Source organism: Pristiophorus japonicus, unplaced genomic scaffold (assembly GCF_044704955.1).
Source record: "Pristiophorus japonicus isolate sPriJap1 unplaced genomic scaffold, sPriJap1.hap1 HAP1_SCAFFOLD_531, whole genome shotgun sequence".
In the NCBI taxonomy this organism is placed as follows: Eukaryota; Metazoa; Chordata; class Chondrichthyes; family Pristiophoridae; genus Pristiophorus; species Pristiophorus japonicus.
This window is the reverse complement of record NW_027254438.1, coordinates 79,272-149,779: the sequence shown is the minus strand read 5'-3', so window position 1 is coordinate 149,779 and position 70,508 is coordinate 79,272. Positions and strand designations below refer to the sequence as shown.

Genomic DNA, 70,508 nt, shown 5'->3' with positions numbered 1-70,508 from the left:
GGGCCTCCTCCTGTTCCTGTGTAACAGGCTCGAGGGGCTGAATGGGCCTCCTCCTGATCCTGTGTAACAGGCTCGAGGGGCTGAATGGGCCTCCTTCTGTTCCTGTGTAACAGGCTCGAGCGGCTTAATGGGCCTCCTTCTGTTCCTGTGTAACAGGCTCGAGGGGCTGAATGGGCCTCCTCCTGTTGCTGTGTAACAGGATCGAGGGGCTGAATGGGCCTTCTCCTGCTCCTGTGTAACAGGCTCGAGGGACTGAATGGGCCTCCTCCTGTTCCTGTGTAACAGGCTCGAGGGGCTGAATGGGCCCTCCACCTGTTCCTGTGTAACAGGTTCGAGGGGCTGAATGGGCCTCCTCCTGTTCCTGTGTAACAGGCTCGAGAGGCTGAATGGGCCTCCTCCTGCTCCTGTGTAACAGGCTCGAGGGACTGAATGGGCCTCCTCCTGTTCCTGTGTAACAGACTCGAGGGGTTGAATGGGCCTCCTCCTGTTCCTGTGTAACAGGCTCGAGGGACTGAATGGGCCTCCTCCTGTTCCTGTGTAACAGGCTCGAGGGACTGAATGGGCCTCCTCCTGCTCCTGTGTAACAGGTTCGAAGGGCTGAATGGGCCTCCTCCTGTTCCTGTGTAACAGGCTCGAGGGGCCAAATGGGACTCCTGTTCCTGTGTAACAGGCTCGAGGGGCCGAATGGGACTCCTGTTCCTGTGTAACAGGCTCGAGGGGCTGAATGTGCCTCCTCCTGTTCCTGTGTAACAGGCTCGAGTGACTGAATCGGCCTCCTCCTGTTCCTGTCTAACAGTCTCGAGGGGCTGAATGGGCCTCCTCCTGTTCCTGTGTAACAGGCTCGAGGGACTGAATGGGCCTCCTCCAGTTCCTGTGTAACAGGCTCGAGCGGCTGAATGGGCCTCCGCCTGTTCCTGTGTAACAACTCGAGGGACTGAATGGGCCTCCTCCTGTTCCTGTGTAACAGGCTCGAGGGGCAGAATGGGCCTCCTCCTGTTCCTGTGTAACAGGCTCGAGGGGCTGAATGGGCCTCCTCCTGTTCCTGTGTAACAGGCTCGAGGGACTGAATGGACCTCCTCCTGTTCCTGTGTAAAAGGCTCGAGGGGCTGAATGGGCCTCCTCCTGTTCCTGTGTAACAGACTCGAGGGGCTGAATGGACCTCCTGTTCCTGTGTAACAGACTCGAGGGCCTGAATGGGCCTCCTGTTCCTGTGTAACAGGCTCGAGGGGCCGAATGGGCCTCCACCTGTTCCTGTGTAACAGGTTCGAGGGGCTGAATGGGCCTCCTCCTGTGCCTGTGACACAGGCTCGAGGGGCTGAATGGGCCTCATCCTGTTCCTGTGTAACAGGCTCGAGGGGCTGAATGGCCTCCTCCTGTTCCTGTGTAAAAGAGTCGAGGGGCTGAATGGCCCTCCTGTTCCTGTGTAACAGGCTCGAGGGGCTGAATGGGCCTCCTCCTGTTCCTGTGTAACAGACTCGAGGGGCTGAATGGGCCTCCTCCTGTTCCTGTGTAACAGACTCGAGGGACTGAATGGGCCTCCTCCTGTTCCTGTGTAACAGGCTCGAGGGGCTGAATGGGTCTCCTCCTGTTGCTGTGTAACAGACTCGAGGGGCTGAATGGGCCTCCACCTGTTCCTGTGTAACAGGCTCGAGTGGCTGAATGGGCCTCCTCCTGTTCCTGTGTAACAGACTCGAGGGGCTGAATGGGCCTCCTCCTGTTCCTGAGTAACAGGCTCGAGGGGCTGAATGGCTTCCTCCTGTTCCTGTGTAACAGACTCGAGGGGCTGAATGGGCCTCTTCCTGTTCCTGTGTAACAGGCTCGAGAGACTGAATGGGCCTCCTCTTGTTCCTGTGTAACAGGCTCGAGGGACTGAATGGGCCTCCTCCTGTTCCTGTGTAACAGGCTCGAGGGGCTGAATGGGCCTCTTCCTGTTCCTGTGTAACAGGCTCGAGAGGCTGAATGGGACTCCTTCTGTTCCTGTGTAACAGGCTCGAGGGGCCGAATGGGCCTCCTCCTGTTCCTGTGTAACAGACTCGAAAGGCTGAATGGGCCTCCTCTTGTTCCTATGTAACAGGCTCGAGGGGCCGAATGGGCCTCCTGTTCCTGTATAACAGACTCGAGGGGCTGAATGGGCCTCCTCCTGTCCCTGTGTAACAGGCTCGAGGGGCTGAATGGGCCTCCTCCTGTTCCTGTATAACAGACTCGAGGGGCTGAATGGGCCTCCTCCTGTTCCTGTGTAACAGACTCGAGGGGCTGAATGGGGCTCCTCCTGTTCCTGTGTAACAGGCTCGAGAGGCTGAATGGGCCTCCTCCTGTTCCTGTGTAACACGCTCGAGGGGCTGAATGGGCCTACTCCTGTTCCTGTTTCACAGCCTCGAGAGGCTGAATGGGCCTCCTCCTGATCCTGTGTAACAGGCTCCAGGGGCTGAATGGGCCTCCTCCTGTTCCTGCGCAACAGATTCGAGGGGCTGAATGGGCCTCCTCCTGTTCCTGTGTAACAGGCTCGAGCGGCTGAATGGGCCTCCTCCTGTTCCTGTGTAACAGGCTCAAGGGACTGAATGGGCCTCCTCCTGCTCCTGTGTAACAGGCTCGAGGGGCTGAATGGGCCTCCTCCTGTTCCTGTGTGACAGGCTCGAGGGGCTGAATGGGCCTCCTGTTCCTGTGTAACAGGCTCGAGGGGCTGAATGGGCCTCCTGTTCCTGTGTAACAGGCTCGAGGGGCTGAATGGGCCTCCTCCTGTTCCTGTGTAACAGGCTCGAGAGGCTGAATGGGCCTCCTCCTGTTCTTATGTAACAGGCTCGAGCGGCCGAATCGGCCTCCTCCTGTTCCTGTGTAACAGGCTCGAGGGGCTGAATGGGCCTCCTCCTGTTCCTGTGTAACAGGCTCGAGGGGCCGAATGGGCCTCCTCCTGTTCCTGTGTAACAGGCTCGAAGGTTGAATGGGCCTCCTCCTGTTCCTGTGTAACAGGCTCGAGGGACTGAATGGGCCTCCTCCTGTTCCTGTGTAACAGGCTCGAGGGACTGAATGGGCCTCCTCCTGCTCCTGTGTAACAGGCTCGAGGGGCTAAATGGGCCTTATCCTGTTCCTGTGTAACAGGCTCGAGGGGCCGAATGGGCTCCTCCTGTTCCTGTGTAATAGGCTCGAGGGGCCGAATGGGACTCCTGTTCCTGTGCAACAGGCTCTAGGAGCTGAATGGGCCTCCTCCTGTTCCTGTGTAACAGGCTCGAGGGACTGAATGGGCCTCCTCCTGTTCCTGTGTAACAGTCTCGAGGGGCTGAAAGGGCCTCCTCCTGTTCCTGTGTAACAGGCTCGAGGGACTGAATGGGCCTCCTCCTGTTTATGTGTAACAGGCTCGAGGGGTTGAATGGGCCTCCTCCTGTTCGTGTGTAACAGTCTCGAGGGGCCGAATGGGCCACCTACTGTTCCTGTGTAACAGGCTCGAGGGGCAGAATGGGCCTCCTCCAGTTCCTGTGTAACAGGCTCGAGGCGCTGAATGGGTCTCCTCCTGTTCCTGTTTAACGGGCTCGAGGGACTGAATGGGCCTCCTCCTGTTCCTGTGTAAAAGACTCGAGGGGCTGAATGGGCCTCCTGTTCCTGTGTAACAGACTCGAGGAGCTGAATGGGCCTCCTCCTGTTCCTGTGTAACAGGCTCGAGGGGCTGAATGGCCTCCTCCTGTTCCTGTGTAACAGACTCGAGGGGCTGAATGGGCCTCCTCCTGTTCCTGTGTAACAGACTCGAGTGACTGAATGGGCCTCCTCCTGTTCCTGTGTAACAGGCTCGAGTGGCTGAATGGGTCTCCTCCTGTTGCTGTGTAGCAGACTCGAGGGGCTGAATGGGCCTCCTCCTGTTCCTGTGTAACAGGCTCGAGAGGCTGAATGGGTCTCCTCCTGTTCCTGTGTAACAAGCTCGAGGGGCCGAATGGGCCTCCTCCTGTTCCTGTGTAACAGGCTCGAGGGGCTGAATGGGCCTCCTCCTGTTCCTGTGTAACAGGCTCGAGGGGCCGAATGGGCCTCCTCCTGTTCCTGTGTAACACGCTCGAGGGACTGAATTGGCCTCCTACTGTTCCTGTGTAACAGACTCGAGGGGTTGAATGGGCCTCCTCCTGTTCCTGTGTAACATGCTCGAGGGACTGAATGGGCCTCCACCTGTTCCTGTGTAACAGGCTCGAGGGACTGAATGGGCCTCCTCCTACTCCTGTGTAACAGGCTCGAGGGGCTAAATGGGCCTCCTCCTGTTCCTGTGTAACAGGCTCGAGGGGCCGAATGGGCCTCCTCCTATTCCTGTGTCACAGGCTCGAGGGGCCGAATGGGACTCCTGTTCCTGTGTAACAGGCTCTAGGGGCTGAATTGGCCTCCTACTGTTCCTGTGTAACAGACTCGAGGAGCTGAATGGGCCTCCTCCTGTTCCTGTGTAACACGCTCGAGGGACTGAATTGGCCTCCTACTGTTCCTGTGTAACAGACTCGAGGGGCTGAATGGGCCTCCTCCTGTTCCTGTGTAACAGGCTCGAGGGACTTAATGGGCCTCCTCCTGTTCCTGTCTAACAGTCTCGATGGCTGAATGGGCCTCCTCCTGATCCTGTGTAACAGGCTCGAGGGACTGAATGGGCCTCCTCCTGTTCCTGTGTAACAGGCTCGAGGGGCTGAATGGACCTCCTCCTGTTCCTGTGTAACAGTCTCGAGGGACTGAATGGGCCTCCTCCTGTTCCTGTCTAACAGTCTCGAGGGGCTGAATGGGCCTCCTCCTGTTCCTGTGTAACAGGCTCGAGGGGCTGAATGGGCCTCCTCCTGTTCCTGTGTAACAGTCTCGAGGGACTGATTGGGCCTCCTCCTGTTCCTGTGTAACAGGCTCGAGGGACTGAATGGATCTCCTCCTGCTCCTGTGTAACAGGCTCGAGGGGCCGAATGTGATTCCTATTCCTGTGTAACAGTCTCGAGGGGCCGAATGGGACTCCTGTTCCTTTATAACAGGCTCTAGGGGCTGAATGGGCCTCCTCCTGTTCCTGTGTAACAGGCTCGAGCGTCTGAATGGGCCTCCTCCTGTTCCTGTCTAACAGTCTCGAGGGGCTGAATGGGCCTCCTCCTGTTCCTGTGTAATAGGCTCGAGGGACTGAATGGGCCTCCTCCTGTTCCTGTGTAACAGGCTCGAGGGGCTGAATGGGCCTCCTCCTGTTCCTGTGTAACAGGCTCGAGGGGCTGAATGGGCCTCCTCCTGTTCCTGTGTAACAGGCTCGAGGGGCCGAATGGGCCAACTCCTGTTCCTGTGTAACAGACTCGAGGGGCTGAATGGGCCTCCTGTTCCTGTGTAACAGACTCGAGGGGCTGAATGGGCCTCCTGTTCCTGTGTAACAGGCTCGAGGAGCCGAATGGGCCTCCTCCTGTTCCTGTGTAACAGGCTCGAGGGGCCGAATCGGCCTCCTCCTGTTCCTGTGTAACAGGCTCGAGGGACTAAATGGGCCTCCTCCTGTTCCTGTGTAACAGGCTCGAGGGGCTGAATGGGCCTCCTCCTGTTCCTGCGTCACAGGCTCGAGGGGCTGAATGGGCCTCCTCCTGTTCCTGTGTGGCAGGCTCGAGGGGCTGAATGGGCCTCCTCCTGTTCCTGTGTAAAAGACTCGAGGGGCTGAATGGGCCTCCTGTTCCTGTGTAACAGACTCGAGGAGCTGAATGGGCCTCCTCCTGTTCCTGTGTAACAGGCTCGAGGGGCTGAATGGCCTCCTCCTGTTCCTGTGTAACAGACTCGAGGGGCTGAATGGGCCTCCTCCTGTTCCTGTGTAACAGACTCGAGTGACTGAATGGGCCTCCTCCTGTTCCTGTGTAACAGGCTCGAGGGGCTGAATGGGTCTCCTCCTGTTGCTGTGTAGCAGACTCGAGGGGCTGAATGGGCCTCCTCCTGTTCCTGTGTAACAGGCTCGATGGGCTGAATGGGCCTCCTCGTGTTCCTGTGTAACAGGCTCGAGAGGCTGAATGGGCCTCCTCCTGTTCCTGTGTAACAAGCTCGAGGGGCCGAATGGGCCTCCTCCTGTTCCTGTGTAACAGGCTCGAGGGGCTGAATGGGCCTCCTCCTGTTCCTGTGTAACAGGCTCGAGGGGCCGAATGGGCCTCCTCCTGTTCCTGTGTAACAGGCTCTAGGGACTGAACGGGCCTCCTCCTGTTCCTGTGTAACAGGCTCGAGGGACTGAATGGGCCTCCTCCTGTTCCTGTCTAACAGTCTCGAGGGCTGAATGGTCCTCCTCCTGATCCTGTGTAACAGGCTCGAGGGACTGAATGGGCCTCCTCCTGTTCCTGTGTAACAGGCTCGAAGGGCTGAATGGGCCTCCTCCTGTTCCTGTGTAACAGGCTCGAGAGGCTGAATGGGCCTCCTCCTGTTCCTGTGTAAAAGACTCGAGGGGCTGAATGGGCCTCCTGTTCCTGTGTAACAGACTCAAGGAGCTGAATGGGCCTCCTGCTGTTCCTGTGTAACAGGCTCGAGGGGCTGAATGGCCTCCTCCTGTTCCTGTGTAAAAGACTCGAGGGGCCGAATGGGCCTTCTGTTCCTGTGTAACAGGCTCGAGGGGCTGACTGGGCCTCCTCCTGTTCCTGTGTAACAGACTCGAGGGGCTGAATGGGCCTCCTCCTGCTCCTGTGTAACAGGCTCGAGGGACTGAATGGGCCTCCTCCTGTTCCTGTGTAACAGGCTCGAGGGGCTGAATGGGCCTCCTCCTGATCCTGTGTAACAGGCTCGAGGGGCTGAATGGGCCTCCTTCTGTTCCTGTGTAACAGGCTCGAGCGGCTTAATGGGCCTCCTTCTGTTCCTGTGTAACAGGCTCGAGGGGCTGAATGGGCCTCCTCCTGTTGCTGTGTAACAGGATCGAGGGGCTGAATGGGCCTTCTCCTGCTCCTGTGTAACAGGCTCGAGGGACTGAATGGGCCTCCTCCTGTTCCTGTGTAACAGGCTCGAGGGGCTGAATGGGCCCTCCACCTGTTCCTGTGTAACAGGTTCGAGGGGCTGAATGGGCCTCCTCCTGTTCCTGTGTAACAGGCTCGAGAGGCTGAATGGGCCTCCTCCTGCTCCTGTGTAACAGGCTCGAGGGACTGAATGGGCCTCCTCCTGTTCCTGTGTAACAGACTCGAGGGGTTGAATGGGCCTCCTCCTGTTCCTGTGTAACAGGCTCGAGGGACTGAATGGGCCTCCTCCTGTTCCTGTGTAACAGGCTCGAGGGACTGAATGGGCCTCCTCCTGCTCCTGTGTAACAGGTTCGAAGGGCTGAATGGGCCTCCTCCTGTTCCTGTGTAACAGGCTCGAGGGGCCAAATGGGACTCCTGTTCCTGTGTAACAGGCTCGAGGGGCCGAATGGGACTCCTGTTCCTGTGTAACAGGCTCGAGGGGCTGAATGTGCCTCCTCCTGTTCCTGTGTAACAGGCTCGAGTGACTGAATCGGCCTCCTCCTGTTCCTGTCTAACAGTCTCGAGGGGCTGAATGGGCCTCCTCCTGTTCCTGTGTAACAGGCTCGAGGGACTGAATGGGCCTCCGCCAGTTCCTGTGTAACAGGCTCGAGCGGCTGAATGGGCCTCCGCCTGTTCCTGTGTAACAACTCGAGGGACTGAATGGGCCTCCTCCTGTTCCTGTGTAACAGGCTCGAGGGGCAGAATGGGCCTCCTCCTGTTCCTGTGTAACAGGCTCGAGGGGCTGAATGGGCCTCCTCCTGTTCCTGTGTAACAGGCTCGAGGGACTGAATGGACCTCCTCCTGTTCCTGTGTAAAAGGCTCGAGGGGCTGAATGGGCCTCCTCCTGTTCCTGTGTAACAGACTCGAGGGGCTGAATGGACCTCCTGTTCCTGTGTAACCGACTCGAGGGGCTGAATGGGCCTCCTGTTCCTGTGTAACAGGCTCGAGGGGCCGAATGGGCCTCCACCTGTTCCTGTGTAACAGGCTCGAGGGGCTGAATGGGCCTCCTCCTGTGCCTGTGACACAGGCTCGAGGGGCTGAATGGGCCTCATCCTGTTCCTGTGTAACAGGCTCGAGGGGCTGAATGGCCTCCTCCTGTTCCTGTGTAAAAGACTCGAGGGGCTGAATGGGCCTCCTGTTCCTGTGTAACAGGCTCGAGGGGCTGAATGGGCCTCCTCCTGTTCCTGTGTAACAGACTCGAGGGGCTGAATGGGCCTCCTCCTGTTCCTGTGTAACAGACTCGAGGGACTGAATGGGCCTCCTCCTGTTCCTGTGTAACAGGCTCGAGGGGCTGAATGGGTCTCCTCCTGTTGCTGTGTAACAGACTCGAGGGGCTGAATGGGCCTCCACCTGTTCCTGTGTAACAGGCTCGAGTGGCTGAATGGGCCTCCTCCTGTTCCTGTGTAACAGACTCGAGGGGCTGAATGGGCCTCCTCCTGTTCCTGAGTAACAGGCTCGAGGGGCTGAATGGCTTCCTCCTGTTCCTGTGTAACAGACTCGAGGGGCTGAATGGGCCTCTTCCTGTTCCTGTGTAACAGGCTCGAGAGACTGAATGGGCCTCCTCTTGTTCCTGTGTAACAGGCTCGAGGGACTGAATGGGCCTCCTCCTGTTCCTGTGTAACAGGCTCGAGGGGCTGAATGGGCCTCTTCCTGTTCCTGTGTAACAGGCTCGAGAGGCTGAATGGGACTCCTTCTGTTCCTGTGTAACAGGCTCGAGGGGCCGAATGGGCCTCCTCCTGTTCCTGTGTAACAGACTCGAAAGGCTGAATGGGCCTCCTCTTGTTCCTATGTAACAGGCTCGAGGGGCCGAATGGGCCTCCTGTTCCTGTATAACAGACTCGAGGGGCTGAATGGGCCTCCTCCTGTCCCTGTGTAACAGGCTCGAGGGGCTGAATGGGCCTCCTCCTGTTCCTGTATAACAGACTCGAGGGGCTGAATGGGCCTCCTCCTGTTCCTGTGTAACAGACTCGAGGGGCTGAATGGGGCTCCTCCTGTTCCTGTGTAACAGGCTCGAGAGGCTGAATGGGCCTCCTCCTGTTCCTGTGTAACACGCTCGAGGGGCTGAATGGGCCTACTCCTGTTCCTGTTTAACAGCCTCGAGAGGCTGAATGGGCCTCCTGTTCCTGTGTAACAGGCTCCAGGGGCTGAATGGGCCTCCTCCTGTTCCTGCGCAACAGATTCGAGGGGCTGAATGGGCCTCCTCCTGTTCCTGTGTAACAGGCTCGAGCGGCTGAATGGGCCTCCTCCTGTTCCTGTGTAACAGGCTCAAGGGACTGAATGGGCCTCCTCCTGCTCCTGTGTAACAGGCTCGAGGGGCTGAATGGGCCTCCTCCTGTTCCTGTGTGACAGGCTCGAGGGGCTGAATGGGCCTCCTGTTCCTGTGTAACAGGCTCGAGGGGCTGAATGGGCCTCCTGTTCCTGTGTAACAGGCTCGAGGGGCTGAATGGGCCTCCTCCTGTTCCTGTGTAACAGGCTCGAGAGGCTGAATGGGCCTCCTCCTGTTCTTGTGTAACAGGCTCGAGCGGCCGAATCGGCCTCCTCCTGTTCCTGTGTAACAGGCTCGAGGGGCTGAATGGGCCTCCTCCTGTTCCTGTGTAACAGGCTCGAGGGGCCGAATGGGCCTCCTCCTGTTCCTGTGTAACAGGCTCGAAGGTTGAATGGGCCTCCTCCTGTTCCTGTGTAACAGGCTCGAGGGACTGAATGGGCCTCCTCCTGTTCCTGTGTAACAGGCTCGAGGGACTGAATGGGCCTCCTCCTGCTCCTGTGTAACAGGCTCGAGGGGCTAAATGGGCCTTATCCTGTTCCTGTGTAACAGGCTCCAGGGGCCGAATGGGCTCCTCCTGTTCCTGTGTAATAGGCTCGAGGGGCCGAATGGGACTCCTGTTCCTGTGCAACAGGCTCTAGGAGCTGAATGGGCCTCCTCCTGTTCCTGTGTAACAGGCTCGAGGGACTGAATGGGCCTCCTCCTGTTCCTGTGTAACAGTCTCGAGGGGCTGAAAGGGCCTCCTCCTGTTCCTGTGTAACAGGCTCGAGGGACTGAATGGGCCTCCTCCTGTTTATGTGTAACAGGCTCGAGGGGTTGAATGGGCCTCCTCCTGTTCGTGTGTAACAGTCTCGAGGGGCCGAATGGGCCACCTAATGTTCCTGTGTAACAGGCTCGAGGGGCAGAATGGGCCTCCTCCAGTTCCTGTGTAACAGGCTCGAGGCGCTGAATGGGTCTCCTCCTGTTCCTGTTTAACGGGCTCGAGGGACTGAATGGGCCTCCTCCTGTTCCTGTGTAAAAGACTCGAGGGGCTGAATGGGCCTCCTGTTCCTGTGTAACAGACTCGAGGAGCTGAATGGGCCTCCTCCTGTTCCTGTGTAACAGGCTCGAGGGGCTGAATGGCCTCCTCCTGTTCCTGTGTAACAGACTCGAGGGGCTGAATGGGCCTCCTCCTGTTCCTGTGTAACAGACTCGAGTGACTGAATGGGCCTCCTCCTGTTCCTGTGTAACAGGCTCGAGGGGCTGAATGGGTCTCCTCCTGTTGCTGTGTAGCAGACTCGAGGGGCTGAATGGGCCTCCTCCTGTTCCTGTGTAACAGGCTCGAGAGGCTGAATGGGTCTCCTCCTGTTCCTGTGTAACAAGCTCGAGGGGCCGAATGGGCCTCCTCCTGTTCCTGTGTAACAGGCTCGAGGGGCTGAATGGGCCTCCTCCTGTTCCTGTGTAACAGGCTCGAGGGGCCGAATGGGCCTCCTCCTGTTCCTGTGTAACATGCTCGAGGGACTGAATGGGCCTCCACCTGTTCCTGTGTAACAGGCTCGAGGGACTGAATGGGCCTCCTCCTACTCCTGTGTAACAGGCTCGAGGGGCTAAATGGGCCTCCTCCTGTTCCTGTGTAACAGGCTCGAGGGGCCGAATGGGCCTCCTCCTATTCCTGTGTCACAGGCTCGAGGGGCCGAATGGGACTCCTGTTCCTGTGTAACAGGCTCTAGGGGCTGAATTGGCCTCCTACTGTTCCTGTGTAACAGACTCGAGGGGCTGAATGGGCCTCCTCCTGTTCCTGTGTAACACGCTCGAGGGACTGAATTGGCCTCCTACTGTTCCTGTGTAACAGACTCGAGGGGCTGAATGGGCCTCCTCCTGTTCCTGTGTAACAGGCTCGAGGGACTTAATGGGCCTCCTCCTGTTCCTGTCTAACAGTCTCGAGGGCTGAATGGGCCTCCTCCTGATCCTGTGTAACAGGCTCGAGGGACTGAATGGGCCTCCTCCTGTTCCTGTGTAACAGGCTCGAGGGGCTGAATGGACCTCCTCCTGTTCCTGTGTAACAGTCTCGAGGGACTGAATGGGCCTCCTCCTGTTCCTGTCTAACAGTCTCGAGGGGCTGAATGGGCCTCCTCCTGTTCCTGTGTAACAGGCTCGAGGGGCTGAATGGGCCTCCTCCTGTTCCTGTGTAACAGTCTCGAGGGACTGATTGGGCCTCCTCCTGTTCCTGTGTAACAGGCTCGAGGGACTGAATGGATCTCCTCCTGCTCCTGTGTAACAGGCTCGAGGGGCCGAATGTGATTCCTATTCCTGTGTAACAGTCTCGAGGGGCCGAATGGGACTCCTGTTCCTTTATAACAGGCTCTAGGGGCTGAATGGGCCTCCTCCTGTTCCTGTGTAACAGGCTCGAGCGACTGAATGGGCCTCCTCCTGTTCCTGTCTAACAGTCTCGAGGGCTGAATGGGCCTCCTCCTGATCCTGTGTAACAGGCTCGAGGGACTGAATGGGCCTCCTCCTGTTCCTGTGTAACAGGCTCGAGGGGCTGAATGGACCTCCTCCTGTTCCTGTGTAACAGTCTCGAGGGACTGAATGGGCCTCCTCCTGTTCCTGTCTAACAGTCTCGAGGGGCTGAATGGGCCTCCTCCTGTTCCTGTGTAACAGGCTCGAGGGGCTGAATGGGCCTCCTCCTGTTCCTGTGTAACAGTCTCGAGGGACTGATTGGGCCTCCTCCTGTTCCTGTGTAACAGGCTCGAGGGACTGAATGGATCTCCTCCTGCTCCTGTGTAACAGGCTCGAGGGGCCGAATGTGATTCCTATTCCTGTGTAACAGTCTCGAGGGGCCGAATGGGACTCCTGTTCCTTTATAACAGGCTCTAGGGGCTGAATGGGCCTCCTCCTGTTCCTGTGTAACAGGCTCGAGCGACTGAATGGGCCTCCTCCTGTTCCTGTCTAACAGTCTCGAGGGGCTGAATGGGCCTCCTCCTGTTCCTGTGTAATAGGCTCGAGGGACTGAATGGGCCTCCTCCTGTTCCTGTGTAACAGGCTCGAGGGGCTGAATGGGCCTCCTCCTGTTCCTGTGTAACAGGCTCGAGGGGCTGAATGGGCCTCCTCCTGTTCCTGTGTAACAGGCTCGAGGGGCCGAATGGGCCAACTCCTGTTCCAGTGTAACAGACTCGAGGGGCTGAATGGGCCTCCTGTTCCTGTGTAACAGACTCGAGGGGCTGAATGGGCCTCCTGTTCCTGTGTAACAGGCTCGTGGAGCCGAATGGGCCTCCTCCTGTTCCTGTGTAACAGGCTCGAGGGGCCGAATCGGCCTCCTCCTGTTCCTGTGTAACAGGCTCGAGGGACTGAATGGGCCTCCTCCTGTTCCTGTGTAACAGGCTCGAGGGGCTGAATGGGCCTCCTCCTGTTCCTGCGTCACAGGCTCGAGGGGCTGAATGGGCCTCCTCCTGTTCCTGTGTGGCAGGCTCGAGGGGCTGAATGGGCCTCCTCCTGTTCCTGTGTAAAAGACTCGAGGGGCTGAATGGGCCTCCTGTTCCTGTGTAACAGACTCGAGGAGCTGAATGGGCCTCCTCCTGTTCCTGTGTAACAGGCTCGAGGGGCTGAATGGCCTCCTCCTGTTCCTGTGTAACAGACTCGAGGGGCTGAATGGGCCTCCTCCTGTTCCTGTGTAACAGACTCGAGTGACTGAATGGGCCTCCTCCTGTTCCTGTGTAACAGGCTCGAGGGGCTGAATGGGTCTCCTCCTGTTGCTGTGTAGCAGACTCGAGGGGCTGAATGGGCCTCCTCCTGTTCCTGTGTAACAGGCTCGATGGGCTGAATGGGCCTCCTCGTGTTCCTGTGTAACAGGCTCGAGAGGCTGAATGGGCCTCCTCCTGTTCCTGTGTAACAAGCTCGAGGGGCCGAATGGGCCTCCTCCTGTTCCTGTGTAACAGGCTCGAGGGGCTGAATGGGCCTCCTCCTGTTCCTGTGTAACAGGCTCGAGGGGCCGAATGGGCCTCCTCCTGTTCCTGTGTAACAGGCTCTAGGGACTGATCGGGCCTCCTCCTGTTCCTGTGTAACAGGCTCGAGGGACTGAATGGGCCTCCTCCTGTTCCTGTCTAACAGTCTCGAGGGCTGAATGGTCCTCCTCCTGATCCTGTGTAACAGGCTCGAGGGACTGAATGGGCCTCCTCCTGTTCCTGTGTAACAGGCTCGAGGGGCTGAATGGACCTCCTCCTGTTCCTGTGTAACAGTCTCGAGGGACTGAATGGGCCTCCTCCTGCTCCTGTCTAACAGTCTCGAGGGGCTGAAAGGGCCTCCTCCTGTTCCTGTGTAACAGGCTCGAGGGACTGAATGGGCCTCCTCCTGTTTATGTGTAACAGGCTCGAGGGGTTGAATGGGCCTCCACCTGTTCGTGTGTAACAGTCTCGAGGGGCCGAATGGGCCACCTACTGTTCCTGTGTAACAGGCTCGAGGGGCAGAATGGGCCTCCTCCAGTTCCTGTGTAACAGGCTCGAGGGGCTGAATGGGTCTCCTCCTGTTCCTGTGTAACAGGCTCGAGAGGCTGAATGGGCCTCCTCCTGTTCTTGTGTAACAGGCTCGAGCGGCCGAATCGGCCTCCTCCTGTTCCTGTGTAACAGGCTCGAGGGGCTGAATGGGCCTCCTCCTGTTCCTGTGTAACAGGCTCGAGGGGCCGAATGGGCCTCCTCCTGTTCCTGTGTAAAAGACTCGAGGGGCTGAATGGGCCTCCTGTTCCTGTGTAACAGACTCGAGGAGCTGAATGGGCCTCCTCCTGTTCCTGTGTAACAGGCTCGAGGGGCTGAATGGCCTCCTCCTGTTCCTGTGTAACAGACTCGAGGGGCTGAATGGGCCTCCTCCTGTTCCTGTGTAACAGACTCGAGTGACTGAATGGGCCTCCTCCTGTTCCTGTGTAACAGGCTCGAGGGGCTGAATGGGTCTCCTCCTGTTCCTGTGTAACAGGCTCGAGAGGCTGAATGGGCCTCCTCCTGTTCTTGTGTAACAGGCTCGAGCGGCCGAATCGGCCTCCTCCTGTTCCTGTGTAACAGGCTCGAGGGGCTGAATGGGCCTCCTCCTGTTCCTGTGTAACAGGCTCGAGGGGCCGAATGGGCCTCCTCCTGTTCCTGTGTAACAGGCTCGAAGGTTGAATGGGCCTCCTCCTGTTCCTGTGTAACAGGCTCGAGGGACTGAATGGGCCTCCTCCTGTTCCTGTGTAACAGGCTCGAGGGACTGAATGGGCCTCCTCCTGCTCCTGTGTAACAGGCTCGAGGGGCTAAATGGGCCTTATCCTGTTCCTGTGTAACAGGCTCGAGGGGCCGAATGGGCTCCTCCTGTTCCTGTGTAATAGGCTCGAGGGGCCGAATGGGACTCCTGTTCCTGTGCAACAGGCTCTAGGAGCTGAATGGGCCTCCTCCTGTTCCTGTGTAACAGGCTCGAGGGACTGAATGGGCCTCCTCCTGTTCCTGTGTAACAGTCTCGAGGGCCTGAAAGGGCCTCCTCCTGTTCCTGTGTAACAGGCTCGAGGGACTGAATGGGCCTCCTCCTGTTTATGTGTAACAGGCTCGAGGGGTTGAATGGGCCTCCACCTGTTCGTGTGTAACAGTCTCGAGGGGCCGAATGGGCCACCTACTGTTCCTGTGTAACAGGCTCGAGGGGCAGAATGGGCCTCCTCCAGTTCCTGTGTAACAGGCTCGAGGGGCTGAATGGGTCTCCTCCTGTTCCTGTGTAACGGGCTCGAGGGACTGAATGGGCCTCCTCCTACTCCTGTGTAACAGGCTCGAGGGGCTAAATGGGCCTCCTCCTGTTCCTGTGTAACAGGCTCGAGGGGCCGAATGGGACTCTTATTCCTGTGTCACAGGCTCGAGGGGCCGAATGGGACTCCTGTTCCTGTGTAACAGGCTCTAGGGGCTGAACGGGCCTCCTCCTGTTCCTGTGTAACAGGCTCGAGGGACTTAATGGGCCTCCTCCTGTTCCTGTCTAACAGTCTCGAGGGCTGAATGGGCCTCCTCCTGATCCTGTGTAACAGGCTCGAGGGACTGAATGGGCCTCCTCCTGTTCCTGTGTAACAGGCTCGAGGGGCTGAATGGACCTCCTCCTGTTCCTGTGTAACAGTCTCGAGGGACTGAATGGGCCTCCTCCTGTTCCTGTCTAACAGTCTCGAGGGGCTGAATGGGCCTCCTCCTGTTCCTGTGTAACAGGCTCGAGGGGCTGAATGGGCCTCCTCCTGTTCCTGTGTAACAGTCTCGAGGGACTGATTGGGCCTCCTCCTGTTCCTGTGTAACAGGCTCGAGGGACTGAATGGATCTCCTCCTGCTCCTGTGTAACAGGCTCGAGGGGCCGAATGTGATTCCTATTCCTGTGTAACAGGCTCGAGGGGCCGAATGGGACTCCTGTTCCTTTATAACAGGCTCTAGGGGCTGAACGGGCCTCCTCCTGTTCCTGTGTAACAGGCTCGAGCGACTGAATGGGCCTCCTCCTGTTCCTGTCTAACAGTCTCGAGGGGCTGAATGGGCCTCCTCCTGTTCCTGTGTAATAGGCTCGAGGGACTGAATGGGCCTCCTCCTGTTCCTGTGTAACAGGCTCGAGGGACTGAATGGGCCACCTCCTGTTCCTGTGTAACAGGCTCGAGGGGCTGAATGGGCCTCCTCCTGTTCCTGTGTAACAGGCTCGAGGAGCCGAATGGGCCTCCTCCTGTTCCTGTGTAACAGGCTCGAGGGGCTGAATGGGCCTCCTCCTGTTCCTGTGTAACAGGCTCGAGGGGCTGAATGGGCCTCCTCCTGTTCCTGTGTAACAGGCTCGAGGGGCCGAATAGGCCACCTCCTGTTCCTGTGTAACAGACTCGAGGGGCTGAATGGGCCTCCTGTTCCTGTGTAACAGACTCGAGGGGCTGAATGGGCCTCCTGTTCCTGTGTAACAGGCTCGAGGAGCCGAATGGGCCTCCTCCTGTTCCTGTGTAACAGGCTCGAGGGGCCGAATCGGCCTCCTCCTGTTCCTGTGTAACAGGCTCGAGGGACTGAATGGGCCTCCTCCTGTTCCTGTGTAACAGGCTCGAGGGGCTGAATGGGCCTCCTCCTGTTCCTGCGTCACAGGCTCGAGGGGCTGAATGGGCCTCCTCCTGTTCCTGTGTAGCAGGCTCGAGGGGCTGAATGGGCCTCCTCCTGTTCCTGTGTAAAAGACTCGAGGGGCTGAATGGGCCTCCTGTTCCTGTGTAACAGACTCGAGGAGCTGAATGGGCCTCCTCCTGTTCCTGTGTAACAGGCTCGAGGGGCTGAATGGCCTCCTCCTGTTCCTGTGTAACAGACTCGAGGGGCTGAATGGGCCTCCTCCTGTTCCTGTGTAACAGACTCGAGTGACTGAATGGGCCTCCTCCTGTTCCTGTGTAACAGGCTCGAGGGGCTGAATGGGTCTCCTCCTGTTGCTGTGTAGCAGACTCGAGGGGCTGAATGGGCCTCCTCCTGTTCCTGTGTAACAGGCTCGATGGGCTGAATGGGCCTCCTCCTGTTCCTGTGTAACAGGCTCGAGAGGCTGAATGGGCCTCCTCCTGTTCCTGTGTAACAAGCTCGAGGGGCCGAATGGGCCTCCTCCTGTTCCTGTGTAACAGGCTCGAGGGGCTGAATGAGCCTCCTCCTGTTCCTGTGTAACAGGCTCGAGGGGCCGAATGGGCCTCCTCCTGTTCCTGTGTAACACGCTCGAGGGACTGAATTGGCCTCCTACTGTTCCTGTGTAACAGACTCGAGGGGTTGAATGGGCCTCCTCCTGTTCCTGTGTAACATGCTCGAGGGACTGAATGGGCCTCCACCTGTTCCTGTGTAACAGGCTCGAGGGACTGAATGGGCCTCCTCCTACTCCTGTGTAACAGGCTCGAGGGGCTAAATGGGCCTCCTCCTGTTCCTGTGTAACAGGCTCGAGGGGCCGAATGGGACTCCTATTCCTGTGTCACAGGCTCGAGGGGCCGAATGGGACTCCTGTTCCTGTGTAACAGGCTCTAGGGGTTGAACGGGCCTCCTCCTGTTCCTGTGTAACAGGCTCGAGGGACTTAATGGGCCTCCTCCTGTTCCTGTCTAACAGTCTCGAGGGCTGAATGGTCCTCCTCCTGATCCTGTGTAACAGGCTCGAGGGACTGAATGGGCCTCCTCCTGTTCCTGTGTAACAGGCTCGAGGGGCTGAATGGACCTCCTCCTGTTCCTGTGTAACAGTCTCGAGGGACTGAATGGGCCTCCTCCTGTTCCTGTGTAACAGGCTCGAGGGGCTGAATGGGCCTCCTCCTGTTCCTGTGTAACAGTCTCGAGGGGCTGAATGGGCCTCCTCCTGTTCCTGTGTAACAGTCTCGAGGGACTGATTGGGCCTCCTCCTGTTCCTGTGTAACAGGCTCGAGGGACTGAATGGATCTCCTCCTGCTCCTGTGTAACAGGCTCGAGGGGCCGAATGTGATTCCTATTCCTGTGTAACAGGCTCGAGGGGCCGAATGGGACTCCTGTTCCTTTATAACAGGCTCTAGGGGCTGAATGGGCCTCCTCCTGTTCCTGTGTAACAGGCTCGAGCGACTGAATGGGCCTCCTCCTGTTCCTGTCTAACAGTCTCGAGGGGCTGAATGGGCCTCCTCCTGTTCCTGTGTAATAGGCTCGAGGGACTGAATGGGCCTCCTCCTGTTCCTGTGTAACAGGTTCGAGGGGCTGAATGGGCCTCCTCCTGTTCCTGTGTAACAGGCTCGAGGGGCTGAATGGGCCTCCTCCTGTTCCTGTGTAACAGGCTCGAGGGGCCGAATGGGCCACCTCCTGTTCCTGTGTAACAGACTCGAGGGGCTGAATGGGCCTCCTGTTCCTGTGTAACAGACTCGAGGGGCTGAATGGGCCTCCTGTTCCTGTGTAACAGGCTCGAGGAGCCGAATGGGCCTCCTCCTGTTCCTGTGTAACAGGCTCGAGGGGCCGAATCGGCCTCCTCCTGTTCCTGTGTAACAGGCTCGAGGGACTGAATGGGCCTCCTCCTGTTCCTGTGTAACAGGCTCGAGGGGCTGAATGGGCCTCCTCCTGTTCCTGCGTCACAGGCTCGAGGGGCTGAATGGGCCTCCTCCTGTTCCTGTGTAGCAGGCTCGAGGGGCTGAATGGGCCTCCTCCTGTGCCTGTGTAAAAGACTCGAGGGGCTGAATGGGCCTCCTGTTCCTGTGTAACAGACTCGAGGGGCTGAATGAGCCTCCTCCTGTTCCTGTGTAACAGACTCGAGGGGCTGAATGAGCCTCCTCCTGTTCCTGTTTAACAGACTCGAGGGTCTGAATGGGCCTCCTCCTGTTCCTGTGCAACAGGCTCGAGGGGCTGAATGGGTCTCCTCCTGTTGCTGTGTAACAGGCTCGAGGGGCTGATTGGGTCTCCTCCTGTTGCTGTGTAACAGGCTCGAGGGGCTGAATGGGTCTCCTCCTGTTCCTGTGTAACAGGCTCGAGGGGCTGAATGGGTCTCCTCCTGTTCCTGTGTAACAGGCTCGAGGGGCTGAATGGGCCTCCTGTTCCTGTGTAACAGGATCGAGGGGCTGAATGGGCCTCCTCCTGTTCCTGTGTAACAGGCTCGAGGGGCTGAATTGGCCTCCTCCTGTTCCTGTGTAACAGGCTCGAGGGGCTGAATGGGTCTCCTCCTGTTCCTGTGTAACAGGCTCGAGAGGCTGAATGGGTCTCCTCCTGTTCCTGTGTAACAGGCTCGAGGGGCCGAATGTGACTCCTCCTGTTCCTGTGTAACAGGCTCGAGGGGCTGTATGGGCCTCCTCCTGTTCCTGTGTAACAGGCTCGAGGGGCTGAATGGGCCTCCTCCTGTTCCTGTGTAACAGACTCGAGTGGCCGAATGTGACTCCTGTTCCTGTGTAACAGGTTCGAGGGGCTGAATGGACATCCTGTTCCTGTGTAACAGGCTCGAGGGGCTGAATGGGCCTCCTCCTGTTCCTGTGTAACAGGCTCGAGGGGCCGAATGTGCCTCCTCCTGTTCCTGTGTAACAGGCTCGAGGGGCCGAATCGGCCTCCTCCTGTTCCTGTGTAACAGGCTCGAGGGGCTGAATGGGCCTCCTCATGTTGCTGTGTAACAGACTCGAGGGGCTGAATGGGCCTCCTCCTGTTCCTGTGTAACAGACTCGAGGGGCTGAATGGGCCTCCTCCTGTTCCAGTTTAACAGGCTCGAGGGGCCGAATGGGCCTCCTCCTGTTCCTGTGTAACAGGCTCGAGGGGCTGAATGGGCCTCCTCCTGTTCCTGTGTAACAGGCTCGAGGGGCTGAATGGGCTCCTCCTGTTCCTGTGTAACAGGCTCGAGGGGCTGAATGGGCCTCCTGTTCCTGTGTAACAGGCTCGAGGGGCTGAATGGGCCTCCTGTTCCTGTGTAACAGGCTCGAGGGGCTGAATGGGCCTCCTCCTGTTCCTGTGTAACAGGCTCGAGAGGCTGAATGGGCCTCCTCCTGTTCCTGTGTTACAGGCTCGAGAGGCCGAATGGGCCTCCTCCTGTTCCTGTGTAACAGGCTCGAGGGGCTGAATGGGCCTCCTCCTGTTCCTATGTAACAGGCTCGAGGGGCCGAATGTGCCTCCTCCTGTTCCTGTGTAACAGGCTCGACGGACTGAATTGGCCTCCTCCTGTACCTGTGAAACAGGCTCGAGGGGATGAATGGGCCTCCTCCTGTTCCTGTGTAACAGACTCGAGGGGCTGAATGGGCCTCCTCCTGTTCCTGTGTAACAGGCTCGAGGGGCCGAATGGGCCACTTCCTGTTCCTGTGTAACAGACTCGAGGGGCTGAATGGGCCTCCTGTTCCTGTGTAACAGACTCGAGGGGCTGAATGGGCCTCCTGTTCCTGTGTAACAGGCTCGAGGAGCCGAATGGGCCTCCTCCTGTTCCTGTGTAACAGGCTCGAGGGGCCGAATCGGCCTCCTCCTGTTCCTGTGTAACAGGCTCGAGGGACTGAATGGGCCTCCTCCTGTTCCTGTGTAACAGGCTCGAGGGGCTGAATGGGCCTCCTCCTGTTCCTGCGTCACAGGCTCGAGGGGCTGAATGGGCCTCCTCCTGTTCCTGTGTAGCAGGCTCGAGGGGCTGAATGGGCCTCCTCCTGTGCCTGTGTAAAAGACTCGAGGGGCTGAATGGGCCTCCTGTTCCTGTGTAACAGACTCGAGGGGCTGAATGAGCCTCCTCCTGTTCCTGTGTAACAGACTCGAGGGGCTGAATGAGCCTCCTCCTGTTCCTGTTTAACAGACTCGAGGGTCTGAATGGGCCTCCTCCTGTTCCTGTGCAACAGGCTCGAGGGGCTGAATGGGTCTCCTCCTGTTGCTGTGTAACAGGCTCGAGGGGCTGATTGGGTCTCCTCCTGTTGCTGTGTAACAGGCTCGAGGGGCTGAATGGGTCTCCTCCTGTTCCTGTGTAACAGGCTCGAGGGGCTGAATGGGTCTCCTCCTGTTCCTGTGTAACAGGCTCGAGGGGCTGAATGGGCCTCCTGTTCCTGTGTAACAGGATCGAGGGGCTGAATGGGCCTCCTCCTGTTCCTGTGTAACAGGCTCGAGGGGCTGAATTGGCCTCCTCCTGTTCCTGTGTAACAGGCTCGAGGGGCTGAATGGGTCTCCTCCTGTTCCTGTGTAACAGGCTCGAGAGGCTGAATGGGTCTCCTCCTGTTCCTGTGTAACAGGCTCGAGGGGCCGAATGTGACTCCTCCTGTTCCTGTGTAACAGGCTCGAGGGGCTGTATGGGCCTCCTCCTGTTCCTGTGTAACAGGCTCGAGGGGCTGAATGGGCCTCCTCCTGTTCCTGTGTAACAGACTCGAGTGGCCGAATGTGACTCCTGTTCCTGTGTAACAGGCTCGAGGGGCTGAATGGACATCCTGTTCCTGTGTAACAGGCTCGAGGGGCTGAATGGGCCTCCTCCTGTTCCTGTGTAACAGGCTCGAGGGGCCGAATGTGCCTCCTCCTGTTCCTGTGTAACAGGCTCGAGGGGCCGAATCGGCCTCCTCCTGTTCCTGTGTAACAGGCTCGAGGGGCTGAATGGGCCTCCTCCTGTTGCTGTGTAACAGACTCGAGGGGCTGAATGGGCCTCCTCCTGTTCCTGTGTAACAGACTCGAGGGGCTGAATGGGCCTCCTCCTGTTCCTGTTTAACAGGCTCGAGGGGCCGAATGGGCCTCCTCCTGTTCCTGTGTAACAGGCTCGAGGGGCTGAATGGGCCTCCTCCTGTTCCTGTGTAACAGGCTCGAGGGGCTGAATGGGCTCCTCCTGTTCCTGTGTAACAGGCTCGAGGGGCTGAATGGGCCTCCTGTTCCTGTGTAACAGGCTCGAGGGGCTGAATGGGCCTCCTGTTCCTGTGTAACAGGCTCGAGGGGCTGAATGGGCCTCCTCCTGTTCCTGTGTAACAGGCTCGAGAGGCTGAATGGGCCTCCTCCTGTTCCTGTGTTACAGGCTCGAGAGGCCGAATGGGCCTCCTCCTGTTCCTGTGTAACAGGCTCGAGGGGCTGAATGGGCCTCCTCCTGTTCCTATGTAACAGGCTCGAGGGGCCGAATGTGCCTCCTCCTGTTCCTGTGTAACAGGCTCGACGGACTGAATTGGCCTCCTCCTGTACCTGTGAAACAGGCTCGAGGGGATGAATGGGCCTCCTCCTGTTCCTGTGTAACAGACTCGAGGGGTTGAATGGGCCTCCTCCTGTTCCTGTGTAACAGGCTCGAGGGACTGAATGGGCCTCCTCCTGTTCCTGTGTAACAGGCTCGAGGGATTAATGGGCCTCCTCCTGCTCCTGTGTAACAGGCTCGAGGGGCTAAATGGGCCTCCTCCTGTTCCTGTGTAACAGTCTCGAGGGGCTGAATGGGCCTCCTCCTGTTCCTGTGTAACACACTCGAGGTGCTGAATGGGCCGCCTCCTGTTCCTGTGTAACAGGCTCGAGGCGCCGAATGGGACTCCTATTCCTGTGTAACAGGCTCGAGGGGCCGAATTGGACTCCTGTTCCTGTGTAACAGGCTCTAGGGGCTAAATGGGCCTCATCCTGTTCCTGTGTAACAGGCTCGAGGGACTGATTGGGCCTCCTCCTGTTCCTGTGTAACAGTCTCGAGGGGCTGAATGGGCCTCCACCTGTTCCTGTGTAACACACTCGAGGTGCTGAATGGGCCTCCTCCTGTTCCTGTGTAACAGGCTCGAGGGGCTGAATGGGCCTCCTCCTGTTCCTGTGTAACAGGCTCGAGGGGCCGAATGGGCCACATCCTGTTCCTGTGTAACAGACTCGAGGGGCTGAATGGGCCTCCTGTTCCAGTGCAACAGACTCGAAGGGCTGAATGGGCCTCCTGTTCCTGTGTAACAGGCTCGAGGGGCTGATTGGGCCTCCTCCTGTTCCTGTGTAATAGACTCGAGGGACTGAATGAGCCTCCTCCTGTTCCTGTGTAACAGACTCGACGGACTGAATGGGCCTCCTCCTGTTCCTGTGTAACAGACTCGAGGGGCTGAATGGGCCTCCTCCTGTTCCTGTGTAACAGGATCGAGAGGCTGAATGGGCCTCCTCCTGTTCCTGTGTAACAGGCTCGAGGGACCGAATGGGCCTCCACCTGTTCCTGTGTAACAGGCTCGAGGGGCTGAATGGTCCTCCTCCTGTTCCTGTGTAACAGGCTCCAGGGGCTGAATGGGCCTCCTCCTGTTACTGTGTAACAGGCTCGAGGGGCCGAATGGGCCTCCTCCTGTTCCTGTGTAACAGGCTCGAGGGGCTGAATGGGCCTCCTCCTGTTCCTGTGTAACAGGCTTGAGGGACCAAATGGGCCTCCTTATGTTCCTGTGTAACAGGCTCGAGGGGCTGAATGGGCCTCCTCCTGTTCCTGTGTAACAGGCTCGAGGGGCTGAATGGGCCTCCTCCTGTTCCTGTGTAACAGGCTCGAGCGGCTGAATGGTCCTCCTGTTCCTGTGTAACAGGCTCGAGCGGCTGAATGGTCCTCCTGTTCCTGTGTAACAGACTCGAGGGGCTGAATGGGCCTCCTCCTGTTCCTGTGTAACAGGCTCGAGGGACTGAATGGGCTTCCTGTTCCTGTGTAACAGACTCGAGAGGTGTAATGGGCCTCCTCCTGTTCCTGTGTAACAGGCTCGAAGGACTGAATGGTCCTCCTCCTGTTCCTGTGTAACAGGCTCGAGGGACTGAATGGGCCTCCTCCTGTTCCTGTGTAACAGACTCGAGGGGCTGAATGGGCCTCTTCCTGTTCCTGTGTAACAGGCTCGAGGGGCTGATTGGGCCTCCTCCTGTTCCTGTGTAACAGGCTCGAGGGGCTGATTGGGCCTCCTCCTGTTCCTGTGTAATAGACTCGAGGGACTGAATGAGCCTCCTCCTGTTCCTGTGTAACAGACTCGAGGGGCTGATTGGGCCTCCTCCTGTTCCTGTGTAACAGACTCGAGGGACTGAATGAGCCTCCTCCTGTTCCTGTGTAACAGACTCGAGGGGCTGAAAGGGCCTCCTCCTGTTCCTGTGTAACAGACTCGAGGGGCTGAATGGGCCTCCTGTTCCTGTGTAACAGACTCGAGGGGCTGAATGAGCCTCCTCCTGTTCCTGTGTAACAGACTCGAGGGACTGAATGAGCCTCCTCCTGTTCCTGTGTAACAGACTCGAGGGACTGAATGGGCCTCCTCCTGTTCCTGTGTAACAGGCTCGAGGAGCCGAATGGGCCTCCTCCTGTTCCTGTGTAACAGGCTCGAGGGGCCGAATCGGCCTCCTCCTGTTCCTGTGTAACAGGCTCGAGGGACTGAATGGGCCTCCTCCTGTTCCTGTGTAACAGGCTCGAGGGGCTGAATGGGCCTCCTCCTGTTCCTGTGTAACAGGCTCGAGAGGCTGAATGGGTCTCCTCCTGTTCCTGTGTAACAGGCTCGAGGGGCCGAATGTGACTCCTCATGTTCCTGTGTAACAGGCTCGAGGGGCTGTATGGGCCTCCTCCTGTTCCTGTGTAACAGGCTCGAGGGGCTGAATGGGCCTCCTCCTGTTCCTGTGTAACAGACTCGAGTGGCCGAATGTGACTCCTGTTCCTGTGTAACAGGCTCGAGGGGCTGAATGGACCTCCTGTTCCTGTGTAACAGGCTCGAGGGGCTGCATGGGCCTCCTCCTGTTCCTGTGTAACAGGCTCGAGGGGCCGAATGTGCCTCCTCCTGTTCCTGTGTAACAGGCTCGAGGGGCCGAATCGGCCTCCTCCTGTTCCTGTGTAACAGGCTCGAGGGGCTGAATGGGCCTCCTCCTGTTGCTGTGTAACAGACTCGAGGGGCTGAATGGGCCTCCTCCTGTTCCTGTGTAACAGACTCGAGGGGCTGAATGGGCCTCCTCCTGTTCCTGTTTAACAGGCTCGAGTGGCCGAATGGGCCTCCTCCTGTTCCTGTGTAACAGGCTCGAGGGGCTGAATGGGCCTCCTCCTGTTCCTGTGTAACAGGCTCGAGGGGCTGAATGGGCTCCTCCTGTTCCTGTGTAACAGGCTCGAGGGGCTGAATGGGCCTCCTGTTCCTGTGTAACAGGCTCGAGGGGCTGAATGGGCCTCCTGTTCCTGTGTAACAGGCTCGAGGGGCTGAATGGGCCTCCTCCTGTTCCTGTGTAACAGGCTCGAGAGGCTGAATGGGCCTCCTCCTGTTCCTGTGTTACAGGCTCGAGAGGCCGAATGGGCCTCCTCCTGTTCCTGTGTAACAGGCTCGAGGGGCTGAATGGGCCTCCTCCTGTTCCTATGTAACAGGCTCGAGGGGCCGAATGTGCCTCCTCCTGTTCCTGTGTAACAGGCTCGACGGACTGAATTGGCCTCCTCCTGTACCTGTGAAACAGGCTCGAGGGGCTGAATGGGCCTCCTCCTGTTCCTGTGTAACAGACTCGAGGGGTTGAATGGGCCTCCTCCTGTTCCTGTGTAACAAGCTCGAGGGACTGAATGGGCCTCCTCCTGTTCCTGTGTAACAGGCTCGAGGGATTAATGGGCCTCCTCCTGCTCCTGTGTAACAGGCTCGAGGGGCTAAATGGGCCTCCTCCTGTTCCTGTGTAACAGTCTCGATGGGCTGAATGGGCCTCCTCCTGTTCCTGTGTAACACACTCGAGGTGCTGAATGGGCCTCCTCCTGTTCCTGTGTAACAGGCTCGAGGCGCCGAATGGGACTCCTATTCCTGTGTAACAGGCTCGAGGGGCCGAATTGGACTCCTGTTCCTGTGTAACAGGCTCTAGGGGCTAAATGGGCCTCATCCTGTTCCTGTGTAACAGGCTCGAGGGACTGAATGGGCCTCCTCCTGTTCCTGTGTAACAGTCTCGAGGGGCTGAATGGGCCTCCTCCTGTTCCTGTGTAACACACTCGAGGTGCTGAATGGGCCTCCTCCTGTTCCTGTGTAACAGGCTCGAGGGGCTGAATGGGCCTCCTCCTGTTCCTGTGTAACAGGCTCGAGGGGCCGAATGGGCCTCCTCCTGTTCCTGTGTAACAGTCTCGAGGGGCTGAATGGGCCTCCTCCTGTTCCTGTGTAACACACTCGAGGTGCTGAATGGGCCTCCTCCTGTTCCTGTGTAACAGGCTCGAGGCGCCGAATGGGACTCCTATTCCTGTGTAACAGGCTCGAGGGGCCGAATTGGACTCCTGTTCCTGTGTAACAGGCTCTAGGGGCTAAATGGGCCTCATCCTGTTCCTGTGTAACAGGCTCGAGGGACTGAATGGGCCTCCTCCTGTTCCTGTGTAACAGTCTCGAGGGGCTGAATGGGCCTCCTCCTGTTCCTGTGTAACACACTCGAGGTGCTGAATGGGCCTCCTCCTGTTCCTGTGTAACAGGCTCGAGGGGCTGAATGGGCCTCCTCCTGTTCCTGTGTAACAGGCTCGAGGGGCCGAATGGGCCACATCCTGTTCCTGTGTAACAGACTCGAGGGGCTGAATGGGCCTCCTGTTCCAGTGCAACAGACTCGAAGGGCTGAATGGGCCTCCTGTTCCTGTGTAACAGGCTCGAGGGGCTGATTGGGCCTCCTCCTGTTCCTGTGTAATAGACTCGAGGGACTGAATGAGCCTCCTCCTTTTCCTGTGTAACAGGCTCGAGGGGCTGAATGGGCCTCCTCCTGTTACTGTGTAACAGGCTCGAGGGGCCGAATGGGCCTCCTCCTGTTCCTGTGTAACAGGCTCGAGGGGCTGAATGGGCCTCCTCCTGTTCCTGTGTAACAGGCTCGAGGGGCTGAATGGGCCTCCTCCTGTTCCTGTGTAACAGGCTCGAGGGGCTGAATGGGCCTCCTCCTGTTCCTGTGTAACAGGCTCGAGCGGCTGAATGGTCCTCCTGTTCCTGTGTAACAGGCTCGAGGGGCTGAATGGGCCTCCTCCTGTCCCTGTGTAAAAGGCTCGAGTGGCTGAATGGGCCTCCTCCTGTTCCTGTGTAACAGACTCGAGGGGCTGAATGGGCCTCCTCCTGTTCCTGTGTAACAGGCTCGAGGGACTGAATGGGCCTCCTGTTCCTGTGTAACAGACTCGAGAGGTGTAATGGGCCTCCTCCTGTTCCTGTGTAACAGGCTCGAAGGACTGAATGGTCCTCCTCCTGTTCCTGTGTAACAGGCTCGAGGGACTGAATGGGCCTCCTCCTGTTCCTGTGTAACAGACTCGAGGGGCTGAATGGGCCTCTTCCTGTTCCTGTGTAACAGGCTCGAGGGGCTGATTGGGCCTCCTCCTGTTCCTGTGTAACAGGCTCGAGGGGTTGATTGGGCCTCCTCCTGTTCCTGTGTAATAGACTCGAGGGACTGAATGAGCCTCCTCCTGTTCCTGTGTAACAGACTCGAGGGGCTGATTGGGCCTCCTCCTGTTCCTGTGTAACAGACTCGAGGGACTGAATGAGCCTCCTCCTGTTCCTGTGTAACAACCTCGAGGGACTGAATGAGCCTCCTCCTGTTCCTGTGTAACAGGCTCGAGGGGCTGATTGGGCCTCCTCCTGTTCCTGTGTAACAGGCTCGAGGGACTGAATGAGCCTCCTCCTGTTCCTGTGTAACAGACTCGAGGGGCTGAAAGGGCCTCCTCCTGTTCCTGTGTAACAGAATCGAGGGGCTGAAGGGCCTCCTCCTGTTCCTGTGTAACAGACCCGAGGGGCTGAATTGGCCTCCTGTTCCAGTGCAACAGCATCGAAGGGCTGAATGGGCCTCCTGTTCCTGTGTAATAGGCTCGAGGGGCCGAATAGGCCACCTCCTGTTCCTGTGTAACAGGCTCGAGGGGCTGAATGGGCCTCCTCCTGTTCCTGTGTAACAGGCTCGATGGACTGAATGGGCCTCCTCCTGTACCTGTGTAACAGGTTCGAGGGGCTGAATGGGCCTCCTCCTGTTCCTGTGTCACAGGCTCGAGGGGCTGAATGGGCCTACACCTTTCCTGTGTAACAGGCTCGAGGGGCTGAATGGGCCTCCTCCTGTTCCTGTGTAAAAGACTCGAGGGGCTGAATGGGCCTCCTGTTCCTGTGTAACAGACTCGAGGGGCTGAATGGGCCTCCTCCTGTTCCTGTGTAACAGGCTCGAGAGGCTGAATGGGCCTCCTCCTGTTCCTGTGTAACAGGCTCGAGGGACCGAATGGGCCTCCTCCTGTTCCTGTGTTACAGGCTTGAGGGGCTGAATGGTCCTCCTCCTGTTCCTGTGTAACAGGCTCGAGGGGCTGAATGGGCCTCCTCCTGTCCCTGTGTAAAAGGCTCGAGGTGCTGAATGGGCCTCCTCCTGTTCCTGTGTATCAGACTCGAGGGGCTGAATGGGCCTCCTCCTGTTCCTGTGTAACAGGCTCGAGGGACTGAATGGGCCTCCTCCTGTTCCTGTGTAACAGGCTCGAGGGGCTGAATGGGCCTCCTCCTGTCCCTGTGTAAAAGGCTCGAGGGGCTGAATGGGCCTCCTCCTATTCCTGTGTAACAGACTCGAGGGGCTGAATGGGCCTCCTCCTGTTCCTGTGTAACAGACTCGAGAGGTGTAATGGGCCTCCTCCTGTTCCTGTGTAACAGGCTCGAGGGGCTGAATGGGCCTCCTCCTGTTCCTGTGTAACAGACTCGAGGGGCTGAATGGGCCTCCTCCTGTTCCTGTGTAACAGGCTCGAGGGGCTGAATGGCCTCCTCCTGTTCCTGTGTAACAGAATCGAGGGGCTGAATGGGCCTCCTCCTGTTCCTGTGTAAAAGACTCGAGGGGCTGAATGGGCCTCCTGTTCCTGTGTAACAGACTCGAGGGGCTGAATGGGCCTCCTCCTGTTCCTGTGTAACAGGCTCGAGGGGCTGAATGGCCTCCTCCTGTTCCTGTGTAACAGAATCGAGGGGCTGAATGGGCCTCCTCCTGTTCCTGTGTAACAGACTCGAGGGACTGAATGGGCCTCCTCCTGTTCCTGTGTAACAGGCTCGAGAGGCTGAATGGGCCTCCTCCTGTTCCTGTGTAACAGGCTCGAGAGGCTGAATGGTCCTCCTCCTGTTCCTGTGTAACAGGCTCGAGGGGCCGAATGGGCCTCCTCCTGTTCCTGTGTAACAGGCTCGAGGGGCTGAATGGTCCTCCTCCTGTTCCTGTGTAACAGGCTCGAGGGGCTGAATGGGCCTCCTCCTGTTACTGTGTAACAGGCTCGAGGGGCCGAATGGGCCTCCTCCTGTTCCTGTGTTACAGGCTCGAGGGGCTGAATGGGCCTCCTCCTGTTCCTGTGTAACAGGTTCGAGGGACCAAATGGGCCTCCTCCTGTTCCTGTGTAACAGGCTCGAGGGGCTGAATGGGCCTCCTCCTGTTCCTGTGTAACAGGCTCGAGGGGCCGAATGGCCCTCCTCCTGTTCCTGTGTAACAGGCTCGAGGGGCTGAATGGTCCTCCTGTTCCTGTGTAACAGGCTCGAGGGGCTGAATGGGCCTCCTCCTGTCCCTGTGTAAAAGGCTCGAGGGGCTGAATGGGCCTCCTCCTGTTCCTGTGTAACAGACTCGAGGGGCTGAATGGTCCTCCTCCTGTTCCTGTGTAACAGGCTCGAAGTACTGAATGGTCCTCCTCCTATTCCTGTGTAACAGGCTCGAGGGGCTGAATGGGCCTCCTCCTGTTCCTGTGTAACAGGCTCGAGGTGCCGAATGGGCCTCCTGTTCCTGTGTAACAGGCTCGAGAGCATGAATGGGCCTCCTCCTGTTCCTGTGTAATAGACTCGAGGGGCTGAATGGGCCTCCTCCTGTTCCTGTGTAATAGACTCGAGGGACTGAATGAGCCTCCTCCTGTTCCTGTGTAAGAGACCCGAGGGGCTGAAAGGGCCTCCTCCTGTTCCTGTGTAATAGACTCGAGGGGCTGATTGGGCCTCCTCCTGTTCCTGTGTAATAGACTCGAGGGACTGAATGAGCCTCCTCCTGTTCCTGTGTAACTGACTCGAGGGGCTGATTGGGCCTCCTCCTGTTCCTGTGTAATAGACCCGAGGGGCTGAATGGGCCTCCTCCTGTTCCTGTGTAACAGGCTCGAGGGGCTGATTGGGCCTCCTCCTGTTCCTGTGTAATAGACCCGAGGGGCTGAATGGGCCTCCTCCTGTTCCTGTGTAACAGACTCGAGGGGCTGAAAGGGCCTCCTCCTGTTCCTGTGTAATAGACCCGAGGGACTGAATGGGCCTCCTGTTCCTGTGTAACAGACTCGAGGGGCTGAAAGGGCCTACTCCTGTTCCTGTGTAACAGACTCGAGGGGCTGAATGGGCCTCCTCCTGTTCCTGTGTAACAGGCTCGAGGGGCTGAATGGGCCTCCTCCTGTTCCTGTGTAATAGACCCGAGGGGCTGAATGGGCCTCCTCCTGTTCCTGTGTAACAGACTCGAGGGACTGAATGAGCCTCCTCCTGTTCCTGTGTAACAGACTCGAGGGACTGAATGAGCCTCCTCCTGTTCCTGTGTAACAGACTCGAGGGGCTGAAAGGGCCAACTCTTGTTCCAGGGGATCCAAGCCTCGATTCTGCGAACCCCCTTCTCCTGACTTGACCCTCCCCCCTCAAAGGGGGATCACCAAACCAGACGTGACCCTCTGCTTTCTCTTAACAGGGGGCAAGTACGTCCCGCGAGCTGTTCTGGTCGATCTGGAACCAGGCACCATGGACTCTGTGCGATCGGGCCCTTTCGGACAGATCTTTCGCCCGGACAACTTTGTCTTCGGTAAGTGCCCAAAGCGATCGAACGCAGACCTCTGGACTCGAACTCGACATCGTAACCAACAGTCTGATTTTATCTTGTCATGACACTGGTCGAAGGATAAATATACTGCCCCTCTGACAGTGCGGCACTCCCTCATTACTGCCCCTCCGACAGTGCGGCACTCCCTCAGTACTGCCACTCCAACAGTGCGGCACTCCCTCAGTACTGCCACTCCGACAGTGCTGCACTCCCTCAGTACCGCCCCTCCGACAGTGAGGCACTCCCTCAGTACTGTCCCTCCGACAGTGCGGCACTCCCTCAGTACTGCTCCTCCGACAGTGCGGTGCTCCCTCAGTACTGTCCCTCCTACAGTGCGGCACTCCCTCAGTACTGTCCCTCCGACAGTGCGGCACTCCCTCAGTACTGCCCCTCCGACAGTGCGGCTCTCCCTCAGTACTGTCCCTCCGACAGTGCGGCACTCCCTCAGTACTGTCCCTCCGACAGTGCGGCGCTCCCTCAGTACTGTCCCTCCGACAGTGCAGCACTCCCTCAGTACTGCCCCTCAGACAGTGCGGTGCTCCCTCAGTACTGTCCCTCCTACAGTGCGGCACTCGCTCAGTACTGTCCCTCCGACAGTGCGGCACTCCCTCAGTACTGCCCCTCCGACAGTGCGGCTCTCCCTCAGTACTGTCCCTCCGACAGTGCGGCACTCCCTCAGTACTGCCCCTCTGACAGTGCTGCACTCCCTCAGTTCTGCCCCTCCGACAGTGTGGTGCTCCCTCAGTACTGTCCCTCCGATAGTGCGGCACTCCCTCAGTACTGCCCCTCCGACAGTGCGGTGCTCCCTCAGCACTGTCCCTCCGACAGTGCGGCACTCCCTCAGTACTGCCCCTCCGACAGTGCGGTGCTCCCTCCGTACTGTCCCTCCGACAGTGCTGCCCTCCCTCAGTACTGCCCCTCCGACAGTGCGGCACTCCCTCAGTACTGCCCCTCCGACAGTGCGGCACTCCCTCAGTACTGCCCCTCTGACAGTGCTGCACTCCCTCAGTACTGCCCCTCCGACAGTGTGGCACTCCCTCAGTACTTTCCCACCGACAGTGCGGCACTCCCTCAGTACTGTCCCTCCGACAGTGCTGCACTCCCTCAGTACTGCCCCTCTGACAGTGCTGCACTCCCTCAGTACTGCCCCTCCGACAGTGCGGCGCTCCCTCAGTACTGCCCCTCCGACAGTGCGGCACTCCCTCAGTAATGCCCCTCCGACAGTGCGGTGCTCCCTCAGTACTGTCCCTCCGACAGTGCGGTGCTGCCTCAGTACTGTCCCTCCTACAGTGCGGCACTCCCTCAGTACTGTTCCTCCGACAGTGCGGCACTCCCTCAATACTGCCGCTCCGACAGTGCGGTGCTCCCTCAGTACTGTCCCTCCGACAGTGCGGCACTCCCTCAGTACTGCCCCTCCGACAGTGCGGTGCTCCCTCAGTACTGTCCCTCCGACAGTGCTGCACTCCCTCAGTACTGCCCCTCCGACAGTGCGGCACTCCCTCAGTACTGCCCCTCCGACAGTGCGGCACTCCCTCAGTACTGCCCCTCTGACAGTGCTGCACTCCCTCAGTACTGCCCTTCCGACAGTGCGGCACTCCCTCAGTACTGTCCCTCCGACAGTGCGGCACTCCCTCAGTACTGTCCCTCCGACAGTGCTGCACTCCCTCAGTCCTGTCCCTCCGACAGTGCTGCACTCCCTCAGTACTGCCCCTCCGACAGTGCGGTGCTCCCTCAGTACTGCCCCTCCGACAGTGCTGCACGCCCACAGTACTGCCCCTCCGACAGTCGCTCCCTCAGTACTGCCCCTCCGACAGTGCGGCACTCCCTCAGTACTGCCCCTCTGACAGTGCGGTGCTCCCTCAGTACTGCCCCTCCGACAGTGCGGCACTCCCTCAGTACTGCCCCTCCAACAGTGCGGCACTCCCTCAGTACTGTCCCTCCGACAGTACGGCACTCCCTCAGTACTGCACCTCCGACAGTGCGGCACTCCCTCATATTGCCCCTCCGACAGTGCGGCGCTCCCTCAGTACTGCCTCTCCGATAGCGCAGTGCCGTGCTCCCTCAGTACTGCCCCTCCGACAGTGCGGCGCTCCCTCAGTACTGCCCCTCCGACAGTGCAGCGCTCCCTCAGTACTGCCCCTCCGACAGTGCGGCGCTCCCTCAGTACAGCCCCTCCGACAGTGAGGCACTCCCTCAGTACTGCCCCTCCGACAGTGTGGCACTCCCTCAGTACTGCCCGTCCGAAAGTGCGGCACTCCCTCATTACTGCCCCTCCGACAGTGCGGCACTCCCTCAGTACTGCCCCTCTGACAGTGCAGCACTCCCTCAGTACTGCCCCTCCGACAGTGCGGCACTCCCTCAGTACTGCCCCTCCGATAGCGCAGTGCGGTGCTCCCTCAGTACTGCCCCTCCGACAGTGCGGCACTCCCTCAGTACTGCCCCTCTGACAGTGCGGCACTCCCTCAGTACTGCCCATCCGACAGTGCGGCACTCTCTCAGTACTGCCCCTCCGACAGTGCGGCACTCCCTCAGTACTGCCCCTCCGATAGCGGAGTGCGGTGCTCCCTCAGTACTGCCCCTCCGACAGTGCGGCACTCCCTCAGTACTGCCCCTCCGACAGTGCGGCACTCCCTCAGTACTGTCCCTCCGACAGAGCGGCACTCCCTCAGTACTGCCCCTCCGACAGTGCGGCTCTCCCTCAGTACTGCCCCTCCGACAGTGCGGCGCTCCCTCAGTACTGCACCTCCGATATCGCAGTGCGGTGCTCCCTCAGTACTGCCCCACCGACAGTGCGGCACTCCCTCAGTACTGCCCCTCTGACAGTGCGGCACTCCCTCAGTACTGCCCCTCCGACAGTACGGCACTCCCTCAGTACTGCCCCTCCGACAGTGCGGCACTCCCTCAGTACTGCCCCTCCGACAGTGCGGCACTCCCTCAGTACTGCCCCTCCGATAGCACAGTGCGGTGCTCCCTCAGTACTGCCCCTCCGACAGTGTGGCACTCCCTCAGTACTGCCCCTCCGACAGTGCGGCACTCCCTCAGTACTGCCCCTCCGACAGTGCGGCACTCCCTCAGTACTGCCCCTCTGACAGTGCAGCACTCCCTCAGTACTGCCCCTCTGACAGTACGGCTCTCCCTCAGTACTGCCCCTCCGACAGTGCGGCGCTCCCTCAGTACTGCCCCTCCGATAGCGCAGTGCGTTGCTCCCTCAGTACTGCCCCTCCGACAGTGCGGCACTCCCTCAGTACTGCCCCTCTGACAGTGCGGCACTCCCTCAGTACTGCCCCTCCGACAGTGCGGCACTCCCTCAGTACTGCCCCTCCGACTGTGTGGCACTCCCTCAGTACTGCCCCTCCGACAGCGCAGTGCGGTGCTCCCTCAGTACTGCCCCTCCGACAGTGCGGCACTCCCTCAGTACGGCTCCTCCGACAGTGCGGCACTCCCTCAGTACTGTCCCTCCGACAGTGCGGCACTCCCTCAGTACTGCCCCTCCGACAGTGCGGCTCTCCCTCTGTACTGCCCCTCCGAAAGTGCGGCGCTCCCTCAGTACTGCATCTCCGATAGCGCAGTGCGTGCTCCCTCAGTACTGCCCTTCCGACAGTGCGGCACTCCCTCAGTACTGCCCCTCTGACAGTGCGGCACTCCCTCAGTATTGCACCTCCGACAGTGCGGCACTCCCTCAGTACTGCCCCTCCGACAGTGCGGCACTCCCTCAGTACTGCCCCTCCGACAGTGCGGCACTCCCTCAGTACTGCCCCTCCGATAGCGCAGTGCGGTGCTCCCTCAGTACTGCCCCTCCGACAGTGCGGCACTCCCTCAGTACTGCCCCTCCGACAGTGCGGTGCTGCCTCAGTACTGTCCCTCCTACAGTGCGGCGCTCCCTCAGTACTGTTCCTCCGACAGTGCGGCACTCCCTCAATACTGCCGCTCCGACAGTGCGGTGCTCCCTCAGTACTGTCCCTCCGACAGTGCGGCACTCCCTCAGTACTGCCCCTCCGACAGTGCGGTGCTCCCTCAGTACTGTCCCTCCGACAGTGCTGCACTCCCTCAGTACTGCCCCTCCGACAGTGCGGCACTCCCTCAGTACTGCCCCTCCGACAGTGCGGCACTCCCTCAGTACTGCCCCTCTGACAGTGCTGCACTCCCTCAGTACTGCCCTTCCGACAGTGCGGCACTCCCTCAGTACTGTCCCTCCGACAGTGCGGCACTCCCTCAGTACTGTCCCTCCGACAGTGCTGCACTCCCTCAGTCCTGTCCCTCCGACAGTGCTGCACTCCCTCAGTACTGCCCCTCCGACAGTGCGGTGCTCCCTCAGTACTGCCCCTCCGACAGTGCTGCACGCCCACAGTACTGCCCCTCCGACAGTCGCTCCCTCAGTACTGCCCCTCCGACAGTGCGGCACTCCCTCAGTACTGCCCCTCTGACAGTGCGGTGCTCCCTCAGTACTGCCCCTCCGACAGTGCGGCACTCCCTCAGTACTGCCCCTCCAACAGTGCGGCACTCCCTCAGTACTGTCCCTCCGACAGTACGGCACTCCCTCAGTACTGCACCTCCGACAGTGCGGCACTCCCTCATATTGCCCCTCCGACAGTGCGGCGCTCCCTCAGTACTGCCTCTCCGATAGCGCAGTGCCGTGCTCCCTCAGTACTGCCCCTCCGACAGTGCGGCGCTCCCTCAGTACTGCCCCTCCGACAGTGCAGCGCTCCCTCAGTACTGCCCCTCCGACAGTGCGGCGCTCCCTCAGTACAGCCCCTCCGACAGTGAGGCACTCCCTCAGTACTGCCCCTCCGACAGTGTGGCACTCCCTCAGTACTGCCCCTCCGAAAGTGCGGCACTCCCTCATTACTGCCCCTCCGACAGTGCGGCACTCCCTCAGTACTGCCCCTCTGACAGTGCAGCACTCCCTCAGTACTGCCCCTCCGACAGTGCGGCACTCCCTCAGTACTGCCCCTCCGATAGCGCAGTGCGGTGCTCCCTCAGTACTGCCCCTCCGACAGTGCGGCACTCCCTCAGTACTGCCCCTCTGACAGTGCGGCACTCCCTCAGTACTGCCCATCCGACAGTGCGGCACTCTCTCAGTACTGCCCCTCCGACAGTGCGGCACTCCCTCAGTACTGCCCCTCCGATAGCGGAGTGCGGTGCTCCCTCAGTACTGCCCCTCCGACAGTGCGGCACTCCCTCAGTACTGCCCCTCCGACAGTGCGGCACTCCCTCAGTACTGTCCCTCCGACAGAGCGGCACTCCCTCAGTACTGCCCCTCCGACAGTGCGGCTCTCCCTCAGTACTGCCCCTCCGACAGTGCGGCGCTCCCTCAGTACTGCACCTCCGATATCGCAGTGCGGTGCTCCCTCAGTACTGCCCCACCGACAGTGCGGCACTCCCTCAGTACTGCCCCTCTGACAGTGCGGCACTCCCTCAGTACTGCCCCTCCGACAGTACGGCACTCCCTCAGTACTGCCCCTCCGACAGTGCGGCACTCCCTCAGTACTGCCCCTCCGACAGTGCGGCACTCCCTCAGTACTGCCTCTCCGATAGCACAGTGCGGTGCTCCCTCAGTACTGCCCCTCCGACAGTGTGGCACTCCCTCAGTACTGCCCCTCCGACAGTGCGGCACTCCCTCAGTACTGCCCCTCCGACAGTGCGGCACTCCCTCAGTACTGCCCCTCTGACAGTGCAGCACTCCCTCAGTACTGCCCCTCTGACAGTACGGCTCTCCCTCAGTACTGCCCCTCCGACAGTGCGGCGCTCCCTCAGTACTGCCCCTCCGATAGCGCAGTGCGTTGCTCCCTCAGTACTGCCCCTCCGACAGTGCGGCACTCCCTCAGTACTGCCCCTCTGACAGTGCGGCACTCCCTCAGTACTGCCCCTCCGACAGTGCGGCACTCCCTCAGTACTGCCCCTCCGACTGTGTGGCACTCCCTCAGTACTGCCCCTCCGATAGCGCAGTGCGGTGCTCCCTCAGTACTGCCCCTCCGACAGTGCGGCACTCCCTCAGTACTGCTCCTCCGACAGTGCGGCACTCCCTCAGTACTGTCCCTCCGACAGTGCGGCACTCCCTCAGTACTGCCCCTCCGACAGTGCGGCTCTCCCTCTGTACTGCCCCTCCGAAAGTGCGGCGCTCCCTCAGTACTGCATCTCCGATAGCGCAGTGCGGTGCTCCCTCAGTACTGCCCTTCCGACAGTGCGGCACTCCCTCAGTACTGCCCCTCTGACAGTGCGGCACTCCCTCAGTATTGCACCTCCGACAGTACGGCACTCCCTCAGTACTGCCCCTCCGACAGTGCGACGCTCCCTCAGTACTGCCCCTCTGACAGTGCGGCACTCCCTCAGTACTGCCCCTCCGACAGTGCGGCACTCCCTCAGTACTGCCCCTCCGACAGTGCGGCACTCCCTCAGTACTGCCCCTCCGATAGCGCAGTGCGGTGCTCCCTCAGTACTGCCCCTCCGACAGTGCGGCACTCCCTCAGTACTGCCCCTCCGACAGTGCGGCACTCCCTCAGTACTGTCCCACCGACAGTGCGGCACTCCCTCAGTACTGCCCCTCCGACAGTGCGGCTCTTCCTCAGTACTGCCCCTCCGAAAGTGCGCCTCTCCCTCAGTACTGCCCCTCCGACAGTGCGGCGCTCCCTCAGTACAGCCCCTCCGACAGTGAGGCACTCCCTCAGTACTACCCCTCCGACAGTACGGCACTCCCTCAGTACTGCCCCTCCGACAGTGCGGCACTCCCTCAGTACTGCCCCTCTGACAGTGCGGCACTCCCTCAGTACTGCCCCTCCAACAGTACGGCACTCCCTCAGTACTGCCCCTCCGACAGTGCGACGCTCCCTCAGTACTGCCCCTCTGACAGTGCGGCACTCCCTCAGTACTGCCCCTCCGACAGTGCGGCACTCCCTCAGTACTGCCCCTCCGACAGTGCGGCACTCCCTCAGTACTGCCCCTCCGACAGTGCGGCGCTCCCTCAGTACTGCCCCTCCGACAGTGCGGCAGTCCCTCAGTACTGCCCCTCCGACAGTGCGGCACTCCCTCAGTACTGCCCCTCCGACAGTGCGGCACTCCCTCAGTACTGCCCCTCCGACAGTACCGCGCTCCCTCAGTACTGTCCCTCCGACAGTGCGGCACTCGCTCAGTAGTGTCCCTCCGACAGTGCGGCACTCCCTCAGTACTGCCCCTCCGACAGTACCGCGCTCCCTCAGTACTGCCCCTCCGACAGTGCAGCACTCCCTCAGTACTGTCCCTCTGACAGTGCGGCACTCCCTCAGTACTGTCCCTCCGACAGTGCGGCACTCCCTCAGTACTGCCCCTCCGACAGTGCGGCACTCCCTCAGTACTGCCCCTCCGAAAGTGCGGCACTCCCTCAGTACTGCCCCTCCGACAGTGCGCACTCCCTCAGTACTGTCCCTCCGACAGTGCGGCACTCCCTCAGTACTGCCCCTCCGACAGTGCGGCACTCCCTCAGTACTGCACCTCCGACAGTGCGGCACTCCCTCAGTACTGCCCCTCCAACAGTCCCTGGGCCCCACGCTCTGGAACTCCCTCCATAACCCTCTCGACCTCTCCCTCCTCCTTTAAGACGCTCCGTAAAACCCAGCTCTTTTAACAAGCTTTTGGTCAGCTGCCCGAATTTCTCCTGATGTGGCTCGGGTTCAAATTGAGTTTTATTTGTGCTCCAGGGACGTTACTGCATAAAACGGGGCTATAAACATGAAAATGTAGTTGTTGTTGGCATGACCGGGATTTGGTGCTGATATCTGTATCTCTGTCTCTCTCTCCCTCCGTCACTCTCTCTGCCTCTCTCTCTCCCTCCCTCCATCTCTCTGTCTCTCTCTCTCTTCTCTGTCTGTCTCTCTCTCTCTCTGTCTATCTGTCTCTCTCTCTCTCTGTCTCCCTCACTCTCTCTCTCTCTCTCTCTCTGTCTCTCTCACTCTGCCTCTCTCTCACTCTCTCTCTCTGTCTGTCTCTCTCGCGCTCTGTCTCTCTGTCTGTCTCTCTCTCTGTCTGTCTCTCTCTCTGTCTCCCTCACTCTCTCTCTCTCTGTCTGTCTCTCTCTCTCTGTCTCCCTCACTCTCTCTATCTCTCTCTCTGCCTCTCTCACTCTGCCTCTCTCTCACTCTCTCTCTCTGTCTGTCTCTCTGTCTCTCACTCTGTCTCTCTCTCTCTGTCTGTCTCTCTCTCTCTGTCTCCCTCATTCTCTCTCTCTCTCTCTCTCTCACTGTCTCTCTCACTCTGACTCTCTCTCACTCTCTCTCTCTGTCTGTCTCACTCTGTCTCTCTCTCTCCCTCAATCTCTCTCTGTCTCCCTCACTCTCTCTGTCTCTCTCTCTCTCTGTCTCTCTCTCTGTCACCCTCCCTCTCTCTCTGTCTCTCTCAATTTCTGTCTCACTCCCTCTCTCTCTCTCTCCCTCCCTCCCTCTCTCTGTCTCTCTCTCTCTCTGTCTCTCTCACTCTCTCTGTCTCTCTCTCTCTCCCTTCTTCTCTCCCTCCCTCCCTCTCACTATCTCTCTCACTGTCCCTCGCCCTCTCTCTCTCTCTCACTCTCCCTCCCTCTCACTCTCTCACACTCTCCCTCTCTCTCACTCTCCCTCCCTCTCTCTCTCTCTCTCACTGTCCCTCGCCCTCTCTCTCTCACTCACTCTCCCTCCCTCTCACTCTCTCACACTCTCCCTCTCTCTCACTCTCCCTCCCTCTCTCTTTCTCTCTCACTGTCCCTCTCCCCCCTCTCTCTCACTCTCTCTCCCTCCCTCCCTTCCTCTCACTCTCCCTCTCTCTCAATCTCCCTCCCTCTCTCTCTCTCTCACTCTCTCTCGCTGTCCCTCTCCCTCCCTCTCTCTCTCACTCTCTCTCCCTCCCTCCCTTCCTCTCACTCTCTCTCTCTCTCACTGTCCCTTTCTCTGTCTCACCCTCCCTCCCTCTCACTCTCCCTCTCTCTCACTCTCCCTCCCATTCTCTCTCTCTCTCACTCTCTCTCTCGCTGTCCCTCTCCCTCCCTCTCTCTCACTCTCTCTCCCTCCCTCCCTTCCTCTCACTCTCTCTCTCTCTCACTGTCCCTTTCTCTGTCTCACTCTCCCTCCCTCTCACTCTCCCTCTCTCTCACTCTCCCTCCCTCTCCCTCTTTCCCTCTCTCTCTCGCTCGCTCTCCCTCCCTCCCTTCCTCTCCCTCTCTCTCTCACTGTCCCTCTCTCTGTCTCACTCTCCCTCCCTCTCGCTCTCTCTCTCTCACACTGTCCCTTTATCTGTCTCACTCTCCCTCCCTCTCACTCTCCCTCCCTCTCCCTCCCTCTCTCTCTCTCTGTCCCTCTCCCTCTCTCTCTCTCTCACTGTCTCTCTCTCTTTGTCTCACTCTCCCTCCCTCTCCCCTCCCTCTCTCTCACTCTCTCTCTCTCGTTTCCTCCCTCCCTCTCACTCTCTCTCTCTCTCACTGTCCCTCTCTCTCTCTCTCTCTCACTCTCTCTCACTCTCCCTCCCTCTCCCTCTCTCTCTCTCTCTCTCACTCTCTCTCACTGTCCCTCTCCCTCCATCTCTCTCTCACTGTCCCTCTCTCTCTCTCTCACTCTCCCTCCCTCTCACGCTCTCTCTCTCTCTCTCTCTCACTGTCCCTCTCTCTCTCTCTCTCTCACTCTCCCTCCCTCTCACGCTCTCTCTCTCTCTCACTGTCCCTCTCCCTCCATCTCTCTCTCACTGTCCCCCTCTCTCTCACTCTCCCTCCCTCTCACGCTCTCTCTCTCTCTCACTGTCCCGCTCCCTCCATCTCTCTCTCACTGTCCCTCCCTCTCTCTCTCACTGTCCCTCTCTCTGTCTCACTCTCCCTCCCTCTCACGCTCTCTCTCTCTCACTGTCCCTCTCTCTGTCTCACTCTCCCCCCCTCTCTCTCACTTCTCTCCCTCCCTCCCTCCGTCTCACTCTCTCTCTCACTGTCTCTCTCTCTGTCTGACTCTCCCTCTCTCTCACTCTCCCTCACTCTCCCTCCCTCTCACTCCCTCTCTCTCTCACTCTCTCTCTCTCTCACTGTCCCTCTCTCTGTCTCACTCTCCCTCCCTCTCGCTCTCTCTCTCTCTCACTGTCCCTTTCTCTGTCTCACTCTCCCTCCCTCTCACTCTCCCTCCCTCTCCCTCTCTCTCTCTCTCTTTCTCACTGTCCCTCCCTCTCTCTCTCACTGTCCCTCTCTCTGTCTCACTCTCCCTCCCTCTCACTCTCACTCCATCTCCCTCTCTCTCACTCTCTCTCTCTCTCACTGCCCCTCTCTCTCTCTCTCTCTCTCACTGTCCCGATCCCTCCCTCTCTCTCTCACTGTCCCTCTCTCTCTCTGTCTCACTCTCCCTCCCTCTCACTCTCCCTCCCTCTCCCTCCCTCTCTCTCTCTCTCTCTCTCACTGTCCCTCCCTCTCTCTCTCACTGTCCCTCTCTCTGTCTCACTCTCCCTCCCTCTCACTCTCCCTCCATCTCCCGCTCTCTCTCACTCTCTCTCTCTCTCTCACTGTCCCTCTCTCTCTCTCTCTCTCTCTCTCACTGTCCCTCTCCCTCCCTCTCTCTCTCACTGTCCCTCTCTGTCTCTCTCTCTCACTCTCCCTCCCTCTCACGCTCTCTCTCTCTCTCACTCTCCCTCCCTCTCGCACTCCCTCTCTCTCTCTCTCTCACTCTCCCTCCCTCCCTCTCCCTTCCTCTCTCTCTCACTGTCCCTCTCTCACTCTCCCTCCCTCTCTCTCTCTCTCTCACTGTCCCTCTCACTCTCCCTCCCTATCCCTCCCTCTCTCTCTCTCACTGTCCCTCTCCCTCCCTCTCTCTCTCACTGTCCGCTCTCACTCTCCCTCTCTCTCTCTCTCTCGCTCTCTCTCACTGTCCCTCTCACTCTCCCTCCCTCTCCTTCCCTCTCTCTCTCTCTCTCACTGTCCCTCTCCCTCCCTCTCTCTCTCTCACTGTCCCTCTCACTCTCCCTCCCACTCCCTCCCCCTCTCTCTCTCTCACTGTCCCTCTCACTCTCCCTCCCTCTCCCTCCCTCTCTCTCTCTCTCTCTATCTCACTGTCCCTCTCCCTCCCTCTCTCTCTCACTGTCCCTCTCTCTCTCTCTCTCTCCACTCTCCCTCCCTCTCTCTCTCTCTCTCTCTCACTGTCCCTCTCCCTCCCTCTCTCTCTCACTGTCCCTCTCTCTCTCTCTCTCACTCTCCCTCCCTCTCACGCTCTCTCTCTCTCTCACTGTCCCTCTCCCTCCCTCTCTCTCTCACTGTCCCTCTCTCTCTGTGTCTCACTCTCCCTCCCTCTCACGTTCTCTCTCTCTCTCTCTCTCCGTCACCCTCCCTCTTTCTCTCACTGTCCCTCTCACTTTCCCTCCCTCTCCCTCCCTCTCTCTCTCTCTCTCACTGTCCCTCTCACTCTCCCTCCCTCTCCCTCCCTCTCTCTCTCTCTCTCTATCTCACTGTCCCTCTCCCTCCCTCTCTCTCTCACTGTCCCTCTCTCTCTCTCTCTCTCACTCTCCCTCCCTCTCTCTCTCTCTCTCTCACTGTCCCTCTCCCTCCCTCTCTCTCTCACTGTCCCTCTCTCTCTCTCTCTCACTCTCCCTCCCTCTCACGCTCTCTCTCTCTCTCACTGTCCCTCTCCCTCCCTCTCTCTCTCACTGTCCCTCTCTCTCTCTGTCTCACTCTCCCTCCCTCTCACGTTCTCTCTCTCTCTCTCTCTCCGTCTCCCTCCCTCTTTCTCTCACTGTCCCTCTCACTCTCCCTCCCTCTCCCTCCCTCTCTCTCTCTCTCTCACTGTCCCTCTCACTCTCCCTCCCTCTCCCTCCCTCTCTCTCTCTCTCTCTATCTCACTGTCCCTCTCCCTCCCTCTCTCTCTCACTGTCCCCCTCTCTCTCTCTCTCTCACTCTCCCTCCCTCTCTCTCTCTCTCTCTCTCTCACTGTCCCTCTCCCTCCCTCTCTCTCTCACTGTCCCTCTCTCTCTCTCTCTCACTCTCCCTCCCTCTCACGCTCTCTCTCTCTCTCACTGTCCCTCTCCCTCCCTCTCTCTCTCACTGTCCATCTCTCTCTCTGTCTCACTCTCCCTCCCTCGCACGCTCTCTCTCTCTCTCTCTCTCTCTCCGTCTCCCTCCCTCTCTCTCTCACTGTCCCTCTCACTCTCCCTCCCTCTCCCTCCCTCTCTCTCTCTCTCTCACTGTCCCTCTCACTCTCCCTCCCTCTCCCTCCCTCTCTCTCTCTCTCTATCTCTATCTCACTGTCCCTCTCCCTTCCTCTCTCTTCACTGTCCCTCTCTCTCTCTCTCTCTCACTCTCCCTCCCTCTCTCTCTCTCTCTCTCTCTCACTGTCCCTCTCCCTCCCTCTCTCTCTCACTGTCCCACTCTCTCTCTCTCTCACTCTCCCTCCCTCTCACGCTCTCTCTCTCTCTCACTGTCCCTCTCCCTCCCTCTCTCTCTCAATGTCCCTCTCTCTCTCTGTGTCACTCTCCCTACCTCTCACGCTCTCTCTCTCTCTCTCTCACTGTCCCTCTCTCTCTCTCTCTCTCACACTGTCCCTCTCCCTCCCTCTCTCTCTCACTGTCCCTCTCTCTCTCTGTGTCACTCTCCCTCCCTCTCACGCTCTCTCTCCGTCTCCCTGTCACAGGTCAGAGCGGCGCGGGCAACAACTGGGCCAAGGGCCACTACACCGAGGGGGCCGAGCTGGTCGACTCGGTGCTGGACGTAGTGCGTAAGGAGGCCGAGAGTTGCGACTGTCTCCAGGGCTTCCAGCTGACCCACTCGCTGGGCGGGGGCACGGGCTCTGGCATGGGCACCCTGCTGATTAGCAAGATCCGCGAGGAGTACCCCGACCGCATCATGAACACCTTCAGCGTGGTGCCCTCGCCCAAGGTCTCCGACACGGTGGTGGAGCCGTACAACGCCACCCTGTCGGTGCACCAGCTGGTGGAGAACACGGACGAGACCTTCTGCATCGACAACGAGGCCCTGTACGACATCTGCTTCCGCACCCTGAAGCTCACCACCCCCACCTACGGCGACCTCAACCACCTGGTGTCGGCCACCATGAGCGGGGTGACCACCTGCCTGCGTTTCCCCGGCCAGCTCAACGCTGACTGCGCAAGTTGGCCGTCAACATGGTGCCCTTCCCCCGGCTGCACTTCTTCATGCCCGGCTTTGCCCCCCTCACCAGCCGGGGCAGCCAGCAGTACCGCGCCCTCACCGTGCCCGAGCTGACCCAGCAGATGTTCGACGCCAAGAACATGATGGCGGCCTGCGACCCGCGTCACGGGCGCTACCTGACGGTGGCCGCCATCTTCCGCGGCCGCATGTCCATGAAGGAGGTGGATGAGCAGATGCTCAACGTGCAGAACAAGAACAGGTCAGGGCGCGCGACGGGCTCTCGGGGGGTTGGCAGGGGGGGGCCCCGGGGGTCAGGGGGTCAGGGGTCAGGGGTGGGGGCGAGGTATTAGCTCGCCGGTTATTGAGGGCCAGTCCGTCGTCCAACACAACACACAAAAACCAGCAAGGCGGGTTATTATCTCAACGGCGACAGGTTCGGAAAAGGGGGGCGGGGGGGAAAGGTACAACGAGACCCGGGGGGTGTCATGGTACGTCGGTCATTGAAGGTTGGCAAGCAGATACAACAGGCGGTAATTAAGGCGATTGAAGGTTGACACGCAGATACAACAGGCGGTGATTAAGGTGATTGAAGGTTGGCACGCAGATACAACAGGCGGTGATTAAGGTGATTGAAGGTTGGCACGCAGATACAACAGGCGGTGATTAAGGTGATTGAAGGTTGGCACGCAGATACAACAGGCGGTGATTAAGGCGATTGAAGTTTGACACGCAGATACAACAGGCGGTGATTAAGGTGATTGAAGGTTGACACGCAGATACAACAGGCGGTGATTAAGGCGATTGAAGCTTGACACGCAGATACAACAGGCGGTGATGAAGGCGATTGGTGGTTAGCACGCAGGTCTGTTTACATTGTACATTAATGATTTAGACGGGGGGATTAAATGTCGTATCTCCAAATTTGCGGATGACACTAAGTTGGGTGGCAGTGTGAGCTGCGAGGAGGATGCTATGAGGCTGCAGAGTGACTTGGATAGGTTAGGTGAGTGGGCAAATGCATGGCAGATGAAGTATAATGTGGATAAATGTGAGGTTATTCACTTTGGTGGTAAAAACAGAGAGACAGACTATTATCTGAATGGTGACAGATTAGTAAAACGGGAGGTGCAACGAGACCTGGGGGTCATGGTACATCAGTCATTGAAAGTTGACATGCAGGTACAGCAGGCGGTGAAGGCAAATGGCATGTTAGCCTTCATAGCGAGGGGATTTGAGTACAAGGGCAGGGAGGTCTTACTGCAGTTGTACAGGGTCTTGGTGAGGCCTCACCTGGAGTATTGTGTTCAGTTTTGGTCTCCTAATCTGAGGAAGGACATTCTTGCTATTGAGGGAGTGCAGCGAAGGTTCATCAGACTGATTCCCGGGATGGTGGGACTGACCTATCAAGAAAGACTGGATCAACTGGGCTTGTATTCACTGGAGTTCAGAAGAATGAGAGGGGACCTCATAGAAACGTTTAAAATTCTGACGGGACTGGACAGGTTAGATGCAGGAAGAATGTTCCCGATGTTGGGGAAGTCCAGAACCAGGCACACAGTCTAAGGATAAGGGGTAAGCCATTTAGGACCGAGATGAGGAGAAACTTCTTCACCCAGAGAGTGGTGAACCTGTGGAATTCTCTACCACAGGAAGTTGTTGAGGCCAATTCACTAAATATATTCAAAAGGGAGTGAGATGAAGTCCTTACTACTCAGGGGATCAAGTGGTATGGCGAGAAAGCAGGAAGGGGGTACTGAAGTTTCATGTTCAGCCATGAACTTATTGAATAGTGAAGCAGGCTAGAAGGGCCAAATGGCCTGCTCCTGCACCTATTTTCTATGTTTCTAGGTACAGCAGGCGGTGAAGAAGGCAAATGGCATGTTGTCCTTCATAGCGAGGGGATTTGAGTATAGGAGCAGGGAGGTCTTACTGCAGTTGTACAGGGCCTTGGTGAGGCCACACCTGGAATATTGTGTTCAGTTTTGGTCTCCTAATCTGAGGAAGGACAATCTTGCTATTGAGGGAGTGCAGCGAAGGTTCACCAGAATGATTCCCGGGATGGCGGGATTGACATATGAGGAGAGACTGGATCGACTGGGCCTGTATTCACTGGAGTTTAGAAGGATGAGAGGGGATCTGATCGGAACATGTAAAATTCTGACGGGACTGGACAGGTTAGATGCAGGAAGAATGTTCCCGATGTTGGGGAAGTCCAGAACCAGGGATAAAAGTTCCCGGGGTTGGGGGTAATATATTAGCGTGAATAGAGGATTGGTAACGAACAGAGAGTGGGGATAAATGGTTCATTCTCGGGTTGCAACCAGTAACTAGTGGGGTGCGGCAGGGATCAGTGGTGGGACCCCAGCTATTTACAATCTATAGTGACGTCTTGGATTAAGGGACTGAGTGTAACGTAGCCAAGTTTGCTGACGATACAAAGATGGGAGGAAAAGCAATGTGTGAGGAGGTCACAGAAAACCTGCAGAAGGACAGAGACAGGCTCAGTGAGTGGGCAAAGGTTTGTCAGATGGAGTATAATGTGGGAAAGTATGAGGTCATGCACTTTGGCACAAAAAAAATCAAAGAGCAAGTTATTATTTAAATGGAGAAAGATTACAAAGTGCCGCAGTACAGCGGGACCTGGGGGTTACTTGTACATGAAACACAAAAGGTTAGTCTGCAGGTACAGCAAGTGATCAGGAAGGCCAATGGTATCTTGGCCTTTATTGCAAAGGGGATGGAGTATAAAAGCAGGGAAGTCTTGCTCCAGTTATACAAGTTATTGGTGAGGCCACACCTGGAGTACTGCGTGCAGTTTTGGTTTCCGTATTTACGAAACGACGTGCTTTGCTTTGGAGGCAGTTCAGAGAAGGTTCACTCAGTTGATTCCGGAGATGAGGGGGTTGACTTATGAGGAAAGGTTGAGGAGGTTGGGGCCTCTACTCATTGGAATTCAGAAGAATGAGAGGTGATCTTATGTAAACGTATCAGATTATGAGGGGGGCTCGACAAGGTGGGTGCAGAGAGGATGTTCCCACTGATGGGGGAGACTAGAACTAGGGGGCATGGTCTTAGAATAAGGGGCCGCTCATTTAAAACTGAGATGAGGAGGAATTTCTTCTCTCAGAGGGTTGTAAATCTGTGGAACTCGCTGCGTCAGAGAGCTGTGGGAGCCGGGACATTGAATATATTTAAGGCAGAGATAGACAGTTTCTTAACCGATAAGGGGATGAGGGGACGGGCAGGGAAGTGGAGCTGTGTCCATGATCGGATCAGCCATGGTCGTATTAAATGGCGGAGCAGGCTCGAGGGGCCGAACGGCCCACTCCTGCTCCTGTTTCTGATGTGCTTGTGCTCTTGCGATTTCAGCAGCTACTTCGTCGAGTGGATTCCCAACAACGTCAAGACGGCCGTCTGCGATATTCCGCCCCGCGGGCTGAAGATGTCCGCCACTTTCATCGGCAACAGCACGGCCATCCAGGAGCTGTTCCGCCGCATCTCGGAGCAGTTCACCGCCATGTTCCGACGCAAGGCCTTCCTGCACTGGTACACGGGCGAGGGGATGGATGAGATGGAGTTCACCGAGGCCGAGAGCAACATGAACGACCTGGTGTCCGAGTACCAGCAGTACCAGGACGCCACGGCCGAGGAGGAGGGCGAGTTCGAGGAGGAGGAGGGCGATGAGGCCGCCTGAACCCTCCCTCCGGGGGGGGGGGCGGGGGAGGTGTGGGGTGGGAGCGGGGGATCAACCTTCGCCAAAATGTGTCTTTTTCTCTCGTGATTTTTTTTTTCGCTCCCTCACAAAATTGGTGCCCCACCCTAGGGGCTGACTCAATCAAAAATGGCCGCTCCCCCGTGTGGCAGCGGGGGGGGGAAGGGGGATGGTGGGGCGGGCTTTGGCGGGGATCATACTCTGGCAAACTTCAACACAACATGTTCGTCTCTCGCTGTTTCAGTTCTTTCTTTTTTTTTATCTCTCCCTCACAAAATTGGTGCCCCATTTAAGGGGCTGGCTCGATCCAAAATGGATGCTCCCCAGAGGAGCAGGGGGTGGGGCGGGGGGGGGGCTGTGGGAAATCATCCTGATACAACCTTCAACACAATGAGTCTGTCTCTCGCTGTTTCATTTCTTTTCTTTTTTTTTCTCTCCCTCACAAAATAGGTGCCCCATTTAAGAGACTGGTTCAATCCAAAATGGCCGCTCCCCAGAATGCGGGCGGTGGGGGTGGGGGGAGCATAGCGCACGGGGGGGGAGGGGGGGTGAACATCCTGAGGCGAACTTCAACACGATGTGTCCAGTTCTCGCTATTTTTTTTCTTTCTTTTTTTTTAATGTCTCCCTCACAAAATTGGTGCCCCACCCAAGGGGCTGGCTCGATCCAAAATGGCTGCTCCTCAGAGGGTGGGTTAGGGGATTGGTGGGCGGGGAGGGGGCAGGTGGTGGGGGAGGGATCATCCTGAGGCAAACTTCAACACGACGTGTCGGTCCGCCGCCGTTTCTGTTCTTATTTCTTTTCCCACCCTCACAAAATTGGTGCCCCACCCAAGGGGCTGTGCCCTCATCAAGGAGCCCAGGAACCTCGCTCTTGAATATACTCAAAGACTGAGCCTCCACGGGTCTCTGAGGCAGAGAATTCCAAAGAGGCACCACCCTCCGAGTGAAGAAATACCTCCTCATCCCCGTCCTAAATTATCCTGAGACGGTGTGACCCCCCCCCCTGGTTCTAAACTCCCCCAGGGAAACACGCTCCCGGCATTTACCCTGTCAAGCCCCCTCAGAATTGTGTGTGTTTCAATGAGATCCCCTCTCATTCTTCTAAACTCCAGAGAATATATTCCTAGCCTGTTCCTCGTGGGACAAAACCCCCCTCCATCCCGGCCGTGCGATCGCAGAGCTGTTGCGTGTTGAGTGGCTCGGCCAGTCACGTGATGTTCGCAGGGCTCCATAAAACCCCAGCCAGTTGGTTCGAGGTCATGCACGATGAGTCACGCCGTTGTGAGCCGAGTACGGGGCGGGGGGGTGAACTGCTCGCGTTTGGTGTCACTGTTAAACCTTGGTCAATAAACAAACTGGTTCTGAAAGCGACGTGTCTCTGTGAATTCTTCAGCACGACCAACAAAATGGAGCGTCGCCATCGTCGTACAGTCCCTCGCAATCGAGGAAGACTTGCTTCCCCTCTTAAAATGAGTCCTGAGGTGGCTGGGCGGTCCAGTACGAGAGACACGGCCCCTGTCGCAGGCGGGACCAGAGAGTCGTCGAGGGAAAGGGAAGGGTGGGACTGCTTTTGCCGCACGCTCCTTCCGCAATTGGCGACAAGAGTCGAGGGGCTCAGCCACGCCCCCTCCCGGATGCACTTCCTCCACTAGAGGGCAGACTGGTCTTTGGGCCAGGGACTCCCAGGTGTGGGTGGGGGATGTTGCACTGTATTAGGGAGGAGTGTGTCCCTGCTAACGTTCCCTCTGCCCCGCCTTTTGGCTCGTTTTGCACGTGAAGGAGTTCCGAGTAGAGAGCTCGCTTTGGGTAGTCTCGTGTCTGGGCAGGGGGGGGGACGTGCGGACAATGTGGCCCTGCCCAGCGGAGCTGGTCGAGTGTGGGTCAGTGCTTCGATGCTGGGGATGTTGGGCCTGGTCGAGGACGCTAACGTTGGTGCGTCTGTCCTCCCGGGGGATTTGCAGGATCTTGCGGAGACATCGTTGGTGATATTTCTCCAGCGACTCGATGTGTCTACTGTACATGGTCCATGTCTTTGGGTCATACAGGAGGGCGGGTATTACTACAGTCCTGTAGACCATGAGCTGGGGGTGAGGTACCTACTGTACACGGTCCGTGTCTCTGGGCCATATAGGAGGGCGAGTATTACTACAGTCCTGTAGACCATGAGCTGGGGGTGAGATACCTACTGAACATGGTGCATGTGTCTGGTCCACACAGGACGGTGGGTATTACTACAGTCGTGTCGACCATGAGCTGGGGGTGAGGTACCTACTGTACATGGTCCATGTCTCTGGGCCATACAGGAGGGTGGGTATCACTACAGTGCTGTAGACCATGAGCTGGGGGTGAGGTACCTACTGTACACGGTCCATGTCTCTGGGCCATACAGGAGGGTGGGTATTACTACAGTCCTGCAGACCATGAGCTGGGGGTGAGATACCTACTGTAAACGGTCCATGTCTCTGGGCCATACAGGAGGGTGGGTATCACTACAGTCCTGTAGACCATGAGCTGGGGTGAGATACCTACTGTACACGGTCCGTGTCTCTGGGCCATACAGGAGGGTGGTTATTACTAAAGTCCTGTAGACCATGAGCTGGGGGTGAGATACCTACTGTACACGGTCCGTGTCTCTGGGCCATACAGGAGGGTGGGTATCACTGCAGTCCTGTAGACCATGAGCTGGGGATGAGATACCTACTGTACATGGTCCGTGTCTCTGGGCCATACAGGAGGGTGGGTATCACTACAGCCCTGTAGACCATGAACTGGGGGTGAGGTACCTACTGTACATGGTCCATGTGTCTGGTCCATAAAGGAGGGTGGGTATCACCACAGCCCTGTAGGCCATTAGCTGGGGGTGAGGTACCTACTGTACATGGTCCATGTCTCTGGGCCACACAGGAGGGTGGGTATCACTACAGCCGTGTAGACCATGAGCTGGGGGTGAGATACCTACTGTACACGGTCCATGTCTCTGAGCCATACAGGGGGGTGGGTATCACTACAGCCCTGTAGACCATGAGCTGGGGGTGAGGTACCTACTGTACATGGTCCATGACTCTGGGCCATACAGGAGGGTGGGTATCACCACAGCCCTGTAGACCATGAGCTGGGGGTGAGATACCTACTGTACATGGTCCCTGTCTCTGGGTCATACAGGAGGGCGGGTATTACTACAGCCCTGTAGACCATGAGCTGGGGGTGAGATACCTACTGTACATGGTCCATGTCTCTGGTCCATACAGGAGGGTGGGTATCACCACAGCACTGTAGACCATGAGCTGGGGGTGAGGTTACCTACTGTACATGGTCCGTGTCTCTGGGCCATACTGGAGGGCGGGTATCACTACAGCCCTGTAGACCATGAGCTGGGGGTGAGGTACCTACTGTACATGGTCCATGTCTCTGGGCCATACAGGAGGGCGGGTATCACTACAGCCCTGTAGACCATGAGCTGGGGGTGAGATACCTACTGTACATGTCCCATGTATCTGAGCTGTACAGGAGGGCGGGTATTACTACAGCCCTGTAGACCATGAGCTGGGGGTGAGATACCTACTGTACATGTTCCATGTCTCTGGGCCATACAGGAGGGTGGGTATCACTACAGTCCTGTAGACCATGAGCTGGGGGTGAGATACCTACTCTACACGGTCCGTGTCTCTGGGCCATACAGGAGGGTGGGTATTACTACAGTACTGCAGACCATGAGCTGGGGGTGAGATACCTACTGTACACGGTCCGTGTCTCTGGGCCATATAGGAGGGTGGGTATCACTCCAGCCCTGGAGACCATGAACTGGGGGTGAGGTACCTACTGTACATGGTCCATGTGTCAGGGCCATACAGGAGGGTGGGTATCACCACAGCCCTGTAGGCCATGAGCTGGGGGTGAGGTGTCTACTGTACACGGTCCATGTCTCTGGGCCATACATCAGGGTGGGTATCACTACAGCCCTTTAGACCATGAGCTGGGGGTGACGTACCTACTGTACATGGTCCATGTCTCTGGGCCATACAGGAGGGTGGGTATCACCACAGCCCTGTAGACCATGAGCTGGGGGTGAGATACCTACTGTACACGGTCCATGTCTCTGAGCCATACAGGAGGGTGGGTATCACTACAGCCCTGTAGACCATGAGCTGGAGGTGACGTACCTAATGTACATGGTCCATGTCTCTGGGCCATACAGGAGGGTGGGTATCACCACAGCCCTGTAGACCATGAGCTGGGGGTGAGATACCTACTGTACATGGTCCCTGTCTCTGGGTCATACAGGAGGGCGGGTATTACTACAGCCCTGTAGACCATGAGCTGGGGGTGAGATACCTAATGTACATGGTCCATGTCTCTGGGCCATACAGGAGGGTGGGTATCACCACAGCACTGTAGACCATGAGCTGGGGGTGAGGTTACCTACTGTACATGGTCCGTGTCTCTGGGCCATACAGGAGGGCGGGTATCACTACAGCCCTGTAGACCATGAGCTGGGGGTGAGGTACCTACTGTACATGGTCCATGTCTCTGGGCCATACAGGAGGGCGGGTATCACTGCAGCCCTGTAGACCATGAGCTGGGGGTGAGATACCTACTGTACATGTTCCATGTATCTGAGCTGTACAGGAGGGCGGGTATTACTGCAGCCCTGTAGACCATGAGCTGGGGGTGAGATACCTACTGTACATGTTCCATGTCTCTGGGCCATACAGGAGGGTGGGTATCACTACAGTCCTGTAGACCATGAGCTGGGGGTGAGATACCTACTGTACACGGTCCGTGTCTCTGGGCCATACAGGAGGGTGGGTATTACTACAGTACTGCAGACCATGAGCTGGGGGTGAGATACCTACTGTACACGGTCCGTGTCTCTGGGCCATACAGGAGGGTGGGTATCACTCCAGCCCTGGAGACCATGAACTGGGGGTGAGGTACCTACTGTACATGGTCCATGTGTCAGGGCCATACAGGAGGGTGGGTATCACCACAGCCCTGTAGGCCATGAGCTGGGGGTGAGGTGTCTACTGTACACGGTCCATGTCTCTGGGCCATACAGGAGGGTGGGTATCACTACAGCCCTGTAGACCATGAGCTGGGGGTGACGTACCTACTGTACATGGTCCATGTCACTGGGCTATACAGGAGGGTGGGTATCACCACAGCCCTGTAGACCATGAGCTGGGGGTGAGATACCTACTGTACACGGTCCATGTCTCTGAGCCATACAGGAGGGTGGATATCACTACAGCCCTGTAGACTATGAGCTGGGGGTGACGTACCTACTGTACATGGTCCATGTCTCTGGGCCATACAGGAGGGTGGGTATCACCACAGCCCTGTAGACCATGAGCTGGGGGTGAGAAACCTACTGTACATGGTCCCTGTCTCTGGGTCATACAGGAGTGCGGGTATTTCTACAGCCCTGTAGACCATGAGCTGGGGGTGAGATACCTACTGTACATGGTCCATGTCTCTGGGCCATACAGGAGGGTGGGTCTCACCACAGCACTGTAGACCATGAGCTGGGGGTGAGGTTACCTACTGTACACGGTCCATGTCTCTGGGCCATACAGGAGGGTGGGTATCACAGCAGCCCTGTAGACCATGAGCTGGGGGTGAGATACCTACTGTACATGGTCCGTGTCTCTGGGCCATACAGGAGGGCGGGTGTCACTACAGCCCTGTAGACCAAGAGCTGGGGGTGAGGTACCTACTGACATGGTCCATGTCTCTGGGCCATATAGGAGGGTGGGTATCACCACAGCCTTGTAGACCATGAGCTGGGGGTGAGATACCTACTGTACATGGTCCGTGTCTCTGGGCCATACAGGAGGGCGGGTATCACTACAGCCCTGTAGACCATGAGCTGGGGGTGAGATACCTACTGTACATGGTCCATGTCTCTGGGCCATACAGGAGGGTGAGTATCACCACAGCCCTGTAGACCATGAGCTGGGGGTGAGATACCTACTGTACATGGTCCGTGTCTCTGGGCCATACAGGAGGGCGGGTATCACTACAGCCCTGTAGACTATGAGCTGGGGGTGAGGTACCTACTGTACATGGTCCATGTCTCTGGGCCATACAGGAGGGCGGGAATCTCTACAGCCCTGTAGACCATGAGCTGGGGGTGAGATACCTGCTTTACATGGTCCGTGTCTCTGGGCCATACAGGAGGATGGGTATCACTACAGCCCTGTAGACCATGAGCTGGGGGTGAGATACCTACTGTACATAGTCCGTGTCTCTGGGCCACACAGGAGGGTGGGTATCACTACAGCCCTGTAGACCATGAGCTGGGGGTGAGATACCTACTGTACATGGTCCGTGTCTCTGGGCCATACAGGAGGGCGGGTATCACTACAGCCCTGCAGACTATGAGCTGGGGGTGAGGTACCTACTGTACATGGTCCATGTCTCTGGGCCATACAGGAGGGCGGGAATCTCTACAGCCCTGTAGACCATGAGCTGGGGGTGAGATACCTACTTTACATGGTCCGTGTCTCTGGGCCATACAGGAGGATGGGTATCACTACAGCCCTGTAGACCATGAGCTGGGGGTGAGATACCTACTGTACATAGTCCGTGTCTCTGGGCCACACAGGAGGGTGGGTATCACTACAGCCCTGCAGACCATGAGCTGGGGGTGAGATACCTACTGTACATGGTCCATGTCTCTGGGCCATACAGGAGTGCGGGTATCACTACTGCCCTGTAGACCATGAGCTGGGGGTGAGGTATCTACTCTACATGGTCCGTGTCTCTGGGCCATACAGGAGGGTGGGTATCACTACAGCCCTGTAGACCATGAGCTGGGGGTGAGGTACCTACTGTACAAGGTCCATGTCTCTGGGCCATACAGGAAGGTGGGTATCACTACAGCCCTGTAGACCATGAGCTCGGGGTGAGATACCTACTGTGCATGGTCCATGTCTCTGGGCCATACAGGAGGGTGGGTATTACTACAGCCCTGTAGACCATGAGCTGGGGGTGAGATACCTACTGTACACGGTCCATGTCTCTGGGCCATACAGGAGGATGGGTATTACTACAGGCCTGTAGACCATGAGCTGGGGGTGAGATATCTACTGTACACGGTCCATGTCTCTGGGCAATACAGGAGGGCGGGTATCACTACAGCCCTGTAGACCATGAGCTCGGTTGTGGGTTTGAGGTGCCTGGTCTTCGAACACTCTGTTCCGCAGGCGCCTGAAGGCTGCACTGTCGCACTGGAGGCGGTGTTGGTCCTCGTCGCCAATGTCTGCTCCTTGTTGATAAGAGGCTCCCGAGGTGTGGGAAATGGCCCGCGTTATCCCGAGACCTCCACCGCCTGGAAGGACAAGGTCAGAAGGCGCACGGGAACACCACCATCTCGAGGTTCCCCTCCCAGACACACACCATCCCAGCCTGGAAAATATATCGGCCGTTCCTTCAACGTCGCTGGAGTCCCGACCAGATACCTGCGGCATCATTAAGACCCGACTATTTGCCACCCTCCGTGACATCGGCCGCCTCCCAGCACCACCCCCACCTCAGCTCCTCAGCTGCTGAAGCCCTCATCCGTGTCCCCCGTTACCTCCAGACTTTACTGTTCCAACGCTCTGCGCTCCTGGCCGGCCTCCCACGTTCTACCCGACGTAGACCCGAGGTGATCCAAAACTCGGCTGTCCCCGTGTCCTAACTCACACCCAGTCCCACTCACCCTTCACCCCCTGTGCTCACTGACCCCGTGTCCTAACTCACACCCAGTCCCACTCACCCATCACCCCCTGTGCTCACTGACCCCGTGTCCTAACTCACAACCAGTCCCACTCACCCATCACCCCCTGTGTCCCGTGTCCTAACTCACACCCAATCCCACTCACCCATCACCCCCTGTGCCCCGTGTCCTAACTCACACCCAGTCCCACTCACCCATCACCCCCTGTGCCCCGTGTCCTAACTCACACCCAGTCCAGCTCACCCATCACCCCCTGTGCTCACTGTCCCCGTGTCCTAACTCACACCCAGTCCCACTCACCCATCACCCCCTGTGCCCCGTGTCCTAACTCACACCCAGTCCCACTCACCAATCACCCCCTGTGTCCCGTGTCCTAACTCACACCCAGTCACACTCATCCATCACTCCCTGTGTCCCGTGTCCTAACTCACACCCAGTCCCACTCACCCATCACCCCCTGTGTCCCGTGTCCTAACTCACACCAAGTCACACTCACCCATCACCCCCTGTGCTCACTGACCCAGTGTTCTAACTCACACCCAGTCCCACTCACCCATCACCCCCTGTGCCCCGTGTCCTAACTCACACCCAGTCCCACTCACCCATCACCCCCTGTGCTCAATGACCCAGTGTCCTAACTCACACCCAGTCCCACTCACCCATCACCCCCTGTGCCCCGTGTCCTAACTCACACCCAGTCCCACTCACCCATCACCCCCTGTGTCCCGTGTCCTAACTCACACCCAGTCACACTCACCCATCACTCCCTGTGTCCCGTGTCCTAACTCACACCCAGTCCCACTCACCCATCACCCCCTGTGCTCACTGACCCCGTGTCCTAACTCACACCCAATCCCACTCACCCATCACCCCCTGTGCCCCGTGTCCTAACTCACACCCAGTCCCACTCACCCATCACCCCCTGTGCCCCGTGTCCTAACTCACACCCAGTCCCACTCACCCATCACCCCCTGTGCTCACTGACCCCGTGTCCTAACTCACCCCCAATCCCACTCACCCATCACCCCCTGTGCTCTGTGTCCTAACTCACACCCAGTCCCACTCACCCATCAGCCCCTGTGCTCACTGCCCCGTGTTCTAACTCGCACCCAGTCCCACTCACCCATCACCCCCTGTGCTCACTGCCCCGTGTCCTAACTCACACCCAGTCCCACTCACCCATCACCCCCTGTGCACACTGCCCCGTGTCCTAACTCACACCCAGTCCCACTCACCCATCACCCCCTGTGCTCACTGCCCCGTGTCCGAACTCACACCCAGTCCCACTCAGCCATCACCCCCTGTGCTCATTGACCCGTGTCCTAACTCACACCCAGTCCCACTCACCCATCACCCCCTGTGCCCCGTGTCCTAACTCACACCCAGTCCCACTCACCCATCACCCCCTGTGCTCAATGATCCAGTGTCCTAACTCACACCCAGTCCCACTCACCCATCACCCCCTGTGCCCCGTGTCCTAACTCACACCCAGTCCCACTCACCCATCACCCTCTGTGTCCCGTGTCCTAACTCACACCCAGTCACACTCACCCATCACTCCCTGTGTCCCGTGTCCTAACTCACACCCAGTCCCACTCACCCATCACCCCCTGTGCTCACTGACCCCGTGTCCTAACTCACACCAACAGTCCCACTCACCCATCACCCCCTGTGCTCACTGACCCGTGTCCTAACTCAACCCAGTCCCACTCACTCATCACCCCCTGTGCTCACTGCTACGTGTCCTAACTCACACCCAGTCCCACTCACCCATCACCCCCTGTGCTCTGTGTCCTAACTCACACCCAGTCCCAGTCACCCATCACCCCCTGTGCTCACTGCCCTGTGTCCTAACTCACACCCAGTCCCACTCACCCATCACCCCCTGTGCTCACTGTCCCCGTGTCCTAACTCACACCCAGTCCCACTCACCCATCACCCCCTGTGCTCACTGCCCCGTATCCTAACTCACAACCAGTCCCCCTCACCCATCACCCACTGTGCTCACTGCCCCGTGTCCTAACTCACACCCAGTCCCACTCATCCATCACCCCCTGTGCTCACTGCCCCGTGTCCTAACTCACACCCAGTCCCACTCACCCATCACCCCCTGTGCCCCGTGTCCTAACTCACACCCAGTCTCACTCATCCATCACCCCCTGTGCTCACTGCCCCGTATCCTAACTCACAACCAGTCCCCCTCACCCATCACCCCCTGTGCGCACTGCCCCGTGTCCTAACTCACACCCAGTCCCAATCACCCATCACCCCCTGTGCTCACTGCCCCGTGTGCTAACTCACACCGAGTCCCACTCACTCATCACCCGCTGTTCTCACTGCCCCGTGTCCTAACTCACACCCAGTCCCACTCACCCATCACCCCCTGTGCTCACTAACCCCGTGTCCTAACTCACACCCAGTCCCACTCACCCATCACCCAATGTGCTCACTGCCCCGTGTCCTAACTCACACCCAGTCCCTCTCACCCATCACCCACTGTGCTCACTGCCCCGTGTCCTAACTCACACCGAGTCCCACTCACTCATCACCCGCTGTGCTCACTGCCCCGTGTCCTAACTCACACCGAGTCCCACTCACCCATCACCCCCTGTGCTCACTGCCCCGTGTACTAACTCACACCGAGTCGCACTCACTCATCACCCGCTGTGCTTACTGCCCCGTGTCCTAACTCACACCCAGTCCCACTCACCCATCACCCCCTGTGCTCACTGCCCCGTGTCCGAACTCGCACTCTGTCCCACTCACCCATCACCCCCTGTGTTCACTGCCCCGTGTCCTAACTCACACCGAGTTCCACTCACCCATCAATCCTTGTGCTCACTGAACCCGTGTCCGAACTCACACCCAGTCCCACTCACCCATCACCCGCTGTGCTCACTGCCCCGTGTCCTAACTCACACCCAGTCCCACTCACCCATCACCCCCTGTGCGCACTGACCCATGTCCTAACTCACACCCAGTCCCACTCACCCATCACCCCCTGTGCTCACTGACCCCGTTTCCTAACACACACCCAGTCCCACTCACCCATCACCCCCTGTGCTCACTGACCCCGTGTCCTAACTCACACCAACAGTCCCACTCACCCATCACCCCCTGTGCTCACTGACCCGTGTCCTAACTCACACCCAGTCCCACTCACTCATCACCCGTGTGCTCACTGCCCCGTGTCCTAACTCACACCGAGTCCCACTCACCCATCACCGCCTGTGCTCACTGCCCCGCGTCCTAACTCACACCCAATCCCACTCAACCATCACCCCCCGTGCTCACTGCCCCGTGTCCGAACTCACACCCAGTCCCACTCACCCATCACCCCCTGTGCTCACTGCCCAGTGTCCTAACTCACACTCAGTCCCACTCACCCATCACCCCCTGTGCTCACTGCCCCGTGTCCTAAATCACACCCAGTCCCACTCACCCATCACACCCTGTGCTCTGTGTCCTAACTCACACCCAGTGCCAGTCAACCATCACCCCCTGTGCTCACTGCCCCGTGTCCTAACTCACACACAGTCCCACTCACCCATCACCCCCTGTGCTCACTGCCCCCGTGTCCGAACTCGCACCGAGTCCCGCTCACCCATCACCCGCTGTGCTCAATGACCCCGTGTCCTAACTCACACCCATCCCACTCACCCATCAACCCCTGTGCTCACTGACCCCCTGTCCTAACTCACACCCAGTACCACTCACCCATCACCCCCTGTGCTCACTGACCCCGTTTCCTAACACAACCCAGTCCCACTCACCCATCACCCCCTGTGCTCACTGACCCCGTGTCCTAACTCACACCAACAGTCCCACTCACCCATCACCCCATGTGCTCACTGACCCGTGTCCTAACTCACACCCAGTCCCACTCACTCATCACCCGCTGTGCTCACTGCCCCGTGTCCTAACTCACACCGAGTCCCACTCACCCATCACCCCCTGTGCTCACTGCCCCGCGTCCTAACTCACACCCAGTCCCACTCACCCATCACCCCCCGTGCTCACTGCCCCGTGTCCGAACTCACACCCAGTCCCACTCACCCATCACCCGCTGTGCTCAATGCCCCGTGTCCTAACTCACACTCAGTCCCACTCACCCATCACCCCCTGTGCTCACAGCCCCGTGTCCTAAATCACACCCAGTCCCACTCACCCATCATACCCTGTGCTCTGTGTCCTAACTCACACCCAGTGCCACTCAACCATCAACCCCTGTGCTCACGGACCCCGTGTCCAAACTCACACCCAGTCCCACTCACCCATCACCCCCTGTGCTCACTGCCCCGTGTCCTAACTCACACCCAGTCCCACTCACCCATCACCCCCTGTGCTCACTGCCCCCGTGTCCGAACTCGCACCGAGTCCCGCTCACCCATCACCCGCTGTGCTCAATGGCCCCGTGTCCTAACTCACACCCAGTCCCACTCACCCAAACCCCCGCTGTGCTCACTGCCCCGTGTCCTAACTCACACCCAGTCCCACTCACCCATCACCCCCTGTGCTCAGTGACCTGTGTCCTAACTCACACCCAGTCCCACTCACCCATCACCCCCTGTGCTCACTGACCCCGTGTCCTAACTCACACCCAGTCCCACTCACCCATCACCCCCTGTGCTCACTGACCGTGTCCTAACACACACCCAGTCCCACACACCCATCAAACCCTGTGCTCACTGACACCGTGTCCTAACTCACACCCAATCGCACTCACCCATCACCCCGTGTGCTCACTGACCCCGTGTCCTAACTCACACCATGTCCCACTCACCCATCACCCCCTGTGCTCACTGCCCCGTGTCCTGACTCACACCCAGTCCCACTCACCCATCACTCCCTGTGCTCACTGCCCCGTGTCCTAACTCACACCCAGTCCCACTCATCCATCACCCGCTGCGCTCACTGCCCCGTGTCCTAACTCACACCGAGTTCCACTCACCCATCAATCCTTGTGCTCACTGACCCCGTGTCCTAACTCACACCCAGTCCCACTCACCCATCACCCGCTGTGCTCACTGCCCCGTGTCCTAACTCACACCCAGTCCCACTCACCCATCACCCCCTGTGCTCACTGACCCGTGTCCTAACTCACACCCAGTCCCACTCACCCATCACCCCCTGTGCTCACTGACCCCGTTTACTAACACACACCCAGTCCCACTCACCCATCACCCCCTGTGCTCACTGACCCCGTGTCCTAACTCACACCAACAGTCCCACTCACCCATCACCCCCTGTGCTCACTGACCCGTGTCCTAACTCACACCCAGTCCCACTCACTCATCACCCGTGTGCTCACTGCCCCGTGTCCTAACTCACACCGAGTCCCACTCACCCATCACCCCCTGTGCTCACTGCCCAGTGTCCTAACTCACACTCAGTCCCACTCACCCATCACCCCCTGTGCTCACTGCCCCGTGTCCTAAATCACACCCAGTCCCACTCACCCATCATACCCTGTGCTCTGTGTCCTAACTCACACCCAGTGCCACTCAACCATCACCCCCTGTGCTCACGGACCCCGTGTCCTAACTCACACCCAGTCCCACTCACCCATCACCCCCTGTGCTCACTGCCCCGTGTCCTAACTCACACCCAGTCCCACTCACCCATCACCCCCTGTGCTCACTGCCCCCGTGTCCGAACTCGCACCGAGTCCCGCTCACCCATCACCCGCTGTGCTCAATGACCCCGTGTCCTAACTCACACCCTGTCCCACTCACCCAAACCCCCGCTGTGCTCACTGCCCCGTGTCCTAACTCACACCCAGTCCCACTCACCCATCACCCCCTGTGCTCACTGACCCCGTGTCCTAACTCACACCCAGTCCCACTCACCCATCACCCCCTGTGCTCACTGACCCGTGTCCTAACTCACACCCAGTCCCAATCACCCATCACCCCCTGTGCTCACTGACCCCGTTTCCTAACACAACCTAGTCCCACTCACCCCCCCTGTGCTCACTGACCCCGTGTCCTAACTCACACCAACAGTCCTACTCACCCATCACCCCCTGTGCTCACTGAACCGTGTCCTAACTCACACCCAGTCCCACTCACTCATCACCCGCTGTGCTCACTGCCCCGTGTCCTAACTCACACCGAGTCCCACTCACCCATCACCCCCTGTGCTCACTGCCCCGCGTCCTAACTCACACCCAGTCCCACTCACCCATCACCCCCCGTGCTCACTGCCCCGTTTCCGAACTCACACCCAGTCCCACTCACCCATCACCCGCTGTGCTCACTGCCCCGTGTCCTAACTCACACTCAGTCCCACTCACCCATCACCCCCTGTGCTCACTGCCCCGTGTCCTAAATCACACCCAGTCCCACTCACCCATCATACCCTGTGCTCTGTGTCCTAACTCACACCCAGTGCCACTCAACCATCACCCCCTGTGCTCACGGACCCCGTGTCCAAACTCACACCCAGTCCCACTCACCCATCACCCCCTGTGCTCACTGCCCCGTGTCCTAACTCACACCAAGTCCCACTCACCCATCACCCACTGTGCTCACTGACCCCGTGTCCGAACTCGCACCGAGTCCCGCTCACCCATCACCCGCAGTGCTCAATGACCCCGTGTCCTAACTCACACCCAGTCCCACTCACCCAAACCCCCGCTGTGCTCACTGCCCCGTGTCCTAACTCACACCCAGTCCCACTCACCCATCAGCCCCTGTGCTCACTGACCCGTGTCCTAACTGACACCCAGTCCCACTCACCCATCACCCCCTGTGCTCACTGACCCCGTGTCCTAACTCACACCCAGTCCCACTCACCCATCACCCCCTGTGCTCACTGACCGTGTCCTAACACACACCCAGTCCCACTCACCCATCAAACCCTGTGCTCACTGACACCGTGTCCTAACTCACACCCAATCCCACTCACCCATCACCCCGTGTGCTCACTGACCCCGTGTCCTAACTCACACCATGTCCCACTCACCCATCACCCCCTGTGCTCACTGCCCCGTGTCCTGACTCACACCCAGTCCCACTCACCCATCACTCCCTGTGCTCACTGCCCCGTGTCCTAACTCACACCCAGTCCCACTCATCCATCACCCGCTGCGCTCACTGCCCCGTGTCCTAACTCACACCCAGTCCCACTCACCCATCACCACCTGTACTCACTGAACCCGTGTCCTAACTCACACCCAGTCCCACTCACCCATCACCCCCTGTGCTCACTGACCCCGTGTCCTAACTCACACCCAGTCCCACTCACCCATCACCCCCTGTGCTCACTGACCGTGTCCTAACACACACCCAGTCCCACTCACCCATCAAACCCTGTGCTCACTGACACCGTGTCCTAACTCACACCCAATCCCACTCACCCATCACCCCGTGTGCTCACTGACCCCGTGTCCTAACTCACATCCAGTCCCACTCACCCATCACCCCACGTGCTCACTGACCGACATTGGCTCCCGGTTAAGCAACATCTCATCCTCGTTTAAAATCCCTCCATGACCCTCACACACTCCCTATCTCTGTAAACTCCTCCAGCCCCTCCAACACTCCCTATCTCTGTAACCTCCTCCAGCCCCTCCACCACTCCCTGTCTCTGTAACCTCCTCCAGCCCCTACACCCCTCCTTATCTCTGTAACCTTATCCAGCTTCTACATCCCTCCCTATCTCTGTAACCTCCTCAAGCCCCTACACCCCTCACTATCTCTGTTACCTCCTCCAGCCGCTGCACCACTCCCTATCTCTGTCACCTCCTCTAGCCCCACACCCCTCCCTATCTCTGTAACCTCCTCCAGCCCCTACACCCCTCCCTATCTCTGCAACCTCCTCCAGCTCCGCCACCCCTCCCTATCTCTGTAACCTCCTCCAGCCCCTACACCCCTCCCTATCTCTGCAAACTCCTCCAGCCCCTCCACCACTCCCTATCTCTGTAACCTCCTCTAGCCCCACACCCCTCCCTATCTCTGTAACCTCCTCTAGCCCCACACCCCTCCCTATCTCTGTAACCTCCTCCAGCCCCTACACCCCTCCCTATCTCTGCAACCTCCTCCAGCCCCTCCACCCCTCCCTATCTCTGTAATCTCCAGTTCCTACACCCTCCCTATCTCTGTAACCTCCTCCAGGCCCGACACCCTCCCTATCTCTGCAACCTCCTCCAGCCCCTCCACCCCTCCCTATCTCTGTAATCTCCAGTTCCTACACCCTCCCTATCTCTGTAACCTCCTCCAGCCCCACACCCCTCCCTATCTCTGTAACCTCCTCCAGCCCCACACCCCTCCCTATCTCTGTAACCTCCTCCAGCCCCTACACCCCTACCTATCTCTGTAACCTCCTCCAGCCACTACACCCCTTCCTATCTCTGTAACCTCCTCCAGGCCCGACACCCTCCCTATCTCTGCAACCTCCTCCAGCCCCTCCACCCCTCCCTATCTCTGTAATCTCCTGTTCCTACACCCTCCCTATCTCTGTAACCTCCTCCAGCCCCACACCCCTCCCTATCTCTGTAACCTCCTCCAGCCCCACACCCCTCCCTATCTCTGTAACCTCCTCCAGCCCCTACACCCCTACCTATCTCTGTAATCTCCTCCAGCCACTACACCCCACACTATCTCTGTAACCTCCTCCAGCCCCTGCACCCCTCCCTATCTCTGTAACCTCCTCCAGCCTCTACACCCCTCCCTATCTCTGTAACCTCCTGCAGCCCCTACACGCCTCCCTATCTCTGATAAACTCCTCTAGCCCTACACCCCTTCCTATCTCTGTAACCTCCTCCAGTCCCTACACCACTCCCATTCTATGATAACCTCCCCTAGCCCCACACCCCTCCCTATCTCTGTAACCTCCTCCAGCCCCTACACCCCTCCCTGTCGCTGTAACCTGCTCCAGCCCCTACACCCCTCCCTATCTCTGTAACCCCCTCCAGCCCTACACCCCTCCCTATCTCTGTAAGCTCCTCCAGCCCCTAAGCCCTCCTTATGTCTGTCACCTCCTCCAGCCCCAACACCCTCCCTATCTCTTTAACCTCCAGCCCCTACACCCTCCTGATCTCCGTAACCCTCTCCAGCCCCTACACCCCTCGCTATCTAAGTAACATCCTCCAGCCCCTACACCCCTCCCTATCTCTGTCACCTCCTCCAGCCCTACCACCCTTCCCAATCCCTGTATCCCCTCCATCCCCGATACCACTCCCTGTCTCTGGTACGTCCTCCAGCCCTACACAGCTCCCTATCTCTGTACCTCCTCCAGCCACTACACCCCTCCCTATCTCTTAAACCCCTTGCAGCCCCTACACACCTCCATATCTCTGATAACCTCCTCCAGCCCCTACACCCCTCCCTATCGCTGTAACCTCCTCCAGCCCCTATATCCCTCCCTATCTCTGTAACCCCCTCCAGCTCCTACACCCCTTCCTATCTCTGAAACCTCCTCCAGCCCCTACACCCTTCCATATCTCTGTAACCTCCTCCAGCCCCTGTAACCCTCGCTACCTTTGTAACCTCTTCCAGCATCTACACCACTCCCTATCTCTGTAACCTCCTCCAGCCCCTGCACCCCTCCCTATCTCTGTAACCCCCTCCAGCCCCTACAACCCTCGCTATGTCTGTAACCTCCTCCAGCCCCTACAGCCCTCCCTATGACTGTAACCTCCTCCAGCCCCTACATCCCGCCCTATCTCTGTAACCTCCTCTAGCCCTACACCCCTCCCAATCTCTGTAACCCCCGCCAGCCCCAACACCCCTCCCTATCTCTGTAACCTCCTCCAGCCACGACACCCCTCCCTATCTCTGTAACCTCCTCCAGCCCGTACACCCCTCCCTTTCTCTGTAACCTCTTCCAGCCACTACACCCCTCCCTATCTCTGTAAACTCCTCCAGCCCCTACACCCCTCCCTGTCTCTGTAATCACCTCCAGCCCCTACACCCCTCCCTATCTCTGTAACCTCCTCCAGCCCCTACACCCCTCCGGATCTCTGTAACCTCCTCCAGCCCCTACAACCCTCCTAATGTTTGTAACCTCCTCCGGTCCCTGCAGTCCTCCCTATATCTGTAACCTCCTCCAGCCCCTACACCCCTCCCTATCTCTGTAACCTCCTCCAGCCCCTCCATCCCTCCCTAAACTCTGTAACCTCATCTTGCTGCTATACCCCTCGCTACCTTTGTAACCTTCTCCAGCCCCTACAACCCTCCCTATCTCTGTAACCTCCTCCAGCGCCTACCCCCTCCCTATCTCTGTAACCTACTCCAGCCCTACACACCTCCCTATCTGTGTAACTCCTCCAGCCCCTACACCCCTCCCTATCTCTGTAACCCCCTCCAGCGCCTACACCGCTCCCTATCTCTGTAACCCCCTCCAGCCGCTACACCCCTCCCTATCTCTGTAACCACCTCCAGCCCAACCACCCCCCGAGATGTCTGCACTCCTCAAATTCTGCCCTCCTGACCATCCCTGATTATAATCGCTCCACCATCGGTGGCCGTGCCTTCTGTTGCCTGGGCCCCAAGCTCTGGAACTCCCTCCCAAAACCTCTCCACCTCTCGACCTCTCTCTCCTCCTTCAAGACGCTGCTTAGAACTGACCTCATTGACCAAGGTTCCTGCCCCAATGTCTCCTTATGTGTCTCGGTGTAAAACCTTGTTTGATAATTGCTCCTGTGAAGCAGCTTCGGACGTTTCACTCGGGTAAAGGCACCATATAAATGCAATTGTTGTTGTTGCTGTTGTTAACCTGTGTCAATCCTTTGGGATGTCTGGTGGCCTTAAACCCAGAGACATTTACCGCAGTACTGAGGGAGCGCCGCACTGTCGGAGGAGCAGTACTGAGGGAGCGCCACAGTGTCAGAGGGGCAGTAATGAGGGAGTGCCTCACTGTCGGAGGGGCAGCACTGAGGGAGCGCTGCACTGTCAAAGGGGCAGTATTGAGGGCGCTTGGGATCAGCTCCACTTCCCCGCCCGCTCCCCATAAGCCTTCACTCCCTTATCCCTCAAAAATCTGTCTATCTCCTCCTTATATATGTTCAATGACCCAGCCTCCACAGCTCTCTGGGGCAGAGAATTCCACAGATTTACAACCCTCTGCATCTCTCTCTCTCACTCTCTCACTCTCTCTCACTCTCTGTGTCTCTCTCACTCTCTCTCTCTCCTCCTCTATTGTTCCCCAGTTTTCCAGATCCCCCTAACTCCCCGTCTCTCTGACAAAAACTGTGATATTTGTCGGAGAATTGAGAGATCCCCAAGTCCGCACTCCCAGCCTGCCCCAGGGATACTGATTCCCGATGGGAAGGTCAGACAGGATGCTGGACTGTCCGAGGGTGATACACCTGTACTCACCGGAGAGGCTGAGGGCGACGATCCACACCGTGCTACTCAACATCACTGCATCCAACAACACCGAGTCCCCACAGAAATTGTCGGTAAAACTGTCTCTGAAACATCAAAAACAACATACATATGGACAGAGGGCCACTGGAGTTAAAGAATTTTAGAACATGGGATTCATAGAATCTTAAAATAATTCTAAGAATCTTACATTAATTTATACAATCTTACAATCATTCATAGAATCTTAGATTCATTCCTAGTATCGTTGAATCAGTCATGGAGCGTGACATTCATTCAGAGAGTCATGAGTCATGCGATGTACAAAGTGGATCAGGCAGATGGGCTGAGGGCAGAGTTAGACACATGGAAGTGTGATATATTAGCCATTACTGAAACACGGCTTAAAGAGGGGCAGGATTGACAGCTCAACGTTCCTGGTTACCGGATTTTCAGATAGAGAGGGGTTTATAAAAGGAGGGAGGTGGTAGTATTGGTTAAATTAATAGTTACAGATGTGAGGAGGAACAATATATTGGAAGGATCAACAAATGAGGCTGTATGGGTTCAACTAACGCACAGAAAAGGGGCGATCACACTGTTGGGAGTGTACGATAAACCCTCAAACAGTCCAAGGGAGATACAAGAGCAAATATGTGGGCACATTTCTGACAAGAGCGAAAACAATAGGGCAGTAATCGTGGGGGATTTAAACTACCCGAATATTAACTGGGATGCTGCCAGTGTAAAGGCTACAGAGGGCACAGAATTCCTCAATTGCATTCAGGAGAACATTTTTTTTAGCCAGTACGTAGCAAGCCCAACAAGAGGAGGGGAGGGGGCGGTCTGGATTTAATTTTAGGGAACGAAGCTGGGCAGGTGGAAGGGGTATCAGTGGGGGAGCATTTAGGTAGTAGTGATCATAATTCAGTTAGTTTTAGCATAGTTATGGATAAGGTCACAGACAAATCATGAGTAAAGTTTCGAAATTGAGGGAAGGCATATATTACTAAGCCGAGAAGTGATTTAGCAAAGGTGGATTAGAAACAGTTACTTGAAGGTAACTCAGTGTCAGAGCAGTAGGGGACATTCGAGAGGGAGGTCCATGGGGTTCAGGGTAAACATGTTCCCACAAAGAAAAAAGATCAGCAGAGTATAGCAAGTGTAGGGCTGAAAGTAAAAAGAAAATGAGGAAAGCCAAGAGAGCACATGAAAGAATACTAGCTAGTAGAATTAAAGAAACCCCAAAGATGTTTTACAATTACATGAAGAGCAAGAAGATAATGAAGGAAAGAATGGGGCATATTTGGGATCAAAATGTGTTTGTGGAGGCAGAGGATGTGGGTACGGTACTAAATGAATACGTTGCAACTGTCTTCACAGAAGAGGGGGACGATGCTGACATTGAAGTTAAGGAGGAAGAGAGTGAAATATAGGATGGGAGAAACTTAGTAAGAGAGGAAGTATTAAGGGGTTTAGCAACCCCTTTGAAAGTCGATAATTCGCCAGGACCGGATGGAATATACCCGACGGTATTAAAAGAAGCAAGGGGGAAATTGCAGGTGCTCTGACTATCATTTTCCAATCCTCCCTGGCGACAGGAGTGCGTGCCAGAGATTTGCAGGCCTGCTAACGTTGTAACTTTGTTTAAAAAGGGAGGCAGGGATAGACCGAGTAATTACAAGGCCAGTTATTCTAACCTCAGTGGTGGGCAAATTATTGGAATAAATTCTGAGGGACAGTGTAGTGGAGTATTTAAGATAAACACTCAACACTAGGTCTGGGTTCGAAGATTCATGTAGCCTTTATTTTGCACCAGTGGGGAGACCACCTGCCTACTTGTCTATAGCCATGCTTATCCAATGATACAAAGTTCCACGCAACCCTTTATACACTTGATGCATGTCAGCCTCGTGCACGGCCTCTGCCCCCGCGCCCCCCCTGCCCCCGCCCATGCCATTTAATTGGTCCAAAGCCTGCGTGCACAATTGCTGCTTGACCAATTCCCTTTCGTGTCACACCATCATTGGCCTATGTCTCACATCAGATAGAGTTTCTCCGACGTGTCAAGTTTGACCCCTTGTCCTGTTCAGCTGCCCCTCTGGGCTTCCTGTGGTTCAACACTTTGGCTATTTGTCCTTGGGTTACACAGCTTGTGACGTTCACCATTACAGAAGCCTATTTTAGCTCCGAGACCCATTCTTTAATCCTTTAATTGTCGCAGAGTTCAGAAGCCCCACTTCAGACATTATAAACCATCATTTGGAAAGGCACGGATTAATCAAAGTCAGTCAGCATGGATTTGTTAAGGGAAGGTCGTGTCTGACTAACTCGATTGAAATCTTTTGAGCAGGTAACCAGGAAGGTCAATGAGGGCAGCGCTTTTGATGGAGTTATATGGATTTTAGCAAGGCTTTTGACAAGGTTCCACAGAGCAGGCTTTTGACAAGGTTCCACAAAGGTAAAAGCCCATGGGATCCAAGGGAGAGGGGCAAATTGGATTCAAAACTGGCTCAGTGGCAGGAAGCAAAGAGTAATTCTTGAGGCGAGATTTTGCGACTTTGTGATTTTGCGATGGTTCCAGTGGGGTTCCACAGGGGTCAGTGCTGGCTCCCTTGCTTTTCGTGGACTATATTAATTATTTAGACTTAAATGTAGGGGGCATGATAAAGAAGTTTGCAGATGATACACAAATTGGCCGTGTGGTTGACAGTGAGTAGAAAAGCTGCTGACTGCAGGAAGATATTGATGTACTGGTCAGATGGGCAGAACAGTGGCAAATGGAATTCAATCTGGAGAAATGTGAGGTAACACATTTTAGGGAGAGGCAACAAGCCAAGGGAATACACATTAAAAGGTCGGACACTGAGAAGTGTAGAGGAACAAAGCGACCTTGGAGTGCAGGTCCACAGATCCCTGAAGGTAGCAGGCCAGGTAGATAAGGTGTTAAAAGGGCACACGGAATACTTGCCTTTATTGACCGAAGCATAGAATACAAGAGCAGGGGAGTTATGCTTGAACTGTATAAAACAATGGTCAGGTCACAGCTGGAGTACTGCGTGCAGGACTGGTCACCACGTTACAGGAAGGATGTGATTGCACTGGAGAGGGTACAGCGATTTACAGGATGTTGCACTGGAGAGGGTGCAGAGGAGATTTACCAGGATGTTGCACTGGAGAGGGTGCAGAGGAGATTTACCAGGATGTTGCACTGGAGAGGGTGCAGAGGAGATTTACCAGGATGTTGCACTGGAGAGGGTACAGAGGAGATTTACCAGGATGTTGCACTGGAGAGGGTGAAGAGGAGATTTACCAGGATGTTGCACAAGAGAGGGTACAGAGGAGATTTACCAGGATGTTGCACTGGAGAGGGTGAAGAGGAGATTTACCAGGATGTTGCACAAGAGAGGGTACAGAGGAGATTTACCAGGATGTTGCACTGGAGAGGGTACAGAGGAGATTTACCAGGATGTTGCACTGGAGAGGGTGAAGAGGAGATTTACCAGGATGTTGCACAAGAGAGGGTGCAGAGGAGTTTATCAGGATGTTGCACTGGAGAGGGTCCAGAGGAGATTTACCAGGATGTTGCACTAGAGAGGGTACAGAGGAGATTTACCAGGATGTTGCACTGGAGAGGGTACAGAGGAGATTTACCAGGATTTTGCACTAGAGAGGGTACAGAGGAGATTTACCAGGATGTTGCACAAGAGAAGGTACAGAGGTGATTTACCCGGATGTTGCACTGGAGAGGTTACAGAGGAGATTTACCAGGATGTTGCACTAGAGAGGGTACAGAGGAGATTTACCAGGAGGTTGCACCAGAGAGGGTACAGAGGAGATTTACCAGAATGTTGCGCTCGAGAGGGTACAGAGGTGATTTACCAGGATGTTGCACTGGAGAGGGTGAAGAGGAGATTTATCAGGATGTTGCACTGGAGAGGGTACAGAGGAGATTTACCAGGATGTTGCACTGGAGAGGGTACAGAGGAGATTTACCAGGATGTTGCACTAGAGAGGGTACAGAGGAGATTTACCAGGATGTTGCACTGGAGAGGTTGAAGAGGAGATTTACCAGGATGTTGCACTAGAGAGGGTACAGAAGAGATTTACCAGAATGTTGCGCTAGAGAGGGTACAGAGGAGCTTTACCAGGATATTGCACTGGAGAGGCTGAAGAGGAGATTTATCAGGATGTTGCGCTGGAGAGGGTACAGAGCAGATTTAGCAGGATGTTGCACTGGAGAGGGTACAGAGGAGATTTACCAGGATGTTGCACTAGAGAGGGTACAGAGGGGATTTACCAGGATGTTGCCTGGACTGGAGAATTTTAGCGATGAGGAAAGATTGGATAGACTGGGGTTGTTTTCTCTGGATCAGAGGAGGCTGAGGGGAGAATGATTGAGGTATAAAATGATGAGGGACCTGGATAGAGTGGATAGGACGTACCTGTTTCCCTTGGCAGAGGGGTCAACAACCAAGGGGCATAGATTGAAA

At 57.5% G+C, this 70,508-nt stretch overlaps 1 pseudogene; it reads left to right on the top strand.

Moving 5' to 3' along the window:
- The first annotated feature begins 30,117 nt into the window (after positions 1 to 30,117).
- Positions 30,118 to 46,966, top strand: LOC139254075 (tubulin beta chain-like; annotated as a pseudogene).
- Positions 46,967 to 70,508: the final 23,542 nt, after the last annotated feature.